Source organism: Archocentrus centrarchus, chromosome 2 (genome assembly GCF_007364275.1).
Source record: "Archocentrus centrarchus isolate MPI-CPG fArcCen1 chromosome 2, fArcCen1, whole genome shotgun sequence".
NCBI lineage: Eukaryota > Metazoa > Chordata > Actinopteri > Cichliformes > Cichlidae > Archocentrus > Archocentrus centrarchus.
Window position 1 is genome coordinate 16599998 of NC_044347.1, and position 54812 is coordinate 16654809.

General features: G+C 45.3%; 1 protein-coding gene and 19 non-coding genes across 22 annotated transcripts; 10 read left to right on the forward strand and 10 right to left on the reverse strand.

The window, feature by feature from the left end:
- Nucleotides 1–2775: 2775 nt before the first annotated feature.
- On the reverse strand, nucleotides 2776–28019 carry LOC115791996 (TSC22 domain family protein 1). 3 transcript variants are annotated; one of them, XM_030746319.1, is made up of 3 exons: nucleotides 25213–28019; nucleotides 6137–6188; nucleotides 2776–4601 (listed from the first exon to the last, which is right to left on the reverse strand). In XM_030746319.1, the coding sequence occupies exons 1-3, from the start codon at nucleotides 27285–27287 to the stop codon at nucleotides 4353–4355; spliced, it is 2376 nt and encodes a 791-aa protein (XP_030602179.1). In that variant the 5' UTR covers nucleotides 27288–28019; the 3' UTR covers nucleotides 2776–4352. The 3 variants fall into 3 exon arrangements, with proteins under 3 accessions (XP_030602179.1, XP_030602196.1, XP_030602187.1); XM_030746336.1 differs by lacking the exon at nucleotides 25213–28019 and adding an exon at nucleotides 9531–9817 and having other exon boundaries at nucleotides 2899–4601; XM_030746327.1 differs by lacking the exon at nucleotides 25213–28019 and adding an exon at nucleotides 6422–6721 and having other exon boundaries at nucleotides 2899–4601.
- Nucleotides 28020–35595: 7576 nt separating this feature from the next.
- On the forward strand, nucleotides 35596–35667 carry trnae-uuc (transfer RNA glutamic acid (anticodon UUC)). Its single transcript has one exon. It is a non-coding gene; the product is annotated as a tRNA-Glu (tRNA).
- Nucleotides 35668–36393: 726 nt separating this feature from the next.
- Nucleotides 36394–36464, reverse strand: trnag-gcc (transfer RNA glycine (anticodon GCC)). The gene has a single exon. It is a non-coding gene; the product is annotated as a tRNA-Gly (tRNA).
- Nucleotides 36465–37488: 1024 nt separating this feature from the next.
- Nucleotides 37489–37560, forward strand: trnae-cuc (transfer RNA glutamic acid (anticodon CUC)). The gene has a single exon. It is a non-coding gene; the product is annotated as a tRNA-Glu (tRNA).
- A 1637-nt stretch (nucleotides 37561–39197) lies between these two features.
- On the reverse strand, nucleotides 39198–39270 carry trnam-cau (transfer RNA methionine (anticodon CAU)). Its single transcript has one exon. It is a non-coding gene; the product is annotated as a tRNA-Met (tRNA).
- A 125-nt stretch (nucleotides 39271–39395) lies between these two features.
- Nucleotides 39396–39467, forward strand: trnae-uuc (transfer RNA glutamic acid (anticodon UUC)). Its single transcript has one exon. It is a non-coding gene; the product is annotated as a tRNA-Glu (tRNA).
- Nucleotides 39468–40120: 653 nt separating this feature from the next.
- trnag-gcc (transfer RNA glycine (anticodon GCC)) lies at nucleotides 40121–40191 on the reverse strand. Its single transcript has one exon. It is a non-coding gene; the product is annotated as a tRNA-Gly (tRNA).
- A 1025-nt stretch (nucleotides 40192–41216) lies between these two features.
- trnae-cuc (transfer RNA glutamic acid (anticodon CUC)) lies at nucleotides 41217–41288 on the forward strand. The gene has a single exon. It is a non-coding gene; the product is annotated as a tRNA-Glu (tRNA).
- Nucleotides 41289–42925: 1637 nt separating this feature from the next.
- trnam-cau (transfer RNA methionine (anticodon CAU)) lies at nucleotides 42926–42998 on the reverse strand. The gene has a single exon. It is a non-coding gene; the product is annotated as a tRNA-Met (tRNA).
- Nucleotides 42999–43123: 125 nt separating this feature from the next.
- trnae-uuc (transfer RNA glutamic acid (anticodon UUC)) lies at nucleotides 43124–43195 on the forward strand. The gene has a single exon. It is a non-coding gene; the product is annotated as a tRNA-Glu (tRNA).
- A 653-nt stretch (nucleotides 43196–43848) lies between these two features.
- On the reverse strand, nucleotides 43849–43919 carry trnag-gcc (transfer RNA glycine (anticodon GCC)). Its single transcript has one exon. It is a non-coding gene; the product is annotated as a tRNA-Gly (tRNA).
- A 1025-nt stretch (nucleotides 43920–44944) lies between these two features.
- trnae-cuc (transfer RNA glutamic acid (anticodon CUC)) lies at nucleotides 44945–45016 on the forward strand. Its single transcript has one exon. It is a non-coding gene; the product is annotated as a tRNA-Glu (tRNA).
- A 2832-nt stretch (nucleotides 45017–47848) lies between these two features.
- On the reverse strand, nucleotides 47849–47921 carry trnam-cau (transfer RNA methionine (anticodon CAU)). Its single transcript has one exon. It is a non-coding gene; the product is annotated as a tRNA-Met (tRNA).
- A 125-nt stretch (nucleotides 47922–48046) lies between these two features.
- trnae-uuc (transfer RNA glutamic acid (anticodon UUC)) lies at nucleotides 48047–48118 on the forward strand. Its single transcript has one exon. It is a non-coding gene; the product is annotated as a tRNA-Glu (tRNA).
- A 653-nt stretch (nucleotides 48119–48771) lies between these two features.
- trnag-gcc (transfer RNA glycine (anticodon GCC)) lies at nucleotides 48772–48842 on the reverse strand. The gene has a single exon. It is a non-coding gene; the product is annotated as a tRNA-Gly (tRNA).
- A 1025-nt stretch (nucleotides 48843–49867) lies between these two features.
- On the forward strand, nucleotides 49868–49939 carry trnae-cuc (transfer RNA glutamic acid (anticodon CUC)). The gene has a single exon. It is a non-coding gene; the product is annotated as a tRNA-Glu (tRNA).
- Nucleotides 49940–51609: 1670 nt separating this feature from the next.
- On the reverse strand, nucleotides 51610–51682 carry trnam-cau (transfer RNA methionine (anticodon CAU)). The gene has a single exon. It is a non-coding gene; the product is annotated as a tRNA-Met (tRNA).
- Nucleotides 51683–51807: 125 nt separating this feature from the next.
- trnae-uuc (transfer RNA glutamic acid (anticodon UUC)) lies at nucleotides 51808–51879 on the forward strand. The gene has a single exon. It is a non-coding gene; the product is annotated as a tRNA-Glu (tRNA).
- A 653-nt stretch (nucleotides 51880–52532) lies between these two features.
- trnag-gcc (transfer RNA glycine (anticodon GCC)) lies at nucleotides 52533–52603 on the reverse strand. Its single transcript has one exon. It is a non-coding gene; the product is annotated as a tRNA-Gly (tRNA).
- A 1026-nt stretch (nucleotides 52604–53629) lies between these two features.
- On the forward strand, nucleotides 53630–53701 carry trnae-cuc (transfer RNA glutamic acid (anticodon CUC)). Its single transcript has one exon. It is a non-coding gene; the product is annotated as a tRNA-Glu (tRNA).
- The last annotated feature ends 1111 nt before the right edge of the window (nucleotides 53702–54812 follow it).

Below are 54812 nucleotides of genomic sequence, written 5' to 3' on the forward strand. Positions count from 1 at the left end.
CAGGAGGCAGAGTGAAGTCTAGAAAAAGCTGCTAAAAATATCATGCAGGCTCAGTGAGCTGCTGCAGCGTGAGATTCAAATGAGGCCTTGAAATTAAACGTCAGTCACTGCGAAGCGGTTAAACCACGGGATTCTGGAACTTTCTGCCACAACTCTTGGCCTTCATGAACGGGTGGTGTTTGCTCAGATTGTGGAGAAGATAACAACAAAATCAAATAATTAAAAAAAAAAAAAAATCTAAACACAGTTGCTGAAGCACTCAAATATTACAGTTCAACCAGTAAACATCTCATTAGGGTGATCAAATCCCAACAAACTAAATGTGGGACAAACACAGTGTTCACGTGGGTCACGTTACCAATGCTGGGAGGCAGTCGAATGTATTATATTTGAATGCAACCTTTCCAAGTCTCCCAACGATAAGAATAAAAGGAAGCTGAAGTTTGTTTTTACGGTCTGATGCAAGAATCTTTATATTCTTCATATTCTGTTATTTCAGCTGCTCTTCTGTCTGGTAACAGTTTCTGGGTTTCAGTTTAGATGTATCCATTGACTGGCATGCCTTTTTTGAGCCATATCTGACAATTTTATCCTATTATGACACACAAACTGTCACTTCACACCATATTTTACCCCGTGTGAAACTGAAAAATAATTTCTCAGAATATCCAGCTGCTTCAGTTTCTTTGCAGTAATTTCTAACATATTCGCTAAAGTCTGCAAAACGTCTTCTTTGTGACTCGCACTTTTCACTGATGGGCGAAGCTTTAGACAGACCAATCTTTATTTTACTATAATAAAAAGCCTTCCCTTCACATGTATTGGGTAAAAGCCAGCGTTTAGAAAATAGCATGTCCTACAGAACCAGTCAAAATTTGGGATATTTTCTCAAGATGTGGGACAGGGTGATGTCCCACATAAACAGGGACATCTGGTCACTATTTTTTGCTGTTGATGTATCTTTTTTTTTTAATCTTTTTTTTTAATTTATCTGTATTGACAGGTGTCCTGCTTCTGTAGATGAAGCAGGAATCAAACTGACATGTGTACCACCAGATACAGGTTGAGATATCAGTCACCTTGTGTTTTTTTTAATCCTTCATTAGGCCTTTTTTTTTCCTAATTTTTTTCCTAATTCGTGATCTTCCCCAATATCCTATACATAATAGTTCTAATATCCATTTCCCATTGAAGAGAGCAAAATGCCCCACAATGAAACTCAGAAACAAAACACTCAAGCAAGGCTAAATAAATAATCAGAAACAACAGGCAGTGTGGTGGTTTAAGTTACGAGGACGCCCTCACTCCCACCAAGGTCACCCGAATCACCAGAGTCCAAACAGCAGAGCACCAAGCGGTGATGTGAACCCAAACGAGCCCAGAAACCCCAAGTGGTTGCAACCAACAGCAAAGACCAAGGCACAGTGGACACCAGTGTAGTGAGCCAGAAACATACAAGAAGGTCTCCACCAGTGCCCAGGAGCCTCAGCTGAGACCCAACAGAAATCAGACACCACAACCTGGTCCCACTCAGGCAGCACGGGCACCCAGGAAGAGGAGCCCACAGCACCGCAGGAGCCAAGGGACAGCAAACAGAGACAAAGCCCAGTAAGGACACCAGCCAGCACAACCAGGGCACCGGGGAACACCCCACTGCAGCACAGGACGACCCAGCCCCACAGGGCACCAGCACAACCCCCCCCCACCCTGGCCCAGAGTGGGTCCAGGGACCAGGCTGTAGTTTATTAACACTGGTTGTAATGGGTACATTTGATGTTGGTTTAAATCTTATTTTGTGCCACTTTTTACACGTTAATGTCCTCGTATCCAACCTTTACCTTACGTTTTTAATAACAGCCAAATCACACTGCTGGTTCATCTACTCCTATAGTCTGATGTGTTTTACCTGTCAGTTATTATAATGTTAATGTAATAAATGTATTGAAAAAATATAGTGCAGGTTAACAGAGCATGCTCCTGCCTTCATAAATAATACAGGCTTTTTATTGAATTTCACTGATCAGCTTTTACTGATATATTAATGGACAGTTTTATTGCACAGCTGTACCTGTTAATTAATTATGACTGTGGTTGCCTTAATTTCTAATTTTTAAAATCTGTGGGACTGCATAAATATATACCATGCGCTGAGGCACAGGAGGGGAAAGGAATAGAAGATTTTTAAATTGTAACCCGCAAAACTACACTGACACTAAATATACATTTATTTGCCCTTTCCGTCAACTGTAGTCCGACTTCTTTCCTCCCCTGTAAAATAAAGCTAGCAGGCAACTTTACCTGCCCTCATAAATCTGAGGCCTGTTTAAATATAATGCACTAAAGGCAGGCCGCGACCTCGCTTTTAACGAGTTTCTAAACTCCATCTTCGGCTCCCTCACCCGTCGCCCTACATTTCTCCTGCCGCCCCCCGCGCCATCAGCGTGCAGGCCCGCGTGACTCCGGCGGGTGGACGGAGCGACCATAGGGCGCCTGTAGAAGAGGCTCGGCCATATAGAACCAATGAGAAGAGCCCTATAATATATAAATATTTACACGGGGCACTACATCTGCGCATGCGTACCGAGGTTCGACGAAGCCAGCCACTTAAGCTGTAAACTGGGGAGCTGTAGTCATTTATATTGTTAACTCATCACCGATTCACATTAAATTTTTAACCTTCTAGAAGGAGCCAAGGTTTAACAAGTATAAACTACTTATGACTAAAACTTAAAACAAAACAAAACAAACAAAAACAAAAAAAAAACAACAGTCCAGTTTTTCTTTTTTCTCTTTTTATTTGAGGTGCAACTGTCTAGTGCAATTGAAACGTCACATTTGTGATGGGCTGAGGAACATGCACAAAACATCAATTTACTTCTGCTGGGCATTTTCCTTTCCTTTTTTTTTTTAAAGCCAGATGTCTCATTGTGTTCAGCGCTCCAGTTGCACAACGAGCAACTCAAACACCTGGCTGTACAAAAAAAAAAAAAAAAACACAAAAAATAATAAGATTAAAAAAGAACTACACACGTCCCCAAATGGTTAAAGAGTCCAGATCATTTGAGTGAGTGAGTTTGAAGCGACAGCAGATACAGTACAAGGCTGTGTGTCACCGCAGGAGAGACAGCATCTTAGTGTGGAGGTAAAACGTCCTCTTCTGTTCCCACCCTGAGTAATGACATCACAGGTAGTTCAAAAAAACCTGGCAAAACCATAGATATATATACAAAAGTAGTAGAACAACTTAAAAAAAGGCTTCTATATATGTATCTATGGTTAGAAACCAGGCACTTGGCAGAGTTTAACTGGGAATTTTTCATCTATACAAAGTTCACTAGCTAGAAACAGTCATGTCCTATTGAACTGCCGTCCTGTCTTATTTTTTTAACAGACCACTTGGACATTAATTACATCAACAAGAGAAAAAAAACAAATAAACAAAAAAGACAAAATAAGCCTCTCCCAGCCCTCCCTAAAAAAACATTGATTCCCTGCATAAATCTTTAATGCTCCATCCAAGAAAGAGCAGGGAGGGTGCGTTAAGGGTGGGCGACGTGGACCTCAAGCTGAGTTCTCAAAGTGAACAATGAAGAGCAGCTAATATTTCATTATTATTATGTATTTATTTATGTTTTTTTTTTTTATGACCATCCTTCCTTGAAGAATGTCAAGACTGGTGATCCTCAGAAACCCAGGACTTTCCCAATCCAGGGCGGGTCGTATAAATCTTCTTTCGTTTGTTAAAAGTTTGAAAAAAGTGCGCATGGGAAAACAGAAAGATGAGTTTAAAAAAAAAAAAAAAAACTGCGCTGATGGACAGTTGAGGTGAGGTGAAGCAGCGGCAGAGAGGGGAGGCAAGAGACGATGGCACGTTTTCAGTGGGTCACGCTGCGAGGGATTCGACGGCACCGACAAGAGCCTGTTCGTTTGATTGGCCGGGCCCTTGTTAGCTCCTCCCACCCTCCTTTTCAGCCTTGAACAATGGCGACAGGGTCGGCTGCTGTCAGCTCTGTCCCTTCCCCCGCATCATCATCATCATCACAAACGCGATGATCAGCATGACAACAAGGATTGTCTGAAGCGGGTGGTAAAAGTTGGAGACGAGGCAAAGATGCGCGCGCACACACACAGACACACACAGACACACACACACACAGGTGCGACTCCAAAGTCAGTTAAATAAAATGTGCAACAAAAGAGAGTGGTTCATCCTCCGGTTAAGTCCGAGTGTGCGCTCCCTCAAACGGTGGCAGAGTCGGTTTTGATGTTAGAGTCCGTTCACAGTATGGCGAGACTCCTTCCTCCTCCTCCTCTTCTTTCTTCCATCCCCAGGGGGCTCTCCAGCGTCTGGGTTACGCAGATGTGCCGGAGTTCTGCATGGAGGGGCCGGCCGGGACTGGAGGCTGGGCGGCGCCGGTCGGGGAGCCACCGGTCTGAACTTGAGCCTGGAACTGAGCCATCTGCTCGGGGCTGGCCAGGGTCTTGAGCAGGTTGTTCTCCTGCTCCAGCTGTGTGTTGCGCTCGATCAGCTCTTTGATCTGCTCCTTCAGCACCTCCACCTCCTCGCGCACGGCGTACATCAGGTGGCTCTTGACCAGATCCTGAAGGAGAGGGAAGTAATAAGTAAATAATCCAGAAGCAAAACAAATACAAATATAGTTCTGAAATGATTTGTTTACTGGTTGGTTGTTCAAAAGAAAAATAAACTAGCATTCATTTTTAGGCTAAATACAAACAAACTGTACTAGTTCAGGCTTCTTAAATGTACATTTTTCCACACGTATTTTTTGTTTTTGGACCAGCAGGTCAGCTTTTGCATTTTATGTTTTTGTTGATATTTTACAAATTAATTTGGAAAATAACCCCTAATCATTTCTAATAGAAGGTACTAGAGTTCAACCTGAACTATGGTAGTGTTGCGCGCTACATGCCCATGAGTACGCAAGGGGCCCTGCAAAGCAAATTTTGTCTCTGTGTGCAAACGCCTGCCTGTCATGTGTCTGCAGCTGCACTTCATATCATTAATTGCACTAAAAATCATATTTAAGGGTTTATATTAAAACAAAGTGGCTAGGGATGACTATTTTTGTGCATCACTGCTATATAAATGTAACTAATTCATTATTTTCAATTTTATAAGCACAAATGGTGAAAACATTTGCAGGTTCTGGCATCGCCAATATTACTAAATACCATTTCCCTCAGATTTACGTCAGTGTAAAGTAAATATTTGGGCATGTTTTGTTCACTATCTGAGTAATTCTACACCTGCAAAAATCACATGGTTTACAGCAGAATTTACTGCAGAATAAAACCAGCAACATGCTGCCTGGGGGAAAATGTGTGACACAGCAAAGGCTAAATTAGCATCAGTCTTGCAGGGCTCGTGCCAGCTGTCTCAAGGGCAGGAAAAAAACAAGGGCAACATGAACTCCTACAGGAGCAGCTTCACAGATTATTCCCATGATGATGATGATGATGATGATGCCAGCCAGAGCAGTGCTGAATGGGGATTTGGGTTTAATAATCTGAGCATCCCCTCCTTGGTGGACCCGATCCTCCTCCTTCCCTTCCTCCTACCACCATCTCCTCCTCCCTGCCCTGATATGCAGCAGCTAGGGAACAAAATGTTCCTGCACCGGAGTGGGAGGAGCCAATCAGCGGCCGAGTTATTTATACCGCGCGGAGGGGAGGCTGCTGCTTGCCTAGCAACACTTAAGGGAGAGAAAGAGAGAAAGAAGGGGAGTATGTAGATGTATGAAAAGGGGGGGTCGTGTGAACCTTAGCCTGGCCCACATCCAGCTTCCAACAGGCTGGAGGTCATCGGTCCAAATCATGAGAGGAGAGAGCTCCCGCAAACCAGGAGCAGGTGCACAAGTGCGAAAAACTGCTTTTACGCATCTGCAAGCTTAATTTCTAGAAAGCCCTTTATTGTCTGCAGTAGTCGTGTTGCAGCTTTGTGTAGGGAAACCACATTACTTTGCAAGTATCACTTCACGGGCAGTGCAAGAAAACGCAGATATAAAAGCAGGAGGGGCCGTTATCGCTGTAGGTGATCGGGTTACATAACACCGCAGGCTGCACGTACGCGTAAAGCCAGAGAGCGGATTATTAAAAAATAGAAACTGTCACCTACCATTGCTTGCTCGATCTTGTTGTCGATGGCCACCACACTTGCACCCGACGAGCTGTAAAACAGAGAGGAAAACATGTTTGATGATGATGATGCAACATTGGCTAACCACTGCGGCTGATTTTTTAAGAGTGCTGAGAGGGCTTTCTCTGCCAAAAATTGGACAAAAAGGGGGGAAATCTGTTTAAGAAATCACGATTAGCGTCTGCAAAGGCAGCCCTGACTCCCACTGCACCTTTTCATATCTGCTAGGCACAGCTTAAAGAGAGAGCTCGTGCTGACATTTACCTATTGTCAACCCTGACTGATGCACTCTCCTTCCCAAGCGCAGAGGACAGAAACGAAATGGAGAAATTCCTCAGTTGACAAACGCCAAGGTCCATCGCCACTGCGTAACACTGGGAGTTCATGCTATCCCGTCCATTAAAACCCCCGAAGGCGACGCATCGTGTGTACAAACTGGGACTCCGGCGGTATAAAAGTAGAAAAAACAGCGCATTATTGAGTGCCGGATGCTGCGCCTGCACTCCGGACGACCAGCCGGGAGAGAGAGCACACAAAGACTAAGAGCAGCGGGCTGCAGCTCGGCGTACCACAGCTCCCTCTCTCCCCAATGCATGCGGGAAAACAGCGCCAGCAGCCCTCTGATTGGAGGAGAAGTTGGCTCATTTGCATAACACACGCGACAGGCTGGCGTCTGATTGGCGTAGAGGCAGCTTATTATAACAATATATGCGACATCTCTGTACCTGCTGCACCTTTCTCTATCAAAGAGAGGGTCAACACATCAGGGATGCTGTTCAAACACAAGCTTTGTACTTTTAAGAGCCCATTTTGCTTCCTCGCACCTTAAACTCGATATAATGTGCAGTCTTTTTGGAGTTTATACTTCAGTGCGGCCGCAGGTGTGACAAACCTTGATCAGAAGGTGTTGTGTGAAACAATGTCTCCCCCTATTGGGTGCAAATCATGTGTTAAACGCTCTGGCACACACACCTAGATTCATTACTGGCCCTACAACAGGCTCTGAGTGAACATTAGCAACTGACCATGACTTGACCCTGCAACAAAAAGCTGGTAAAATCTGACCTCAGCCCTGCTCAGACGTCAAGGACAAACATAAACATGAACAATCAAAGTCTGCTGAGTCTTCTTCCCCTTTCACGATAAAGAGCACAGCAGCTTTTTTGTCCTCTTCAGGTCTGATATGTGAATGCACTACTGTACAGTCATGCTGGCCCACCCTCTTTTCTTTGTTAGTGAGGAGGCGTTGTGGCACATCATTTATAAACTCCCTCTTGCTTTTCTTTTGCGGGAATAATGAGTCAACCGGAGGAAAACTCAGTGCCCACCATTTTATTTGTGTAACAGTTAATTATTAAAAAAAAATGACAGGCATTCCCCAAATTCAGTGCTTCAGTTAACAAAGGTTTTCTACGGAAGCCCATTTCTGCCACTGACTTAACTTTTATTTACTCATTTTACTTTTTGCCAAGCTGTCTAAATTTTGGGTCATTTATCTCAAAATTTTGACTTGCAGATGGTAATTTTGTTTGTCGTGGTGGAAACAAGCTTTTGTAATTTTTTGGTCAATTTTAGTTTAGTTTGGATTCTTTGAAGACATTAATTGAATTTTTTTTTTTAGAATTATCAAAAATATATTATGCATATTGGCATTAAATATATTTTTCCAGCCTTAGAAAGTAAAATTAAACCATATGAATTTCTTTTAAGTCCATCTGAAACATGACAGTTACAACTGTGTAACAATAAAAATGTATTTTTATTATTTAATTTAAAATATTTGTTTTTTGTCCAGAACTCAAGAGTTTCAGTGATATAAAATATTCACACCTGAGAACATAAAGTATTAATGTGTTTAGTTTTCTTTACCTGGAAAATGACAAGTTATTATTTACAACAGCTGCTTATTATTTAATTTCTGAAATTATTAATGCATTAACTATTACATGGTTTCACCATTAAAGAGATCAGTGAAAATTGGAAAATAGCTGAATTAATCCTGCATGTGTCACCATAAAAAAAGCTTTATATTCCCTTATTTTGATTTTGTTATTAACATAAAGGGACATCTGATATTTCTTATACACCCTTGTGTTACAGATTGATAATTACATTCTTGGATGTTGAAACAATATTAAAGGTTACGGGCTGATAATTAAAAAGATACCTGAAGCTCTTATTTAAAGAAATGTGCTAACTTTGTTTTGTCTTATAATCCGTATTATATTTCAAATTACTAAAGAAAGTACAAACCTCAGTTAATAAGCAGTTTAAGGAAAATAGTGATTCTATCAGGTAATGTAAATGTGTACGATTTGAAGATGAAGGAGTGGACACAAAAAAATGGAAGTGAATTTACTGGAAACAAATCATGAAACTATAACAGTTACTGTCCTTGGCCATCAGGTTGGGGTTTTCGGTTTGAGCTTTCATTGACTGACCACACACACGTAAGATACTTTAAACAGAGGCTTGAACAATCTCTGACTGCACGTCTGCACTCCTCAACCTGATTTAAGCACCTTAGTTGGGTTATATCCGTCCCTGGCACGGACATCTATTAAAAAGCAGGCGTGTGTAAACATGGGAGTGTGAACGCTGGAGATCAGAAACCTCTCTGAGGAGGAGGAGGAGGAGGAGGAGGAGTACAAAACCTGCGGCCTGCTAATTTCTGTGTTTCACTTCCTCCAGCTCTGTCATTGACTGCGACGGCTCAGATGAAGGAACTTTGATGGGATCGACTGGTTTTAGAGAAGTGGAAAATAACGTCTGCAGTGACTTCTGCTTTCTCTCTCCCCCCCCTCCTCATCCAAAGGAACAGTGTCACATAGTGATATTGGTTTATAAAAGGAAAACAAGTTGGGATAAAAATACTGTACACCCACTATAAAATAGGTCTTTTGTAGGGTAATTTGTGTGTTGTAAATATTGCATTTTTATTGGTGTCTGTTAGTGATGAATGGATCATCTGAGAAACTTGAACATGGTGCTTATCTCTGGCAGTTGAGATCGGAGGGAAAAATGAAACTGAAGATAAAACAGCTACGGCCAATCACGCCATCGTGCTCTCACACAGCCAAGCATTGCATGCACGTAAAGAAGCAACAACGCGGTGTCCCTGAATGCATCGGCAGCCCTTCAGAGCGGCAGAGCTGGAGTTTAAACAGGCTTGTTACAGACAGAGGTGGGAAACACAGTCACATGCTGATGCTCGTTTAGATCTGGAAACCGCACCACAACATCAACAGCAGCAATCGGACGCATCACAATACAGCCCACTGGTATCCACCTACATTTAACCCCCACCGGAACCTGACCCCCGCCACACCACTCCCGAGCCACCGACCACGTGAAACACCACAGCCATTGTTACCTCTTCAGATGCTGCTCCAGCTCCCAAAAGAGCAGCTTCAGGGCCATGGTGTCCCTGCCCTGCTCTGCTGCTCCTGCCCCGGCCAGCCCCTTCTCTCTCATTGATGCACACCTGCCCCACCAAAGTGTCCCCAAAGCAAACAACACTACCACCACCACTGCACCTCCTCCGTCCTCCTGATCTGCGTCCTTTGGCCCTGACCCCTTGCTCCCTTCAGCTGCGGGAGCTTCACATAGGGGTGTTTGACCAACAATGGAGACCAGGATGGAGCTAGGACTGTGAGAGGAGTGTGCGCACGTACAACAGGAGCGCACATTAGTGTGTTACGTCCCCTTACTTAGCCTGAATCACAAGTAGAGGCTGAGATGATTGGATATGTGGAGAGGAGACATAGGAGGGTAGGCAGTGATGTCACTGTGTAAGGAGTCACGTCACCTCCTCTTCTGTTGTTATGTAAACTGTCAGCAGAGATCAGGGTGATCCATCCAATAGGATGAGCTACTTTTGACCACACACCCTGTCAGCACGCTCTGGCCACCTTTAAGTCTCTCCTTTTGGCCTACACCTACTCTCTCTCCTTCATCTCTCCTGTAACAGCCTCTCTTTGATGGTGATAGGAGAGGTAAGCCCTGAATACACTAAAAACATCCACTGACTCATATTATAAAGACTCCTCAATTTATCTTGGGGAGAATGCGCATGTCTTTAGCTATCATGCAACCTCTCATCAGTGGTCGCAAACATGCTCTCAGTGTAGGTCTCAGCCTCACGTGTACCTCCATACTAGCAAAAGAAAAAACAAAAGGCTAGAAAAAGCACCAACGCATGCAGGCGCACACAAGGTCCACACTACTGTCTGAACAAAGGCCACCAAAGCAACAGAACTGATGCAGAGAACAAAATATTTAACAAAAATATATCAATAAATAAAAATCACAACCAACATCATCAGTCAGCAGTGCAGAAAGCAGCATCAGCTGTTGGCTTGAAGAAAAATAAAGTACAAAGTAGAAAAAGGGCAACCCTGAGTGAAGATGGCGAGGAGCTGTGGGCGCCACAAAATGGTGGAAAGGGGCTCACTTAGTGGAGTTTGTTGGTGGGATTCAGCTCAACACACGCAGTGAAATTATTAACCCCATTAGATGGAAGTCACATCATCTTTTCTTCCCTTAACTGCAAGTGCCACTAATCCCGGTAACAGTTGGAAGTTGGGCAGTATCGGAAATAATCAGTGCAATTACTTCTGACTTGAACCACCGATGCAAAACGGCCATCATTACGATGTTTCACAGAGGCCCGCACTGTATATCTGTACATTGTGTACTCGCAGTCAGTGTACGCATGCTCGTTTGGAACAAAAGGTCTGAGTTAAGCCTTCACTGATGTGGAAACAGTTTACCTTCAGCCAATCGCTGATGGCGGAACAGACTTGGCTAAGCCAATCATCGCAGACTTTGACATCATGACATCACAGATGGGCTGCTTTCATTCATTATGTATCCACATCCTTCTAAAGGTTCTGTATGTGGCCTGTACAAAAGGCTGACCCATATGTTAGTGTAATATACTGGACCCTGTAGACGAAGGCGACCGCGCAGTCTATAGTACTATGTAGTACTACTGACAGACAGCTGAGGTTTCAGGGACTTTAATAGCAAATTAAAATAATTTTAACTGGCTGTGATACTTTGTGTAAATTCCACCAAGCTATGAGACTTAATTAGTTTGGTAACGTGCCAAACTCTGCACAGAACAACAACAGGCAGGAGGCAGCGGTTATTTTAACTCCATCTTAAAACTCTAGAAGAGCACCTCCAGCCACATGCCGTGCAGAACCTTCACATATCTCTTCATTCAAGATGAGCGGAACAGCACCAACTTCATTTTCCACCTTTTTGTGCAGATCCTAGCAGCAGAGAAAATAGTGGCGGGATACATTTTTGCCACACCCTGTGGAGCTTACATAAGGGTGGATGCGGAGCCACAGTGTGGCAGCAAATGATGTGGGGATCATATATATGTATATATATTTAAATATACATAGTTACATATATTTGTATAAATATAACGTTTTGCTTTTTTGTGTTTGAATTCATTTTTAATGCATTTTCCACCCCTTTATATTTTAATTTAGTTTCCAGACTGGGTTTGCTCACTTCAGTTCAAATTTAGTTCCAAAAATATTTAATTTAAATAGTTTCAGTATTAATTTTGGTATCTTTTTATTTATATTTAAATACAAAAAATACATTTGTCAGGGACAAAAATATTTTCATATTATAATACACAGTCTGTCAGACGTCCCAGTTTTAATTAACAGATGTACCAAACCCTCCTCAGGGTCACACAGCCAGACTAATATTTAAAATAGACTAATACTCAAAATATTTTCTGTGGGTTTTTTTAGTGTGCAATCTTGTTGCGATTTATCATGATATCAGATTTTCACTTCAGGATTATCATTGGGTTTAAAAAGAAAAAATAAATTTAGGATGGCTGTACAAATTTGAAAAATGCAATAATTTTTACAGTCAAATTTATTATTTGAATAAAATTAATTTGGGGAAGTATTTTGTTACAGCAGTTAATACAACAACATTTGATGACATTTATGTCAAATTAATGCAACTTAAAACACAGGTGCATGATGGAAGAGTGTGTAAACATAACTGTACAATTATACAGTTATTTATGTTATAACGTGCATTACTGAGACATTATCTATTTTATTTTCAAATGTCACAGTTTTGGCAATATGCTCACTCTTACTCTTATACTCAGCATTGTTTCAGTTAGATTATGTTTCTCAAGACTAAATTTTATTTATATTTCAGTGAACTAAAATATATATATATATATATATATATTTCTTTTCCACCCTCTTTCAGTTTAATTTGAATTTTTCCTAGATTCTCAACCAAGTGTTTGGACATTCCTGTAAAACATTGGGGGATGCACAGTTAAACTTCAGGTACTATCAGTTTAAGCTGCAAGACAGGGATCATTAAAACTAAAAACAAGAGGACATAAAATATTCTGTAAATGCAAACAAATAACACTGTTCTGTGAGGGTACAGGAAGAAGAAAGGAAGAAATATAGATAGATGCCACAAACAAGCAGAGCAAAGGATATCTTTAGGCTCTAGTGGCTTTACGTTCTAGAAAAGTGAAAAATCAATCGCACTAACAGCAGCCTAAATGCCCTTTAGTGTATTTTACCTCCCTTTATCCATGTTCTGCTTCGTAAAAGCATCCAGCTGAGAGTAAGTAGTGCTTCCACCTCATTTTTATTGTGTGGTTTGAGAGAAAGCAGAGCTGGGCAACGGTCATTTGGGCTACAACATGTGTATTGGGGGGGGTATGGAAACAGATCTCACTGTATGAAAATACGAGAGGGTTTGATAGCAGAGGACATTACAGAGCAGCTAGAGCGCAATAGCATTCAGAAAAGCCCAGCAAAACTCACAACTAGAAGCCAGAAAATTTCTAGACACACTAGTACCTCACATGATTATCCACACACTTTGATATTAGGCTTATCCCTCAAATAATGTTCCTCTGCTTCCATCTTTTTCCTAACATCCCCCCCACCCCAAAAATCAGGTCGCATGCTGCGCTGCGATTCGCCCACCTCCTTCCACATCACTTCTCCTCAAGTATTTGGTAGGCGTGAGCTTGTGTGCATCTCCCTGGGCATGTACATCCTGTGTGTGTGTGTGTGTGTGTGTGTGTGTGTGTGTGTGTGTGTGTGTGTGTGTGTGTGTGTGTGTGTGTGTGTGTGTGTGTGTGTGAGAGAGAGGATATGTTTGCAGACCGGCAGAATCCGGTTTGGGAGGCTTTTAACTGTGGCCTTTGCTCAGTAACAGACAACAACTCAGTTAAGAAAAGGAAGTCTGCTTTTATTTTTCCAAATCTGGACAAAACCAAAAGGTGCACCGGTAAATATTTATTAAAAAAAACAAAAAAACAACCTTGTTTCATTACATAAGTGAATCTGAAATTGCAAAAGGGTTATTTTGCCATTTTGAAGATGTAATTCCCGATTAGGAAAAGGTAGCAATCAAAGCTGCCTTTCTACCTGTCTGCAGCCGAGGATAATCTGCCTTGATCTATGCCCAAACACAGACAAAACTCCAATAAGTCTCATGGCATCACAGACCTTCGGGGCTGAAGCTCTGTGAAGCGCAAGAGAATCACTCTCTGCCGCGCACGCAATGCCTTACATAACCAGCCTCAGTGCCATATGAGCCAGGAACGAGAGGGAAGACCGTGAGATGAAGACTGAGCTACTAGTTAGTGATGGTGCACATGCAGATGTGCCCTCTTCTCCTGATAAATGAGGTACTAACATCATTCTCATCATCTGCCGTACAGCTGGGAGGAGATATTACAATCAGAAATAATCCAGGGAGGAGACACCATCATGTACGACTGCAACTAACAGCTTAATTAATCTACAGATATTTATCCTTGAATGAGGTCATGTGATTAGCTCGGTTTGTGTGTTTGTGAGCAGTAGAAGGCCTCGGTCACACAGGCCTAGAGACCAATCAGCAACCCCCTGATAGTTGCTAATGGAAAAAAGGTGTGATTCCCAAATGGCTGGTGAGCGGTTGCAAAGAGGGTGCTGCACTAAAAACCTCACTGTCATTTATCTGCATGGAAGAAGGCAACTTGTCTGCAAACACTTGCCAATTACTTACTGAGCTGTAGTAACCCTTGTAAACAGACACAAATTGGAAATAGGGAACATTTGCCATCAAAGTAAAAGTTGTTCCTTACAACTGCAACCAATATGCTTCAAATGGCACTTTTATTTTGATGGCAAATGTTCTCCATTTCCAGTCCGGGTCGCACTCTTTGCAGTTGCACTACCAATTAACAAGCAGTTGTAAATAAGCCAGCGTCTTCCATGCAACCTATGGGAGACTGTAGCAATCTGGTAGTGACCAAAGCAGTCACATGGAGGTTTTCAGTGCAGCACCATATAACTTTTTGCAACCAATTCCATCTAGCGATGGCCAGCAGCCACTTGCAACTGGTTGGGGAATATGTATATTTTCCTTGCAACCAGCGGTTGGCAGCAGGTCGCCGACTGGTCATTAGGCCTGTGTGACTTGGGCCTATTCATTCAATTTTACAAGAGGTGGGCCTTTGTCCAAAATTAGATGTGAGAAACTTTGCCCACTCAGAAATTTTTGGAAGGACTATACCACTGAAAGGACAAGGAAAAAAAGGAAAAAATTGGGACGTGTCACCATAATGTTCTCCAAATATCAAACTAAACTGAATCCACACACTCAATTCATACCTGGTGTAGAGGGAATTTCCAGCCTTGCTCTTGTAATCATTTTCTTTTTTTTTTTTTTTTTTTTTTTTTTAAAGCCTGTCATGTCTGGTAGATCTTGCAAGCAGAACTGTGATCTGAATGCGTTGTTGTGCCAAACATATTTGCTATTTCAAGATGAGCTCTATAGGTTCTCAATAGGCTCTTCTTGTTGATGTTTTAACCCTTTATTTTATCTATCTGAGTTATTTTTCCACATACTATGTAACAGCCAGAGCTGACAGGCTGAAGAAGAGGAAAATAAAGAGAAGAAAAAGGGAGAGAGAAAGGGAGCAAAAAAAAAGGGGAAAGAGCACAAGTCTATTAATCAGATACTTCATCACTTTAACATATAAAAAAATACTATCAATACTTGCAAAAATAAATTTGTGTGTGAAAAACATCTTGTAATCATTTTCAAAAACCTGAGATGAAGCCAACAACTTACTTTGTTAGATCATCCGCCCAAAACCTAAAGATATTCTGTTTACTATCACAGCAAAGGAGCAAATCCTCATGTTTAGAAATTCAGCAGGAAAACCAAATTTTTTGGCAAAAATAATATTTGGCTGCCACTAAATTGATCTTTGACCAATTAAATCATCAGTTGTCAATCATCACTTTACTATTAAGCTTGTGAAAATGGCAGGACTATGTAAACAATGCCTGTAATTCCAGTAGGTGTTGTAAACCTATTGTTAAACCCTCTGAATCAAAGCTCAAAGTCCACACTTCAAATTTCAAAATACTGTGGCTGAGTATACAAGAAATATAAGTAAAATTATGTCAGTGTCCAAATATTTGCAAGCCTGTCTGTATTTCTGTAGTAGTAAAATTCTTTCCAAGCGCACATAATGTTGACCCTTCCCCATCACCCTTTATTCACTATAATCCATGCATTAAAACAAGTATTATACAACCAAATATTACACAATCTTGGACACAATAACAATTTAAAGGAAGGAAGTATTACCAAGCCTCAGTTACATGGATCTGCACAGTGCTTTGTTTTATGTTAGAAGACTCAGCGGAAACACAGAAAGCTTGCTGTAACCATGAGGATCTTCTCAGCAGCTGCTGAGAAACTTCTCTCTCTCTGCGGTGCACAGGCATCATGTAGCGAACTTAATGTGTTTGAACAATGAGAACCGCAGAGGCTCTGACAATAAACAGAGCGAGCTTCACAAAGAATTATGATTTTACCACTTCACTTTTTTTTTTTTTTGGGGGGGGGGGGGGGGGGGGGGGGTAGAAAGAAACTAGAAGGGAGACGCTCAGGAGAGCAGGTGTAGGGTAATGATTGCACAAAGCATTGCATGAAGCCCCCCCCACCCGAAGAAACACAGCAATATCAAACTACAGCAGAGGAGTTCACCCTGAAGTTTATTTTGGGACAAAAACCCCTCAGCACTGAAACCACAATACAAACATTGCCAACAACATATTCCATCTTCCCCTTACTGAGATTCCCATGTGGAGCTGTTAATGCTGGCTTAAAGCATGCTAGTCTGATGGAAGCTGTTGTTCTGGTAATAAGTGAACTGGAAACACATCACAGTGATGGGGCTTATTTTGTGTTCATGATCCAATCACAATCAAGCCATCAGACTCTGGTAAAAAATTATTTATTCGTAGCATTCTGGCAGTATCTCGCTATAATACACAAAATCTGTCTGTTTCTTTGTAGTTGAGCAACCAAATGTGGCACAGAGGTACATCTGAAGGTTCTTATCTATATCAATTATTTTGCCATCACAGTGCCTGGCAACCATTGACTAAAAAGGCTTGATTTACGCACCTACAATGCCTGATGAAAGCATCAGTTACAGCATCTCAGTTATAACCAAAGCTGAATTATACTTGCACAGCAACCTAGTAATGTGATAAAAAATGACCCATTTTTTGCATATAAACAACATCCACTAACCCTATCTTTAAAAATTCTCTCAGTTTGATTTAGTGGATCAGTTTTTAACCAACAGCACAAACAATACTGCAGCACGGTCATGTGCTAGTATCCAGTAAACTATAATGATATTGGTGGTTGTATTAATTTATTAACTCTTAATGAGGAATTCTAATAATAATAATAATAATCTCATCCGGCAAATGCTAGAGAGCCTTTCATGCTCAGACCTCAAGTCTCAGAGATGGTTTCATCCCAATAGGTATATACCAGCACTTCATCAGGCCATCAGTTCTACCCCAGCAGAATGAGATCTACCTCACTATAAACTTGCACTACAGCCAAGATGCCACAAAAATCTGCCATATCTTGAGCAATTTGTACTATATGCATTTTTATATCACATATTTGTATTTTTTGTTAAAAAAAAAAAAAAAAAAAAAAAAAAATCACATTTATATATTTTATAAAGGAGATTTTTTTTTAATTTTAATTCTTCATTTTACTGTGTATTTATGAGAAATTGCCATTGAAGGAATTAACTTCAGTGAAATTCAATTAGCCGAGATGAACAGCAGATAATGGATAAATTGCTTGACAGGATTTTTGCTTGACAGTAATTATTTAGTGTCTACTACATGTTAATTTAATATATAATGGCAAAGTGGCAACGATCTTACAAAATACAAAAATATTTTAAAGCCAATATTATTGACTCATAACATATTAAAGGACAGTCAGGAGCAATCATGTTTAAATCCAGAGATGTATTTTTGAGGCTTTGTGTGTGTGTGTGTATATATATATATATATATATATATATAACTGATCAGTTATACATCCTTACAGAGTTTGTTGTGTGACACTGTGGGGATTGACCTTTAAAATAACAAATGGATCCAATATTTTTGTTACAAAAAAAAAAGGCTATTCTACTTAACATGGCCTGGCATTATGACCATACTACTCAATCATTTCCACATTTTGAAATTTTACAATTTTCTTTCCTGCTCTTAATGTCATAGAGCCCTTGTCATCTCATGCAGAGCAGCCCCATCCACTTGGTGTTCAAGCCTTCTGTTTGTGATGAGCATGCAATCAGAATAAAGATGGCTTAAAGGACAGGACACAGAGGATGATTTTTTTTTTGAACAGTGAGTGCAAAGCTACTCCAAAGGAGTCAAAGTACAAAAATATGTTGCTAGAAATTAGCATAATAGACATCTCTAAAGGGAAATTTAAAGAAGATGCATTTCTACAGCTTGGCCAAACCTACTGAACATGGCTAAAATTAATTTAAAAATAAGCCGTATGCTTTGGGTTGTCAGTACTTTAAATACTCATTCAAGAGGTTTAGCTGTGATTTTTTTTTTTCCTGGAGGTCGGCTTTAATTGAACTGAAAGAATGTAAGCTGAGCATATGGAAGCATTTTGCTTCTGCCTCAGCCTGTTTAATCACTACTTTTGCGTAGATCCTCTTTACATCTGCAAAAACAAATCTTTTAGCAGTGTAAGCATTCTCCCACTTCCTACCTGTGCTAAGGATATGAAATTACTTGCTCAGTTACCTACGGTAAATGCATGCATTCATGTGAGATATCATTACATTTCTCACCTCTTTGGTCAGTGTGAGAAAAGGAAAAAACTGAAAGAACACACCACTACAGTTATTGTGACACAGCCAGTTAAAATCATAAATGTGCCTCCTCTTCTGTGCTCACGTTTTCCCCTTACTCCAAAAGCCTGAAGGAAAACGGCAGCTCGCTCAGTGCCAATAAACTCTCCCTCCTGTAGACAGCTACAAATTCACACACACACACCCACCATAAACCACGCCAACAGCTCTAGTCACAAACGCGCTTCTACATGCATGGCCCCATATTTCAAGCTCTCTGGCGTGGGACTTTCTTCAAGAGCATATAGCTCTGCATGAGGGCACAAGGCGAAGAAACGTGACTCTCGTCTGCTTGGTGCTGCCTGCCCTAAAACCCCAACACATGGTGCCCAAAACAGAACCCGTCAGAGCCAGTGGATGCTCTGATCTGGATCTCAACACACCCATCAAGAGGCATTTTCAGAGATGACAGCAGAGTCTCAAAGATGACAAAAAAAAATGTACATGTAGAAATCAAATATTTACATGCTAAACAAAGCATGCTCTTGCAGGCTGCACCTGATATAAATGGACAATAACCTATCCCATTTTAAAGTTCACATTTTTTTTTTTTTTTAGCCACAAGCTGATGCAAATATGCTAGAAGTTGTGAATCCATCCCAGAAATAACCTCTAATGCATCTCAAACCCGTTTCAAGGACATATAACAATCCCTGCATGCAGTAACCATCCAAACTGTTGTTATGTGCTGATTTGACAGTATGCACAGAGAAGATCTAAAACCACTCATTTTGTTTGTGCAATGTATGCAGGAAGGATGTGTCCGCTGAGCTGTTAGGTCAGTGACTCTAAAAGCGTAATATGGTTATGTAAACAACCGTCATTCAAGCTGGGAGCATTTATGAACCCGCACTGCCACCATGTGGTTTAATGGCAGAACAGCAGAGTAGACCGACAGTCGAGCTGACGTCTCTGCTGAAGCGCAACTTGATGCCAAAGCTAATTATCAGAGAAACAACTTAAAGGCCATCAGGTGTGATTTATCATTCATGACAGAAAAGATACCGCCCAGTAAATCAGAAGCAGGGTGAAGCAGTTGGTTATCACGAAGCTGCCCTCTCCAACGTCGACATTTACAGGAACCGCAGAACAGGAATGACAACTCGATAAAAGGGAAAACTGCCGAGCACTTACGGCAGTTTACATTTATAATAACACACCTGCAATGATGTGCTTGGGTGTTGAAAAGCAGGAGAGGAGGCCGGCCAGCTCGACACAAATTCTGCTGCAGTAATTCACTCAGGATAATGCAAGACCTCACAGACATCATTTGTTTAGAGGGAAAAACTTGTGCTCATGAACTCAGTGAGTTTAACCTCTGAAGCTCTTTGTTATCTTCTAAAAATGGCCGCAAACATCATTAATTCCCATTGGCAAAAACAAAGCCATCTTTTTTTCCAGAAAAACATCTCAGGAAACTTTGACCTCATAGGTCTGTCTGATCGAAGCTGGGTTTATCATAACAGTGGTTACTATTTGGAATGCCGAGACACAGTAAAATGAGTCTAACATGTATGCAACAGCACAAAAAAGTAATGGATGAAATGTATATAGTTTTATCATCAAAGGCCCTGATTGGGATTTTATTGATTTACTTAATGATACTCACCAATAGTCATCAATGCTAAGACATAACAGTAGTTATGGCTAGATTTGACAGACTAGCAAGCTCACCGATAATAATAATATTTTTCTTCTTAACCTTGTACTGAGGTGGTGTGAGGATGTTCAGTAATGTGCCTCTGCTTCTGGCAACAGTGACAATCTCCTTGCTGAAAATATTGATAGCTATGAGGCAGTTTATTATTGTATAAAAGCTTTAAGCAGGCTAACTTGTAAGGAGAACACTGGTATTGCCCTGCTTACCTGAAACTGCCTCTTGACATTTATTGCCTTTCATTTAGCTGCATTCTCATTAAATGCAGTAAAACTAGCAGGTGCTTTCTAATGGTTGATACTTCAGTAATGGCAAGACTTGAACCAGTAACCAACTAAAAACCAGTCTTCAGTACCCATCTCTGCCAAGCATTTGGATTTGATTGACAGGGGTAGTAAACAACAAAATACAGCTTCAAATTACAAAACAGTGATGACAAGTGTGCAAGTTTTACAGGCAGTAAATCACTAGATTGCACCTCTAGCTTTTACAGCACCAGAGGATGAAGTCATACGGATAAATAGCCTCATAAAATACACTGCAAGCAAACCGAAAGCTCAGGTAACTTTGACATTCAGTCAGCTGAAAGTCTATATAAGCACATGACAGATTTACATACAAGCATCCTATATAAAAGGAAGTATTTCTATATTTATGGTGTGCAAATGAAATAGATTTGCACAGCTAAGCATGCACACTGTGCCTCAAAACTAGCTGCAGAGTCAAAACTACCGGCCTTCAGTACCCATCCCTGAACTAACAATGCAGATAACTCACTACCTAAAAGAAAGAGACAAACACTATCAGCAGAAACTGTAGTGAAAGCTGCACATCTTGTGGCTTCAAAGAACTTCAGCTTGAACTTACTAATGCTACTGTGGTGCCAAGCAAGCTAAAGAGGCACCTGGAAGCCAAACACCTAAAAGAGCTGGATCTGAACCCAACCCAAGTTGGTGAGAAATATCTGATAACGTGATGGAGGCGAGTTATGTGCTAGTGGAGTTTACTGCAAAGATCAGGGGTTTAAACATTTTTAAGGGGGCATGACCTCCTTCAGAAGCTGTTTTAATCAATCATTAACAATTTAAAAAAAAAAAAAAAAAAAGATCCACATTGAAGTCTACTGCTATAGCATCAATAAACGAATTTATTTTCCCTAACAAAAAAAAACAAAAAACAAACAAACAAAAAAAAAAAAGACATTTAACTCAGTTCCAACACTGAAATCAAGAGTTTGTGATACAACTACACTGGTTAATTCAACTTATATTAAGTGTCCTTTTTAAAAAGTTGATTTCTTTCAACTTTAAATATAATTTAATTGCAAAAATAAATAAATCTGTACTGAACTAAACATGGTGCAGCCTGGCAAAGTGAATTTGGAAAGAAATCTGAAAGACTAAATGCATCAAAATAATTATTTGTCACCTTGCTTATTTCATTTTAATAAATCAGTCTAAGACAAAACTATAATTGAAATTAAAACACAAATAATTGCACAGCCCACATCACATTTCCCCCCTGGTTATTTGCATGCCCTGCAGTTTGAGAACCACTGACATTGAGGCTGTTTTCCACAGGTGTGCCTGATGGTTTGCCTTGAACACAAAGTGTTTGAAAGCCACTCACCTAGAACACACTGTTCCAACAGGAGCAGCTGGCATGAAACAATCAATGCCACTGAAGGAACCAGCAGAAATGCTACGTGGAAATGACCTCAGAAGTTTCATTCAGGACCTAGCATTGCTCAAAACAGCGCATTACATTTAACATGTACACACAAAAATACACTAAGACATTCCTTGAGATTGGATAGTGTGACGCTGACAGGCTTAAGTTTCTATTTTACACTTTAATCTGCCGTCTCAGTTTGTTCGTGTTAGTCATGGTTCAAAAATGTGTATTGCACTATGACTCAGTTGTAAAGATTAATACCACTGCCAATAACAGAGCAGTATGCGCTTATGCTTGCTTTTGCCAGGTTAAAAAAATAAAATAAAGCAGGATATTATTTGCTTTAGACTCTTTAACTCAAAAGGTACCCAGAGCAACTTTTCTTTGAAGGCGGCTTTAGTCATATTTAATCTTAGCCATCGGGGACTTCCTCTGCTTTGTCAAAGCTTAGTTATGAATGACAAGTCAGTTAAAAGCAGGTGTGCCGATATTAGCAAACATGAGTCAGAGCCGGTATAACTACATATATGCTGTTTGACAGGTGGCTTATTATCATTACAACCAAGATCTGAAGAGCCCGAACACCTCATATGAGCACTTTTCTGCTAAAATATCTAAAAGAAAGTCATTGAATAAAAGGAATAAATAAGGAAAAGAATAAACTCTGATGCCATAAATCAGAGCAGATCGAGGCTCTTAATGATTTATAACATTTGGATTTCACTGAACAGGGTTATAAAACAGAATAAAGCTTCAAGATAAGACGCAATGCTGCTAATATAAAGTTGACCAAAAAAAAAAAAAGCTATGAGAAAGTTTTACTGCCAGTAAATCACAAGATTGCACCTCTAGCTTTTACAGCTCCAGAGGATGAAGTCATATGGAAACATATCCCCATAAAATACACTGCAAGCAAACCGAAAGCTCAGGTAACTTTGACATTCAGTCAGCTGTAAGTCAAAATAAGCACATGACAGATTTACATAACAACATCATATATAAGGGAAGTATTTCTATATTCATGGTGTGCAAATGAAATAGATTTGCACAGTTAAGCATGCACCTGACTCAAAACTACCTGCAGAGGTTTAAGGGAGGCTACTTTAAGGTTAGTGTTTTCTCTGCAGACACACTTCTACACACAGTTGTCAACAGAAATGGAGAAAGGTGTGCGGAGGACAGAGACAACAGGTATATAGTCTACTGAAAGTGTGTGTGTCTGAGTGTGAGTGAAAAGGTCAGGAGTGTTTTCTTTCTACTCTGATATCCCAAAGTTCAATTACACCAGGCTAAAATTCAGCCCTTGGGAAGCCCCTGGTCTTGTTGAAAGCACTAATTAAGATCACAGGGAAGATATAAAAACTGACAGCCAGCAGGTGAAATGAGCAGAATCCTGCACAGACACACCCTCACATCTTTATTTTATAACTTGGCAGTGGCCGTGTCCACAGCTGTGCTAGATCAGGCGTTTTCAACATCCTGACAGCTGCAACGTGAGGCTTTTAAAGAGCCAATCTGGACTCTTGACACGCAGGCAACAACACACAGTCGGTTCTAATATTGAGTGTGAGCACGACTGATTGCACTTGACAGGAAACCAATCACCCTAGATAACGAGTTATTGTTGACTTAAAGTTGGAAAGAGATATCGGAAACCCTTTGGAACACATTTTTCTCAGCGATAGATAATGACATGCATACAAACAGTCACACAATCTGAAGATACTGCACTAGTGCTGTCAACAATTTCCTCCCCTTCCTGGACAAAAACTACATATCAAAAAGTCAAAAATTCTAATGCAATTGAATGTGTTCAAACCATCACTAAGGGACAAATGAGGTTTTTATACTTTGAGATCCTAACACAAAGTGCTGCATTTACCAGTCCATGCTCACTGTGCTCATTTCTCCCCTCGCTCTCATTAGTAAATGTTAGTTATGGTCAGGGTAACAACCTGTAGAGGGAGAAAAAAAAATCTGTATCTTAAGAATGGAAATATAATAAATGCCTTGTGTCTAAGAGATTGCCTCAGACAACTGGCATGACACACTGATGCTTTCATGAAGAAAGGAAACAGGAAAAAAAAAAAAAGAGAGAAGGTGACAAAGGGAGTGGTAAAGAAAGCTGTGACAGTAACAGAAACACAGCCTGATTGCAGCATGACAGGACAATGACTATAAACAAAGACATGTACACACACCGAGACTGTCTGTTGCTGCAGGACAGTGGCTGATTCATGGCAAGAAAAGGAGCTGACAAACGGACAAACAGACGGAAATGCACATGCACACGGCCTTGATGGGGTGCCACGAATTGCTGACAAAAGCCTCCACAGCGAATACAGTCCTGTTCTGTCTGTGGCTCAATATTACTAAGATTACGTCAACATTAAGCCAGCAATCATTCCTCTCTCTGTGTCTTGAGGTTGGACACAAGAAGACAGCTGAAAACATAATGTGTCAAACCTGCTGTGCTGATTAATCAAATTCAGCTGTGAATTCTCTCTTTTGCTGCTGACAATTTGGGCAAAAAAAAACTTTATGCACTTGTTGCCAACAGCTGGTTTAAAAAAAAAAAACATAAAACACAATATCCACAGAATATGTTGTGCATTTCACCTATTGGTGTTCAGTGGAGGCTGGCAATAGTCAGTCGAAAACCCTCTACACCCCGGGGGTGTTACTGTACTCAACATGAATCTCCTGCTTAACCAGCACACAGGACAGCACTGTGGAAACAGGAGACTGCTTCCATGACAGCGCTCTGTTCCTCTGTTGCCACAGTTTATCAGATTTATGCAACACAACTTTAAAGTGCAGTCTCTGAAAGATTAACATTTCCACAGCATCTTCAAATGGGTCAGCGACTCCATTTAGACCAAGTTTGCTTTTTTTTTTTTTTTAAAGAAACTACCTGCAACTGCATTAACGACTGCTGAGCATTTGGTACATGTACATATAAATAAATAAATAAATGCATGGGGGCCCCCTTGGGGTGGTACAAACCAAGAGATCTGGTGTCTAATAAAAGATTAAACCTAAGGGGAGACTGAAGGGAAAGGAGACTCATAGCCTGAACAACAGGCCTTTTGTGATACAAAGAGTGTCCGGCTGATGGAGGTGGATGGAGGGTCAAATGGGGCAAAGCATCTGCTGAGTCACCAGCACCCTCAGTGACTCAGCAGCTCCATAGCCACTGTTGTTTTACAACAGCAGTGTCCAGTGAGCTTTTTTTAAACTTACTGTCTATTGATGGCTGTCAGAGGGACCGCAGGGGACCCAGCACATGTGACATTGAACTTCTAGTTCTTAACAAGAAAGGTTTTTGTTTGTACCTCAGCTTTACCTACAATATATCACAAATAGCCTTTTTTTTTAGTTAAAAACCTTCACAGTTTACATTAGAATAAAACATTTCAGGTAGCCCAAGTCATTCATCCTCACCTGTCCTCCTCTCCTTCACCATGATGAGTCCTCAGGCCTGCAGCCACCATGAAGGCGCTAGCCTCAGCTGACATCCCCATATGGGCCAGAGTTCCAGCAGCCGTGCCAGCTTCCACTGCCCCCTCTACACCTGCCACAGCCCCCAGCCTGGGCAAGCCCAGCAGGCCTTGGTGCTGGAGTAGAAGCTTCTGGGCGTCCTCCAGCTGGGATGTTTTTATTGAGCTCCCTCCAGCAGGAACATGGGTGAAGGGTGTGCCTGGTGTGAGGATGGGCTGCAGGTCAGCCTGCAGTGCAGTCAGAGGCATGTAGGGGGTCCCATGGGTGGGTACTAAGGGGACAGTGCCAGCAGAGGGGGGCTGGATTTGTGGCTGTGGGTGAGGATGGGGTGGAGGTGGGAGGGTCTGTAACTGTCCTACAGCAATGGTTGCCGGAGGAGGTGGGGCAACCTGACCTTGATGGGGCAGCTGCTGGGTGATTGGTGGATGTGCTGCAACCCCTGGCACTGGTGTCACAGAGATTCCAGCTGTGATATGTGGCGGCGGAGGTTGGACTTGTGTCTGGAAAGGTGCAGTGGGCTGGATAAAGTCTGGTTGTCTGACACTTGCTGGGGCCATGACACCTGCTTGGAGCTGAGGTGCAGGGTACCCTCCCTGGGGTTGAGCCTGGTGGGGATCCACAGAATAGGGCACCTGATGGGGTTTTACAGGTAGAGGCTGACTCACACCAGTCTGTGGTGTCACCTGTGGGGATGCTGGAGGGACACTGACAGGAACCACTGGCTTCCCTGCAACAACCTCCTGAGGTGAAACATAGGTTAGAGGAGTGGTTTGTGCCAGTCCCTGCGGTGGACTCTGTATGGCTTGTGGACTAGTGAAGTCCTGGCTTGGCGGCTGATAGGGCTGCAGCGTGTGAGGTGGCTGTACAGCAGCTATGCCTGGACTAATCCCAGCATTACCTGCCTCAGTGTCTGCAACCACCTCTGCACCTTTTGGTGTCTCCGATGTAGCTGGATGAGGAATCTCCTTTTCATAATACTCTGTGCATGTCCATCTTCCTTTGCGGAACGGTTCTGAGTTAGTGTCTAGTTTGACCACCCTGAAACGAGAGCCAGTGGCTGTCTGAGCTTGGGTGTGGTGGGTTTGAGTGCTGGGAGCAGCAGATGATGGACCAGTTCCTCCACCAACAGCAGCTACCTGCCCACTCACATTAGCATTGTCAAAACCTGCAAGATGAGCTGCAGGAGCAGCAGCAACAGCAGGTACATTAGAAATGTTCACATTGCCTTGTATAGGTGGATCAGTGGCTGTTGAACCAACAACAGGGGGTGCTGGTTGGCTTGCCACCCCTGCAGGTTTAGTATTATCAAATACTGGTGGCCTCTGAGGCTGGTTAAGACCAACTTTGGAAACTATAGATGGGCTGGAGCTTGCCAAAGGAGCAATGGGAAGTGTTGGCAGTGATGCATCACCTCCCCCTAAGCTGTCAGAGTGATGATGGTGGGCCTGGCTGTGGTGCTGAGGATAGTATTGATGATGCACAGTTCCATTTACCATAGACAGGTGATGCTGAGACCCCTGGGAAATAGAATGAGGTTGCAGGGGTTGCAGAGGCTCATTTGGTGACACAAGTCCAGGTGTGTCGACTCCATGGAGGCTGTTCAAAGTCTCGTCAGAAGAGCTCCTCTCCGGCACACCTGTATCAGTAGCCTTTGACACAGACACATCCAGCATATCAGAGGAGGATAGGTCCTCAGTGTGGGACTCATCCATATCATCATAGCTCTCTGTATCATCTGCCAAACTGTTGTTGCCGCTCACGTTTATCTGAGCGGAGGTGACACTTGTTATCTGGAAGCCGCTTTTCTTCTTCACCTGTGCTCCAGCCACTTGGGACTGGGGCTGGTGGTGGAGTCCGGGAGAAGAGGATCCAACCTGGGTTGGATTGTCGTCAACGGCTCCGCTGCCACCGGCTGCTGAGGAGGCAGGGGGCGCGCCGCTGCTGCCTCTCCTGTAGTGGTAAGCCGTTTTCCGGCTCCCGGTCCCTGACTGGTCTCCGGAGAAGTCCTGATGGTGCATCTTTATGGCGAAGGAGTTTCTCGTGGCCAAAAAGCTGCGCTGCCTACTAGCTACCACAGATAACGAGCCATAAGTGAAGAAGTCATGTGATTTATGTACCTTAAAAACCAAGCCAAACGTCCCCAGCTGCAGTTAGGCTAAAACGCAAGCTTACAGGCGGCGATCCTCCTCCTAACTAGACTATCAGCCCGGGGTCAGGAAAATAAAAATCACTATAATCGATTACAAAAATAAATAAACAAAGAGTGCGAAATTTAGCTAGCCGCTGGCTAGCTATCGCAGCGTTGGGTCAATTAGCTACGCTCCTCCGGAACTTCGTGTACCCTTCAACCCCCCCCCCCCCCGCCCCCGATTACGACTATTTCTGCGGATATTACGGTCACTTTAAGCACGGAGAAATAAGTCAAACCGTGAGTAAATTCAGCTGCGCTCAAGTGGTCTTCAAAGTGAATCTACAAGCCTCTTAGCTGGCCGGTGCGTGTCGCAGGAAACCAGGCGTCGCATCCATTCCCTCTCCCGGACGTAGAGTCTCCTTTTACCCACCCCCGAGACTAAAAATGAACCCGACACGCCTTCTGCTCTCAATGGACGACGGTGTCTGAAAAATATCCGTCTTTGCAGTGCTGAAAAGTTCTCATCAAATCCATCTCAGGTTGTCGTATGGCATCCGTGTTTGCTGTCTCATTGCCGGTGAGCAGAAGCAGCAGCTAACGGGCTGTCAGTCTCAGAGGAGGGAGGAGGAACGCAAACATAACCACTGCGCATGCGTGTCCCTGCCCATTTAGTTGCACTGGTGCAACGTTCACGTTCCACTGTTAGATTTCATTTTATATACCACTAGAACACAAGAGCGTCATATTCGCTTTTTTGTGCTTATCAAGGATGATTTATTTGGTATGGGCCAGTTTCTGTACTACATCCACCATTTCAGTAAGTCTAATGTAAGCTTCTGGAATTTTAAAAATAATAATAACATCACTTGCAACATAGATATAATATGCTATACAAAATGTAGCAGGCACCTGAAAGGCAGCATGCGGCTATGGGTTGTGTTTATTTTTTTCTTCTGGGAACCCACTGTTTTGGAAGTCCTACTATATACAAACTGTTAAAATAAACAGCACTGATTGAAGACTTTAAGCCTGCTCCAAGCAAGGGCATTATCCCTCTTTTTTGTTTGTTTTGTTTTGTTTTTTTGTTACGGTTATAACTGCAATCAACTGCCTCTTTACAAATGCAAGATATTCTTGTATTTATCTTTTTTACAGGCAGGGCATAGTTTCAATCTTTTATTGCTGACAACATGCCATAAAAATAATGCTGACACAAACTAACTACCTAATCAAATAGGACCGGCTTGTTCTGCCTTTTAGGGTTCTATTCAGCAAAAGAAGCTCTCCTTTTCCATATTATACCTCCCTGTTGTGCCTGCCTTCTAGCAACAGATACTCATGTTGAATACATAAAATCAGGACTGGAGGTCTAATTAAAGTGCCGCCTATTTGAAAGAGTATAAAGGAGAAACCAAAGAGCTGAGCCACACCTGTCAAATCACTTCCAACATGTCAGTATTACAGATATCAAACACGTCATGTACACCTGTAGGGGAGGGTGAGCTCTGGGAAAGTTCCACTGTGAAGTCCAATCCCAAAAATTGCATAATGTTGACACCACAGAAAGTAAACAGATCATCAACATCCTTGACAGCCTCAAGAGTTACACTGTGTTTACATGGTAAATGGACTAGTTCTTATATAGCGCTTTTCTACTCAGTATGAGCACTCAAAGCACTTATACAACATGTTTACATTTACCCATGCATACAAGCACTTCCATGTTTACTAAGCTAAGTGCTTTTAATTGTCCAACATTCATACTCCGACGGTTGTGTCAGAGAGCAACTTGGGGTTAAGTATCTTGCCGAAGGATATGCTGGCATGTAGCCTGGAGTAGCCAGGAATTGAACCGCTGACCTTCTGATCAGTAGGTGATCTGCTCTACCTACTGAGCTACAGCCACCCCAAGGAGACATGGGACAGATGCGGACAATTTAACATAGCATGAATTAAATTGTTAAAAAGCAAGCTCATGAATATAGAATATTTCCTCCTAAACAATGCAAGGCTTTAACTCTTCTCAACTCATATTACAGCACAATGTAGAAATTACAACAACAAAAACAACTATGTAATGAGCAAATACATATAGAAATGTCACAAGCATCATCCAAACTTCCACAGATTTGACAGATTCTCTACATTTAAGTGCAAAACTGTTTTGTTTGTTTGTTTTTAAAGATTATTCAACATCTTCGTTTTAATTAATCTTCATTTTGAATAAAGATGGTATGGTTAATGCAGAAATGACATGATAGTGAAGCCAGAGTTTATTTTTTATTTAAAACAACAGCCAAGAGTGTCTTTTACAAACAAGTTTAACACAGTGTCTTTATACTCTGCACTGAAGTGCCACTGCAGCTGTCTATAATCGACGCGCATAAGAGCATGTTATTACAGGAGTATTAGAGCACACCTTAGGAGAAAAATAACCCAAGGTGCAATGATTTCAATGTAAAATCAACAACATTTCTCTTTTTCTGCACGCACATTTTTAGAGCTATTTATAAACATGTAATAACATATCATATAATTCAACTTGCAATTTAGGAAAAACATAAAATCAGATCATGTCCACTGTCACTTCCTGTACCATGTGGGAGTCTTGATCAGAAATTCCTTGTGCAGCCTGGATGGATCAGCGCAGGTCCAGAAGTACTTTTTGAAGGCTGTTTTGTAAAAAATATCTCACATAGGGCTTAAACGCACAAAATATGCTGTCCATGATGAAAGAAAAACAAAACAAATTCCACTCGATTAAATGTAGACAAATGGCTTTTTTCTTCATTTTCACAGCGCTCACAAAACGTGTATATGCTCATCAGGCTTCTCTCCTTGTTGTTTAAAAAAAAAAAAAACTGATGTTCAACATTTATTAGCTTTAAGTCCAACATGAGCTTTTCAGTTTCACTCTTAATGGCAGAGCAATGCAGACACATCAGCACACAAGTTTTTATGTGCACAAATGTGGGGATTCAACACAGTACTAAATGCTACTGTTCAGTGTCCCTTTGGCCACCTGCACATGTTATTAAAAACCTGAAATAAGCGAAACAGTCTGGTGTGGAAAACTTGTGTGCTTATTCACTGTCATGGTCCTGGGCCGTGTGCTCAGCGTTTTGTGTTCTGTTTTCACTGAGTTTTGTTATGTCCTAGTTTGTTTTGGTTTACATTTTGCTTTCCTAGTTCCCTTTGGTCCTGTCTCCCCTGCATCTGTGTTCTTGTGTCTGTTTTGTCCTTCTGTCATGTCGCAGACCTCCTGTGTTTTTGTATTGAGTTTTATTCCCAGTGTTGTGACTAGTCTACGTTTCTGTCCCATGTCTGTGTTTCTCTTTGTCTGTTTCCCCGTGCCTTGGTACTGATTTTGTTTCCTCTGTGTTCCAGTCCTCCGTGTTGTCACGTCTGTGTGTACCTTGTTAGGTTACTTCCTGTTTTATTTTGACAGTCTTGTGTTCCCTTTGTGTTTAGTTTTGCTTCCCCTGTGTTATTAGTTTCATTTGTTCCACCTGTTGTGCCCTGCTGTTTCCTCTTGCCCTAATTACCTGAGGTGTATTTAAGCCCTCAGTTTTCTTCTGTTCGTTGTTGTGTTGTTGTTGATTATCCTGGTTGTGTGTCTTCTTGTTCCCTGGTCCTTTAGTTTTAGTTCTGGCTATTGTTCCGGCCCAGTTTATTTGTACCTGTTATTTTCCCTTTTTCAATAAACTTCATTTAAGTTTTTACCACCGTTTCTGAGTCCTGCATTTGGGGTCTGCCTTTTCCTGCCTACCACAGCAACCATGACATTCACACATTCTGCAGTCCTCATTATTAACCTAATTATTTAGCTGCTCTGGACTTTCAATGAATGCAAATAATTTCTTTATCTCTGGTTTTGTGGTTATCTTTGTTATTGTCCTTTTGCATTTTAAAAGCATTTCCTCTCAAAATAAGTGTCTGTTACAGCTAAAAGTGACATTAGATTTGCATTCAGAGTAAGTCTGAAGGCTGGAAAGAAAAAAATGAGTTGAAACTGATAAATATAAATGTCTGCAAAGCCAAGAGAAGCTATGGACTCAGGTCATAAGTGAGAGTGAAGAGATGCTGCTTCTATTCACTGAAAAGAACATTTTATTTTCCTTTTTTTCTGATTAACAATACACTTCACTGTAGTTCACAATGATATGCAAAACCAGAAATAGCAGTTGCTTCTTTAGCCTTTTAGGTGCAGTCTTTTCTGGCCTTCTGTCCTCTGTCCAGTCTGTCTGGCTCAAGGTTCTTGGCATCTATGTGTGTTTAGATGACTGTAACACAAGAAAAAGAAAGTCTTAAAATAGTCCAGACACTTTCCACAGGATGGACTTTATTATTGTATCCACCTCTCATCATATGGTTCGTGTCTCATTTGTGACAGTATTTACATTTTGTCTTAGCAACGTGTAACACATAAACATCACACGAAGCATTATTAAAGGAACGGACATGCCCTCCGCTACTGACAGAATTTCCTGTTTGTAATGTGATTACCAGGCCAAAATCTATTTTGAGGATCAAAATAACACCACCTATACACTTAAAAGATGGAAATTTTTATCAAAGAATACTTTAGATTGGGCAGTAAATAGCTCTTTGATAACATAAGATAAATATACACATTTTTGCTACAAGAGAATCCTAGATGTCCTATTTTTTTAATGCATTGCCTAAAATTCATAAGAATTGTGTCCGGGATGCCCTGCTGTGTCAGGAATAGGGTCTCTTAAACAGCCTATTTTCCCAATTATTTATTTTCATATTAGACCTTTAGTGGCCCAACTGTCTTGATATGTACAGGACACATTTGATTTGGGTGGGTATGATTAAAGATATTGATTTTATGTTTAAAATTGATCTGACACAAATCCCTACTTTGTTTTTTGTTTGATTGTTTATTTTTGGCCTGCAATTATTTGCTAAGAGCTCAGCATTGAAGCTGCTTTTTGAGTGTATTCTTGTCTTTTGAGTCTTGCATCTGAGTCAACATCCTGCCTGCTGCACAGCTGTTTCTTGACATTTTCAGTTGTTTAAACTTCTACTTTTCAGCTGTTTCCCATGCTCTTGAAAATGTGTTTAGAAAATTTGTCTAGTGACCCTTAACTGTTTGCTAATTCACCCTTATTCGCCACAAGACATTTTACTAATTTGAGAGATGTGGAAATTTCTCCAAAGGAAGGCCAGTTGAATATATCATCTGCAAACAGCGTATCCTGAGGGATTAAGTGCAGAACTGTCATTGTCCTGTCTGTAGTTCTTACCAGAGGGGTTCCTAAGACATGTATGTAATTTATGGACTCCATGTAATGATTTTTAAAAGATATTCACAGACTTTTAGATGTATACTTGAGCTTTGTACTAGATATACCAGGATGTGTTATTTAAGATTATTTTCTTTCATGGGAATTCTATTTATGTCTTTTTCTGCTCAAGATTTGGCTTCATATACAGCTATTTATGTGATATTATGTTTGTACATAAAGGATTTGGTCATCTCTGTATGTGGACAAAATACACCATTTCTTTCAACACATCATTAATGTTTTTGTGTTATGATTATTGCCAGCTGTGTCCATCAGGAATTAGGTCCAGTTGGTATTATATTCTGTGTATTGGAAATGCTGAGGAAAGCCAGGTGCCCCGCTCTGTGCCGAAGTGAGGGGCAGGCAATGCCACAGTGTACGAAGGGACGCAATACGAGCACTGTATGTACAAAAAAACACAGCAACAGCGAAATTTTCAGGGTTCCAGTGTTGTGCCAAAAAGTGATTCCCGATTTTTTTTAAATGTATTATCTTTGCTTACATCAATAAATGGACTGTGGTTAACAGGATTTATGAACGGCTTATATGTCAAAAGAAGAAATGACTTGTTTTGCAAATATATTTATGATTCTGCATTATTGTATCTACATTATGATCAATCCAGTCCTTTGTGGCTACTCTTTATAGAACTGTAATGTTATATTTGTTGCAAATTCTGCAACAAAAAGCAAAAAAGATATTTTTAATGTCAAGGATAGTTTTTACCATCATCAATATATAATATATGTAAGTCACTTAGCCAAGAAGTGATTGCAGCTTCTAACTTGCGACATCGGCTTAGTTTCTCGCTTAAAATGATGTAATATCATTTATGAGAGTTACGTTTGACGCATGTTTCACAGATTTTACACTATGTATCTTATCAGGAGTCTCCAGGCGCAAGATGCCGCAAACTGGGGTGGTGGGCGAGAATTCTACCACTGAGCCACTGAATCTAAGATGGGCCAACTGGAACTGGTGGCTGACCACGGACAATAAAAATTGCAACTCTCAAGGCCAACTCAAGCTCACTGGACAAACGGGTCAGTGCGCTGGAAGCATCATACTCTGAGCTGAAACAGGCTAATGCTAATCTACACGCTAAAGCTATTGACTTAGAATCACGCAGAAGACGCAACAATACTCGTGTTATCGCTGTTCCTCAATCCGTTGACGGTCCACGTCCTACTGCTTTCTTCGTCAAACTTTTGTCACAGGTGTTTGGTGACGTGCTTTCCTCTCCGCCGGAGATAGACTGAGCTCACAGGTCGTTGGCTAACAGGCCACAACATGCTAACAGGCCAAGGGCGGTCATTATCAGGCTGCATAAGTGAAGCACGTTCCAGAAAAGGCAACTTGCAATTCTGTGGTCACCCTTTTGCCATCCAAGAGGATTATTCCCCACAGGTCCTTGAACAGCCTACAGTAGTGCTTGAGAAACTGTATGATGTAGGCCATCACCCGGTGCTGCGGTTTCCCGCCAGGCCTTTCATCTACCTGAAGCACGTTCCAGAAGAGGCAACTTGCAATTCCGTGGTCACCCTTTTGCCATCTAAGAGGATTATTCCCCACAGGTCCTTGAACAGCCTACAGTAGTGCTTGAGAAACTGTATGATGTAGGCCATCACCCAGTGCAGCGGCTTCCCGCCAGGCCTTTCATCTACCTGAAGCACGTTCCACAAGAGGCAAATTGCAATTCCGTGGTCACCCTATTGCCATCTAAGAGGATTACTCCCCACAGCTCCTTGAACAGCCTACAGTAGTGCTTGAGAAACTGTATGATGTAGGCCATCACCCAGTGCTGCGGTTTCCCACCAGGCCTTTCATCTACCTGAAGCACGTTCCAGAAGAGGCAACTTGCAATTCCGTGGCACCGTATTGCCATCTAAGCGGATTATTCCCCACAGGTCCTTGAACAGCCTACAGTAGTTCTTGAGAAACTGTATGATGTAGGCCATCACCCTGTGCTGCAGTTTCCCGCCAGGCCTTTCATCTACCTACAGCACGTTCCAGAAGAGGCAACTTGCAATTCCGTGGCACCCTATTGCCATCTAAAAGGATTATTCCCCACAGGTCCTTGAACAGCCTACAGTAGTGCTTGAGAAACTGTATGATGTAGGCCATCACCCAGTGCTGCGGTTTCCCACCAGGCCTTTCATCTACCTGAAGCACGTTCCAGAAGAGGCAACTTGCAATTCCGTGGCACCCTATTGCCATCTAAGAGGATTATTCCCAACAGATCCTTGAACAGCCTACAGTAGTTCTTGAGAAACTGTATGGTGTAGGCCATCACCCAGTGCTGCGGTTTCCCGCCAGGCCTTTTATCTCTTCTCCCAGTGAGTAGCCCTTCCTGTCACGCGGGAGCCCGGGGTTCCATTTCCCAATGGGGAGCAAATTCCTTTTTTTTTTTAACTTTCTTTTTTTGCTTAGTTTGTTTTTGTCTCTGTTTTGTTTCTTGCTGTTGTTGTTCAAGATGAAGTCTTCTTGATACAGGGTCTCAAATATCTATCATATGTGGTAGCCCTGTCCAGGGTGTAACCTGCCTCTTGCCCTATGAGAGCTGGGATAGGCCCTCCTCTGCCCCTCCCCCTCTTTTTCCTCCAAATCCCCCTCATCCTCAAAGTGGTAAAGCGGAAGAAAATGGATGGACAAGCTACATCACATACCATGAAGCAAAACACGTGCCTGGTGTGACTCTCGAACTCACGACCTTCAGTTTATGAGACTGACGCGCTGCCTACTGCGCCAACGAGGCCGACTTGCCCTCTAAACACGGATGGTTCTTCGATGCTACACAGAAAACAAGCTGACCTCAGCTTCTTGTGGTTTCTTAAAATGGGTAAGATGTCTGCTTTTGACCAGTGTGGCTGCTGTCCCAGCTCCCTGGTGGTCTAGTGGTCAGGATTTGGCGCTTTCACCGCCACGGCCCGGGTTCGATTCCCGGTCAGGGAACAAGGGTTTTAACCCTCGTTCGACGCACATGGCGAGGGTTGCGCCAGGATGACTATTAGTCATGCGATTCATCACATGAGCCAAGGCGTGAACAAAAGGCCTGCCTGGGTCATTGCCATCACAAGGGCGCAGGGTCCGATCCTTTGTGCAGACCTTGCCGTGTGACCTCGAGAGCTCACACGCGTGGCACGGGAAGACTGCACTGTAGGAGGCTGATAGCCCGCATTGTAAGCCGCCGCAGCTTACAAAACGCACCCCGTTGCCTTCTTTTCAAGGCCACCACAACCTAGATTATTGAGAACCTACGCAGACACGTTAAGCCTCCTCTAAAGCAGTGGTTCTCAAATCCAGGCCTCATGGCCCACTGTTGAGAACCTACGCAGACACGTTAAGCCTCCTCTAAAGCAGTGGTTCTCAAATCCAGGCCTCATGGCCCACTGTTCCGCAGGTTTTAGATATGTCCCTGATCCAACACACCTCCTCAGTATGCAGTCAAGTTCTCCAGAGTCCTGCTAATGACTTCTATATTTGACTCAGGTGTGTTGAAGCAGAGACACATCTAAAACCTGCGGGATTCTGGATTTGAGAACCACTGCTCTAAAGTACGCTCGCCCAAGCAATACTCTATCACATGATTTACAGAAATCTGGCATTTCATAGTGACCAAGTGTCATTTGTTCAAGAGAGGGGCCCAACGGGCAAGTTTTACAAAGCAGAAGAGTCCTATGCATTGGCCGGGAATCGAACCCGGGCCTCCCGCGTGGCAGGCGAGAATTCTACCACTGAACCACCAATGCACATGTGAAAGACAATTTCAGGCTCAATCGCGCTACTGTATAAAAGCTCTTCTCGAGAACACCTTTGCTTGAGATAGGTAAGATGCCCACATGTACAGATCTCCTGCCAGTCAGGTGCTAAGCTCTCCAAATTAGATGTCAGAGACTCATCTACCTACCTCGTTGGCAAACAAACTCAAGACAATGTCCAAACAATCAGGTCGGGACCTGTTGCCAATCAATTATCAGCCCTTGGTCATCCACCTCGAACGCAGAGTACTTCCTTAACCGCCTGGAAAAAGTGTCTTGCAAGAAATGATTAGTGTCTGGGGGAGGCACCATGAAACAAGGTGCAAGTTATGCAGCAAAACATTCAGTTTATCCATGCATCCATTTTCTTCCACCTATCTGGGGCCAGGTCGCAGGGGCAGCAGCCTAAGCAGAGAAACACAGACCTCTCTCTCCCCAGCCCCAGCCACCTCCTCCAGCTTATCCGGGGGGAACACCGAGGCTACCCAAGCTGCGGTCCGCTTGGTCTGCTGGTACCCGTCAGCTGCCTCCAAAGTCCCACAGTTCTAAACAAGCTCGATAGGACTCGTTCTTCAGCTTGGTGGCTCCCTTCACCTCCGGTGTCCACCATCTGGTTTGGAGATTACCACTACGGCAGGCACCAACCACCTTGCAGAACGCAGCCCCGTGCAGCAGCCTCAGCAACGGAGGTGCGCAAACATTCGGACTCAGTGTCCTCAGCCTCCCTCGGAATGCTGTCCAAGCTCTCCCGGAGGTGGGAGCTGAGGATCGCACCGACTGGGGCACCTGACAGGCCTTCCCAGCACACCCTCACTGTACGTTCAGGTGCGCCAGGTCATCCCTGAGCCAGCGCCTCCAAGAAGCCTGGGCACTTTGAACTCTCATTTGGCGTATGAGCCCAAACAACAGTCAAGACCCATTCCCTGGTTCCGCTGGCAAATTGCGCAATCGAATAAAACTGATACTGTGGCTGAATATACCCCTGTGTCACCCTTCAAGATAGCTGTAGCACAGCTCCCTGGTGGTCTAGTGGTCAGGATTCGGCGCTCTCACCGCCGCGGCCCGGGTTCGATTCCCGGTCAGGGAATGTGAGGCAACTTGCAATTCCGTGGGCACCCTTTTGCCATCTAAGAGGATTATTCCCCACAGGTCCTTGAACAGCCTACAGTAGTGCTTGAGAAACTGTATGATGTAGGCCATCACCCGGTGCTGCGGCTTCCCGCCAGGCCTTTCATCTACCTGAAGCACGTTCCAGAAGAGGCAACTTGCAATTCCGTGGTCACCCTATTGCCATCTAAGAGGATTATTCCCCACAGGTCCTTGAACAGCCTACAGTAGTGCTTGAGAAACTGTATGATGTAGGCCATCACCCAGTGCTGCGGCTTCCCGCCAGTCCTTTCATCTACCTGAAGCACGTTCCAGAAGAGGCAACTTGCAATTCCGTGGTCACCCTATTGCCATCTAAGAGGATTATTCCCCACAGGTCCTTGAACAGCCTACAGTAGTGCTTGAGAAACTGTATGATGTAGGCCATCACCCAGTGCTGCGGTTTCCCGCCAGGCCTTTCATCTACCTGAAGCACGTTCCAGAAGAGGCAACTTGCAATTCCGTGGCACCGTATTGCCATCTAAGCGGATTATTCCCCACAGGTCCTTGAACAGCCTACAGTAGTTCTTGAGAAACTGTATGATGTAGGCCATCACCCGGTGCTGCGGTTTCCCGCCAGGCCTTTCATCTACCTCCAGCACGTTCCAGAAGAGGCAACTTGCAATTCCGTGGCACCCTATTGCCATCTAAAAGGATTATTCCCACAGGTCCTTGAACAGCCTACAGTAGTGCTTGAGAAACTGTATGATGTAGGCCATCACCCAGTGCAGCGGCTTCCCGCCAGGCCTTTCATCTACCTGAAGCACGTTCCAGAAGAGGCAACTTGCAATTCCGTGGCACCGTATTGCCATCTAAGCGGATTATTCCCCACAGGTCCTTAAACAGCCTACAGTAGTTCTTGAGAAACTGTATGATGTAGGCCATCACCCGGTGCTGCGGTTTCCCGCCAGGCCTTTCATCTACCTCCGTGGCACCCTATTGCCATCTAAGAGGATTATTCCCCACAGGTCCTTGAACAGCCTACAGTAGTGCTTGAGAAACTGTATGATGTAGGCCATCACCCAGTGCAGCGGTTTCCCGCCAGGCCTTTCATCTACCTGAAGCGCGTTCCACAACAGGCAAATTGCAATTCCGTGGTCACCCTTTTGCCATCAAAGAGGATTACTCCCCACAGCACCTTGAACAGCCTACAGTAGTGCTTGAGAAACTGTATGATGTAGGCCATCACCCGGTGCTGCGGTTTCCCGCCAGGCCTTTTATCTCTTCTCCCAGTGAGTAGCCCTTCCTGTCACGCGGGAGCCCGGGGTTCCATTTCCCAATGGGGAGCAAATTCCTTTTTTTTTTTAACTTTCTTTTTTTGCTTAGTTTGTTTTTGTCTCTGTTTTGTTTCTTGCTGTTGTTGTTCAAGATGAAGTCTTCTTGATACAGGGTCTCAAATATCTATCATATGTGGTAGCCCTGTCCAGGGTGTAACCTGCCTCTTGCCCTATGAGAGCTGGGATAGGCTCTCCTCTGCCCCTCCCCCTCTTTTTCCTCCAACTCCCCCTCATCCTCAAAGTGGTAAAACGGAAGAAAATGGATGGACAAGCTACATCACATACCATAAAGCAAAACACATGCCTCGTGTGAGGCTCGAACTCACGACCTTCAGATTATGAGACTGACGCGCTGCCTACTGCGCCAACGAGGCCGACCTGCCCTCGAAACACGGATGGTTCTTCGATGCTACACAGAAAACAAGCTGACCTCAGCTTCTTGTGGTTTCTTAAAATGGGTAAGATGTCTGCCTTTGACCAGTGTGGCTGTTGTCCCAGCTCCCTGGTGGTCTAGTGGTCAGGATTTGGCGCTTTCACCGCCACGGCCCGGGTTCGATTCCCGGTCAGGGAACAAGGGTTTTAACCCTCGTTCGATGCACATGGCAAGGGTTGCGCCAGGATCACTATTAGTCATGCGATTCATCACATGAGCCAAAGCGTGAACAAAAGGCCTGCCTGGGTCATTGCCATCACAGGGGCGCAGGGTCCGATCCTTTGTGCAGACCTTGCCGTGTGACCTCGAGAGCTCACACGCGTGGCACGGGAAGACTGCACTGTAGGAGGCTGATAGCCCGCATTGTAAGCTGCCGCAGCTTACAAAACGCACCCCGTTGCCTTCTTTTCAAGGCCACCACAACCTAGATTATTGAGAACCTACGCAGACACGTTAAGCCTCCTCTAAAGCAGTGGTTCTCAAATCCAGGCCTCATGGCCCACTGTTCCGCAGGTTTTAGATATGTCCCTGATCCAACACACCTCCTCAGTATGCAGTCAAGTTCTCCAGAGTCCTGCTAATGACTTCTATATTTGACTCAGGTGTGTTGAAGCAGAGACACATCTAAAACCTGCGGGATTCTGGATTTGAGAACCACTGCTCTAAAGTACGCTCGCCCAAGCAATACTCTATCACATGATTTACAGAAATCTGGCATTTCATAGTGACCAAGTGTCATTTGTTCAAGAGAGGGGCCCAACGGGCAAGTTTTACAAAGCAGAAGAGTCCTATGCATTGGCCGGGAATCGAACCCGGGCCTCCCGCGTGGCAGGCGAGAATTCTACCACTGAACCACCAATGCACATGTGAAAGACAATTTCAGGCTCAAATCGCGCTACTGTATAAAAGCTCTTCTCGAGAACACCTTTGCTTGAGATAGGTAAGAGGCCCACATGTACAGATCTCCTGCCAGTCAGGTGCTAAGCTCTCCAAATTAGATGTCAGAGACTCATCTACCTACCTCGTTGGCAAACAAACTCAAGACAATGTCCAAACAATCAGGTCGGGACCTGTTGCCAATCAATTATCAGCCCTTGGTCATCCACCTCGAACGCAGAGTACTTCCTTAACCGCCTGGAAAAAGTGTCTTGCAAGAAATGATTAGTGTCTGGGGGAGGCACCATGAAACAAGGTGCAAGTTATGCAGCAAAACATTCAGTTTATCCATGCATCCATTTTCTTCCACCTATCTGGGGCCAGGTCGCAGGGGCTGCAGCCTAAGCAGAGAAACACAGACCTCTCTCTCCCCAGCCCCAGCCACCTCCTCCAGCTTATCCGGGGGGAACACCGAGGCCACCCAAGCTGCGGTCCGCTTGGTCTGCTGGTACCCGTCAGCTGCCTCCAAAGTCCCACAGTTCTAAACAAGCTCGATAGGACTCGTTCTTCAGCTTGGTGGCTCCCTTCACCTCCGGTGTCCACCATCTGGTTTGGAGATTACCACTACGGCAGGCACCAACCACCTTGCAGAACGCAGCCCCGTGCAGCAGCCTCAGCAACGGAGGTGCGCAAACATTCGGACTCAGTGTCCTCAGCCTCCCTCGGAATGCTGTCCAAGCTCTCCCGGAGGTGGGAGCTGAGGATCGCACCGACTGGGGCACCTGACAGGCCTTCCCAGCACACCCTCACTGTACGTTCAGGTGCGCCAGGTCATCCCTGAGCCAGCGCCTCCAAGAAGCCTGGGCACTTTGAACTCTCATTTGGCGTATGAGCCCAAACAACAGTCAAGACCCATTCCCTGGTTCCGCTGGCAAATTGCGCAATCGAATAAAACTGATACTGTGGCTGAATATACCCCTGTGTCACCCTTCAAGATAGCTGTAGCACAGCTCCCTGGTGGTCTAGTGGTCAGGATTCGGCGCTCTCACCGCCGCGGCCCGGGTTCGATTCCCGGTCAGGGAATGTGAGGCAACTTGCAATTCCGTGGGCACCCTATTGCCATCTAAGAGGATTATTCCCCACAGGTCCTTGAACAGCCTACAGTAGTGCTTGAGAAACTGTATGATGTAGGCCATCACCCGGTGCTGCGGTTTCCCGCCAGGCCTTTCATCTACCTGAAGCACGTTCCAGAAGAGGCAACTTGCAATTCCGTGGTCACCCTATTGCCATCTAAGAGGATTATTCCCCACAGGTCCTTGAACAGCCTACAGTAGTGCTTGAGAAACTGTATGATGTAGGCCATCACCCAGTGCTGCGGCTTCCCGCCAGGCCTTTCATCTACCTGAAGCACGTTCCAGAAGAGGCAACTTGCAATTCCGTGGTCACCCTATTGCCATCTAAGAGGATTATTCCCCACAGGTCCTTGAACAGCCTACAGTAGTGCTTGAGAAACTGTATGATGTAGGCCATCACCCGGTGCTGCGGTTTCCCGCCAGGCCTTTCATCTACCTGAAGCACGTTCCAGAAGAGGCAACTTGCAATTCCGTGGCACCGTATTGCCATCTAAGCGGATTATTCCCCACAGGTCCTTGAACAGCCTACAGTAGTTCTTGAGAAACTGTATGATGTAGGCCATCACCCGGTGCTGCGGTTTCCCGCCAGGCCTTTCATCTACCTACAGCACGTTCCAGAAGAGGCAACTTGCAATTCCGTGGCACCCTATTGCCATCTAAAAGGATTATTCCCACAGGTCCTTGAACAGCCTACAGTAGTGCTTGAGAAACTGTATGATGTAGGCCATCACCCAGTGCAGCGGCTTCCCGCCAGGCCTTTCATCTACCTGAAGCACGTTCCAGAAGAGGCAACTTGCAATTCCGTGGCACCGTATTGCCATCTAAGCGGATTATTCCCCACAGGTCCTTAAACAGCCTACAGTAGTTCTTGAGAAACTGTATGATGTAGGCCATCACCCGGTGCTGCGGTTTCCCGCCAGGCCTTTCATCTACCTCCGTGGCACCCTATTGCCATCTAAGAGGATTATTCCCCACAGGTCCTTGAACAGCCTACAGTAGTGCTTGAGAAACTGTATGATGTAGGCCATCACCCAGTGCAGCGGTTTCCCGCCAGGCCTTTCATCTACCTGAAGCGCGTTCCACAACAGGCAAATTGCAATTCCGTGGTCACCCTTTTGCCATCAAAGAGGATTACTCCCCACAGCACCTTGAACAGCCTACAGTAGTGCTTGAGAAACTGTATGATGTAGGCCATCACCCGGTGCTGCGGTTTCCCGCCAGGCCTTTTATCTCTTCTCCCAGTGAGTAGCCCTTCCTGTCACGCGGGAGCCCGGGGTTCCATTTCCCAATGGGGAGCAAATTCCTTTTTTTTTTTAACTTTCTTTTTTTGCTTAGTTTGTTTTTGTCTCTGTTTTGTTTCTTGCTGTTGTTGTTCAAGATGAAGTCTTCTTGATACAGGGTCTCAAATATCTATCATATGTGGTAGCCCTGTCCAGGGTGTAACCTGCCTCTTGCCCTATGAGAGCTGGGATAGGCTCTCCTCTGCCCCTCCCCCTCTTTTTCCTCCAACTCCCCCTCATCCTCAAAGTGGTAAAACGGAAGAAAATGGATGGACAAGCTACATCACATACCATAAAGCAAAACACATGCCTCGTGTGAGGCTCGAACTCACGACCTTCAGATTATGAGACTGACGCGCTGCCTACTGCGCCAACGAGGCCGACCTGCCCTCGAAACACGGATGGTTCTTCGATGCTACACAGAAAACAAGCTGACCTCAGCTTCTTGTGGTTTCTTAAAATGGGTAAGATGTCTGCCTTTGACCAGTGTGGCTGTTGTCCCAGCTCCCTGGTGGTCTAGTGGTCAGGATTTGGCGCTTTCACCGCCACGGCCCGGGTTCGATTCCCGGTCAGGGAACAAGGGTTTTAACCCTCGTTCGATGCACATGGCAAGGGTTGCGCCAGGATCACTATTAGTCATGCGATTCATCACATGAGCCAAAGCGTGAACAAAAGGCCTGCCTGGGTCATTGCCATCACAGGGGCGCAGGGTCCGATCCTTTGTGCAGACCTTGCCGTGTGACCTCGAGAGCTCACACGCGTGGCACGGGAAGACTGCACTGTAGGAGGCTGATAGCCCGCATTGTAAGCTGCCGCAGCTTACAAAACGCACCCCGTTGCCTTCTTTTCAAGGCCACCACAACCTAGATTATTGAGAACCTACGCAGACACGTTAAGCCTCCTCTAAAGCAGTGGTTCTCAAATCCAGGCCTCATGGCCCACTGTTCCGCAGGTTTTAGATATGTCCCTGATCCAACACACCTCCTCAGTATGCAGTCAAGTTCTCCAGAGTCCTGCTAATGACTTCTATATTTGACTCAGGTGTGTTGAAGCAGAGACACATCTAAAACCTGCGGGATTCTGTATTTGATAACCACTGCTCTAAAGTACGCTCGCCCAAGCAATACTCTATCACATGATTTACAGAAATCTGGCATTTCATAGTGACCAAGTGTCATTTGTTCAAGAGAGGGGCCCAACGGGCAAGTTTTACAAAGCAGAAGAGTCCTATGCATTGGCCGGGAATCGAACCCGGGCCTCCCGCGTGGCAGGCGAGAATTCTACCACTGAACCACCAATGCACATGTGAAAGACAATTTCAGGCTCAAATCGCGCTACTGTATAAAAGCTCTTCTCGAGAACACCTTTGCTTGAGATAGGTAAGATGCCCACATGTACAGATCTCCTGCCAGTCAGGTGCTAAGCTCTCCAAATTAGATGTCAGAGACTCATCTACCTACCTCGTTGGCAAACAAACTCAAGACAATGTCCAAACAATCAGGTCGGGACCTGTTGCCAATCAATTATCAGCCCTTGGTCATCCACCTCGAACGCAGAGTACTTCCTTAACCGCCTGGAAAAAGTGTCTTGCAAGAAATGATTAGTGTCTGGGGGAGGCACCATGAAACAAGGTGCAAGTTATGCAGCAAAACATTCAGTTTATCCATGCATCCATTTTCTTCCACCTATCTGGGGCCAGGTCGCAGGGGCAGCAGCCTAAGCAGAGAAACACAGACCTCTCTCTCCCCAGCCCCAGCCACCTCCTCCAGCTTATCCGGGGGGAACACCGAGGCTACCCAAGCTGCGGTCCGCTTGGTCTGCTGGTACCCGTCAGCTGCCTCCAAAGTCCCACAGTTCTAAACAAGCTCGATAGGACTCGTTCTTCAGCTTGGTGGCTCCCTTCACCTCCGGTGTCCACCATCTGGTTTGGAGATTACCACTACGGCAGGCACCAACCACCTTGCAGAACGCAGCCCCGTGCAGCAGCCTCAGCAACGGAGGTGCGCAAACATTCGGACTCAGTGTCCTCAGCCTCCCTCGGAATGCTGTCCAAGCTCTCCCGGAGGTGGGAGCTGAGGATCGCACCGACTGGGGCACCTGACAGGCCTTCCCAGCACACCCTCACTGTACGTTCAGGTGCGCCAGGTCATCCCTGAGCCAGCGCCTCCAAGAAGCCTGGGCACTTTGAACTCTCATTTGGCGTATGAGCCCAAACAACAGTCAAGACCCATTCCCTGGTTCCGCTGGCAAATTGCGCAATCGAATAAAACTGATACTGTGGCTGAATATACCCCTGTGTCACCCTTCAAGATAGCTGTAGCACAGCTCCCTGGTGGTCTAGTGGTCAGGATTCGGCGCTCTCACCGCCGCGGCCCGGGTTCGATTCCCGGTCAGGGAATGTGAGGCAACTTGCAATTCCGTGGGCACCCTATTGCCATCTAAGAGGATTATTCCCCACAGGTCCTTGAACAGCCTACAGTAGTGCTTGAGAAACTGTATGATGTAGGCCATCACCCGGTGCTGCGGTTTCCCGCCAGGCCTTTCATCTACCTGAAGCACGTTCCAGAAGAGGCAACTTGCAATTCCGTGGTCACCCTATTGCCATCTAAGAGGATTATTCCCCACAGGTCCTTGAACAGCCTACAGTAGTGCTTGAGAAACTGTATGATGTAGGCCATCACCCGGTGCTGCGGCTTCCCGCCAGGCCTTTCATCTACCTGAAGCACGTTCCAGAAGAGGCAACTTGCAATTCCGTGGTCACCCTATTGCCATCTAAGAGGATTATTCCCCACAGGTCCTTGAACAGCCTACAGTAGTGCTTGAGAAACTGTATGATGTAGGCCATCACCCAGTGCTGCGGTTTCCCGCCAGGCCTTTCATCTACCTGAAGCACGTTCCAGAAGAGGCAACTTGCAATTCCGTGGCACCCTATTGCCATCTAAGAGGATTATTCCCCACAGGTCCTTGAACAGCCTACAGTAGTGCTTGAGAAACTGTATGATGTAGGCCATCACCCGGTGCTGCGGTTTCCCGCCAGGCCTTTCATCTACCTGACAGCACGTTCCAGAAGAGGCAACTTGCAATTCCGTGGCACCCTATTGCCATCTAAGAGGATTATTCCCACAGGTCCTTGAACAGCCTACAGTAGTGCTTGAGAAACTGTATGATGTAGGCCATCACCCAGGTGCTGCGGTTTCCCGCCAGGCCTTTCATCTACCTGAAGCACGTTCCAGAAGAGGCAACTTGCAATTCCGTGGCACCCTATTGCCATCTAAGAGGATTATTCCCCACAGGTCCTTGAACAGCCTACAGTAGTTCTTGAGAAACTGTATGATGTAGGCCATCACCCGGTGCTGCGGTTTCCCGCCAGGCCTTTCATCTACCTGAAGCACGTTCCAGAAGAGGCAACTTGCAATTCCGTGGCACCCTATTGCCATCTAAGAGGATTATTCCCACAGGTCCTTGAACAGCCTACAGTAGTGCTTGAGAAACTGTATGATGTAGGCCATCACCCGGTGCTGCGGTTTCCCGCCAGGCCTTTCATCTACCTGAAGCACGTTCCAGAAGAGGCAACTTGCAATTCCGTGGTCACCCTATTGCCATCTAAGAGGATTATTCCCCACAGGTCCTTGAACAGCCTACAGTAGTGCTTGAGAAACTGTATGATGTAGGCCATCACCCGGTGCTGCGGCTTCCCGCCAGGCCTTTCATCTACCTGAAGCACGTTCCAGAAGAGGCAACTTGCAATTCCGTGGTCACCCTATTGCCATCTAAGAGGATTATTCCCCACAGGTCCTTGAACAGCCTACAGTAGTGCTTGAGAAACTGTAAGATGTAGGCCATCACCCAGTGCTGCGGTTTCCCACCAGGCCTTTCATCTACCTGAAGCACGTTCCAGAAGAGGCAACTTGCAATTCCGTGGTCACCCTATTGCCATCTAAGAGGATTATTCCCCACAGGTCCTTGAACAGCCTACAGTAGTGCTTGAGAAACTGTATGATGTAGGCCATCACCCCGTGCTGCGGTTTCCCGCCAGGCCTTTCATCTACCTAAGCACGTTCCAGAAGAGGCAAATTGCAATTCCGTGGCACCCTATTGCCATCTAAGAGGATTATTCCCACAGGTCCTTGAACAGCCTACAGTAGTGCTTGAGAAACTGTATGATGTAGGCCATCACCCAGTGCTGCGGTTTCCCGCCAGGCCTTTCATCAACCTGAAGCACGTTCCAGAAGAGGCAACTTGCAATTCCGTGGTCACCCTATTGCCATCTAAGAGGATTATTCCCCACAGGTCCTTGAACAGCCTACAGTAGTGCTTGAGAAACTGTATGATGTAGGCCATCACCCGGTGCTGCGGCTTCCCGCCAGGCCTTTCATCTACCTGAAGCACGTTCCAGAAGAGGCAACTTGCAATTCCGTGGCACCGTATTGCCATCTAAGCGGATTATTCCCACAGGTCCTTGAACAGCCTACAGTAGTTCTTGAGAAACTGTATGATGTAGGCCATCACCCGGTGCTGCGGTTTCCCGCCAGGCCTTTCATCTACCTACAGCACGTTCCAGAAGAGGCAACTTGCAATTCCGTGGCACCCTATTGCCATCTAAGAGGATTATTCCCACAGGTCCTTGAACAGCCTACAGTAGTGCTTGAGAAACTGTATGATGTAGGCCATCACCCAGTGCAGCGGCTTCCCGCCAGGCCTTTCATCTACCTGAAGCACGTTCCACAAGAGGCAATTTGCAATTCCGTGGTCACCCTATTGCCATCTAAGAGGATTACTCCCCACAGCTCCTTGAACAGCCTACAGTAGTGCTTGAGAAACTGTATGATGTAGGCCATCACCCGGTGCTGCGGTTTCCCGCCAGGCCTTTTATCTCTTCTCCCAGTGAGTAGCCCTTCCTGTCACGCGGGAGCCCGGGGTTCCATTTCCCAATGGGGAGCAAATTACTTTTTTTTTTTAACTTTCTTTTTTTGCTTAGTTTGTTTTTGTCTCTGTTTTGTTTCTTGCTGTTGTTGTTCAAGATGAAGTCTTCTTGATACAGGGTCTCAAATATCTATCATATGTGGTAGCCCTGTCCAGGGTGTAACCTGCCTCTTGCCCTATGAGAGCTGGGATAGGCTCTCCTCTGCCCCTCCCCCTCTTTTTCCTCCAACTCCCCCTCATCCTCAAAGTGGTAAAACGGAAGAAAATGGATGGACAAGCTACATCACATACCATAAAGCAAAACACATGCCTCGTGTGAGGCTCGAACTCACGACCTTCAGATTATGAGACTGACGCGCTGCCTACTGCGCCAACGAGGCCGACCTGCCCTCTAAACACGGATGGTTCTTCGATGCTACACAGAAAACAAGCTGACCTCAGCTTCTTGTGGTTTCTTAAAATGGGTAAGATGTCTGCCTTTGACCAGTGTGGCTGTTGTCCCAGCTCCCTGGTGGTCTAGTGGTCAGGATTTGGCGCTTTCACCGCCACGGCCCGGGTTCGATTCCCGGTCAGGGAACAAGGGTTTTAACCCTCGTTCGATGCACATGGCAAGGGTTGCGCCAGGATCACTATTAGTCATGCGATTCATCACATGAGCCAAAGCGTGAACAAAAGGCCTGCCTGGGTCATTGCCATCACAGGGGCGCAGGGTCCGATCCTTTGTGCAGACCTTGCCGTGTGACCTCGAGAGCTCACACGCGTGGCACGGGAAGACTGCACTGTAGGAGGCTGATAGCCCGCATTGTAAGCTGCCGCAGCTTACAAGACACACCCCGTTGCCTTCTTTTCAAGGCCACCACAACCTAGATTATTGAGAACCTACGCAGACACGTTAAGCCTCCTCTAAAGCAGTGGTTCTCAAATCCAGGCCTCATGGCCCACTGTTCCGCAGGTTTTAGATATGTCCCTGATCCAACACACCTCCTCAGTATGCAGTCAAGTTCTCCAGAGTCCTGCTAATGACTTCTATATTTGACTCAGGTGTGTTGAAGCAGAGACACATCTAAAACCTGCGGGATTCTGGATTTGAGAACCACTGCTCTAAAGTACGCTCGCCCAAGCAATACTCTATCACATGATTTACAGAAATCTGGCATTTCATAGTGACCAAGTGTCATTTGTTCAAGAGAGGGGCCCAACGGGCAAGTTTTACAAAGCAGAAGAGTCCTATGCATTGGCCGGGAATCGAACCCGGGCCTCCCGCGTGGCAGGCGAGAATTCTACCACTGAACCACCAATGCACATGTGAAAGACAATTTCAGGCTCAAATCGCGCTACTGTATAAAAGCTCTTCTCGAGAACACCTTTGCTTGAGATAGGTAAGATGCCCACATGTACAGATCTCCTGCCAGTCAGGTGCTAAGCTCTCCAAATTAGATGTCAGAGACTCATCTACCTACCTCGTTGGCAAACAAACTCAAGACAATGTCCAAACAATCAGGTCGGGACCTGTTGCCAATCAATTATCAGCCCTTGGTCATCCACCTCGAACGCAGAGTACTTCCTTAACCGCCTGGAAAAAGTGTCTTGCAAGAAATGATTAGTGTCTGGGGGAGGCACCATGAAACAAGGTGCAAGTTATGCAGCAAAACATTCAGTTTATCCATGCATCCATTTTCTTCCACCTATCTGGGGCCAGGTCGCAGGGGCAGCAGCCTAAGCAGAGAAACACAGACCTCTCTCTCCCCAGCCCCAGCCACCTCCTCCAGCTTATCCGGGGGGAACACCGAGGCTACCCAAGCTGCGGTCCGCTTGGTCTGCTGGTACCCGTCAGCTGCCTCCAAAGTCCCACAGTTCTAAACAAGCTCGATAGGACTCGTTCTTCAGCTTGGTGGCTCCCTTCACCTCCGGTGTCCACCATCTGGTTTGGAGATTACCACTACGGCAGGCACCAACCACCTTGCAGAACGCAGCCCCGTGCAGCAGCCTCAGCAACGGAGGTGCGCAAACATTCGGACTCAGTGTCCTCAGCCTCCCTCGGAATGCTGTCCAAGCTCTCCCGGAGGTGGGAGCTGAGGATCGCACCGACTGGGGCACCTGACAGGCCTTCCCAGCACACCCTCACTGTACGTTCAGGTGCGCCAGGTCATCCCTGAGCCAGCGCCTCCAAGAAGCCTGGGCACTTTGAACTCTCATTTGGCGTATGAGCCCAAACAACAGTCAAGACCCATTCCCTGGTTCCGCTGGCAAATTGCGCAATCGAATAAAACTGATACTGTGGCTGAATATACCCCTGTGTCACCCTTCAAGATAGCTGTAGCACAGCTCCCTGGTGGTCTAGTGGTCAGGATTCGGCGCTCTCACCGCCGCGGCCCGGGTTCGATTCCCGGTCAGGGAATGTGAGGCAACTTGCAATTCCGTGGGCACCCTTTTGCCATCTAAGAGGATTATTCCCCACAGGTCCTTGAACAGCCTACAGTAGTGCTTGAGAAACTGTATGATGTAGGCCATCACCCGGTGCTGCGGTTTCCCGCCAGGCCTTTCATCTACCTGAAGCACGTTCCAGAAGAGGCAACTTGCAATTCCGTGGTCACCCTATTGCCATCTAAGAGGATTATTCCCCACAGGTCCTTGAACAGCCTACAGTAGTGCTTGAGAAACTGTATGATGTAGGCCATCACCCGGTGCTGCGGCTTCCCGCCAGGCCTTTCATCTACCTGAAGCACGTTCCAGAAGAGGCAACTTGCAATTCCGTGGTCACCCTATTGCCATCTAAGAGGATTACTCCCCACAGCTCCTTGAACAGCCTACAGTAGTGCTTGAGAAACTGTATGATGTAGGCCATCACCCAGTGCTGCGGTTTCCCGCCAGGCCTTTCATCTACCTGAAGCACGTTCCAGAAGAGGCAACTTGCAATTCCGTGGCACCGTATTGCCATCTAAGAGGATTATTCCCCACAGGTCCTTGAACAGCCTACAGTAGTTCTTGAGAAACTGTATGATGTAGGCCATCACCCGGTGCTGCGGTTTCCCGCCAGGCCTTTCATCTACCTACAGCACGTTCCAGAAGAGGCAACTTGCAATTCCGTGGCACCCTATTGCCATCTAAGAGGATTATTCCCACAGGTCCTTGAACAGCCTACAGTAGTGCTTGAGAAACTGTATGATGTAGGCCATCACCCAGTGCAGCGGCTTACCCGCCAGGCCTTTCATCTACCTGAAGCACGTTCCACAAGAGGCAATTTGCAATTCCGTGGTCACCCTATTGCCATCTAAGAGGATTATTCCCCACAGGTCCTTGAACAGCCTACAGTAGTGCTTGAGAAACTGTATGATGTAGGCCATCACCCGGTGCTGCGGTTTCCCACCAGGCCTTTCATCTACCTGAAGCACGTTCCAGAAGAGGCAACTTGCAATTCCGTGGCACCCTATTGCCATCTAAGAGGATTATTCTCAACGGGTCCTTGAACAGCCTACAGTAGTTCTTGAGAAACTGTATGGTGTAGGCCATCACCCGGTGCTGCGGTTTCCCGCCAGGCCTTTCATCTACCTACAGCACGTTCCAGAAGAGTCAACTTGCAATTCCGTGGCACCCTATTGCCATCTAAGAGGATTATTCCCCACAGGTCCTTGAACAGCCTACAGTAGTGCTTGAGAAACTGTATGATGTAGGCCATCACCCGGTGCTGCGGTTTCCCGCCAGGCCTTTTATCTCTTCTCCCAGTGAGTAGCCCTTCCTGTCACGCGGGAGCCCGGGGTTCCATTTCCCAATGGGGAGCAAATTCCTTTTTTTTTTTAACTTTCTTTTTTTGCTTAGTTTGTTTTTGTCTCTGTTTTGTTTCTTGCTGTTGTTGTTCAAGATGAAGTCTTCTTGATACAGGGTCTCAAATATCTATCATATGTGGTAGCCCTGTCCAGGGTGTAACCTGCCTCTTGCCCTATGAGAGCTGGGATAGGCTCTCCTCTGCCCCTCCCCCTCTTTTTCCTCCAACTCCCCCTCATCCTCAAAGTGGTAAAACGGAAGAAAATGGATGGACAAGCTACATCACATACCATAAAGCAAAACACATGCCTCGTGTGAGGCTCGAACTCACGACCTTCAGATTATGAGACTGACGCGCTGCCTACTGCGCCAACGAGGCCGACCTGCCCTCGAAACACGGATGGTTCTTCGATGCTACACAGAAAACAAGCTGACCTCAGCTTCTTGTGGTTTCTTAAAATGGGTAAGATGTCTGCCTTTGACCAGTGTGGCTGTTGTCCCAGCTCCCTGGTGGTCTAGTGGTCAGGATTTGGCGCTTTCACCGCCACGGCCCGGGTTCGATTCCCGGTCAGGGAACAAGGGTTTTAACCCTCGTTCGATGCACATGGCAAGGGTTGCGCCAGGATCACTATTAGTCATGCGATTCATCACATGAGCCAAAGCGTGAACAAAAGGCCTGCCTGGGTCATTGCCATCACAGGGGCGCAGGGTCCGATCCTTTGTGCAGACCTTGCCGTGTGACCTCGAGAGCTCACACGCGTGGCACGGGAAGACTGCACTGTAGGAGGCTGATAGCCCGCATTGTAAGCTGCCGCAGCTTACAAGACGCACCCCGTTGCCTTCTTTTCAAGGCCACCACAACCTAGATTATTGAGAACCTACGCAGACACGTTAAGCCTCCTCTAAAGCAGTGGTTCTCAAATCCAGGCCTCATGGCCCACTGTTCCGCAGGTTTTAGATATGTCCCTGATCCAACACACCTCCTCAGTATGCAGTCAAGTTCTCCAGAGTCCTGCTAATGACTTCTATATTTGACTCAGGTGTGTTGAAGCAGAGACACATCTAAAACCTGCGGGATTCTGGATTTGAGAACCACTGCTCTAAAGTACGCTCGCCCAAGCAATACTCTATCACATGATTTACAGAAATCTGGCATTTCATAGTGACCAAGTGTCATTTGTTCAAGAGAGGGGCCCAACGGGCAAGTTTTACAAAGCAGAAGAGTCCTATGCATTGGCCGGGAATCGAACCCGGGCCTCCCGCGTGGCAGGCGAGAATTCTACCACTGAACCACCAATGCACATGTGAAAGACAATTTCAGGCTCAAATCGCGCTACTGTATAAAAGCTCTTCTCGAGAACACCTTTGCTTGAGATAGGTAAGATGCCCACATGTACAGATCTCCTGCCAGTCAGGTGCTAAGCTCTCCAAATTAGATGTCAGAGACTCATCTACCTACCTCGTTGGCAAACAAACTCAAGACAATGTCCAAACAATCAGGTCGGGACCTGTTGCCAATCAATTATCAGCCCTTGGTCATCCACCTCGAACGCAGAGTACTTCCTTAACCGCCTGGAAAAAGTGTCTTGCAAGAAATGATTAGTGTCTGGGGGAGGCACCATGAAACAAGGTGCAAGTTATGCAGCAAAACATTCAGTTTATCCATGCATCCATTTTCTTCCACCTATCTGGGGCCAGGTCGCAGGGGCAGCAGCCTAAGCAGAGAAACACAGACCTCTCTCTCCCCAGCCCCAGCCACCTCCTCCAGCTTATCCGGGGGGAACACCGAGGCTACCCAAGCTGCGGTCCGCTTGGTCTGCTGGTACCCGTCAGCTGCCTCCAAAGTCCCACAGTTCTAAACAAGCTCGATAGGACTCGTTCTTCAGCTTGGTGGCTCCCTTCACCTCCGGTGTCCACCATCTGGTTTGGAGATTACCACTACGGCAGGCACCAACCACCTTGCAGAACGCAGCCCCGTGCAGCAGCCTCAGCAACGGAGGTGCGCAAACATTCGGACTCAGTGTCCTCAGCCTCCCTCGGAATGCTGTCCAAGCTCTCCCGGAGGTGGGAGCTGAGGATCGCACCGACTGGGGCACCTGACAGGCCTTCCCAGCACACCCTCACTGTACGTTCAGGTGCGCCAGGTCATCCCTGAGCCAGCGCCTCCAAGAAGCCTGGGCACTTTGAACTCTCATTTGGCGTATGAGCCCAAACAACAGTCAAGACCCATTCCCTGGTTCCGCTGGCAAATTGCGCAAATCGAATAAAACTGATACTGTGGCTGAATATACCCCTGTGTCACCCTTCAAGATAGCTGTAGCACAGCTCCCTGGTGGTCTAGTGGTCAGGATTCGGCGCTCTCACCGCCGCGGCCCGGGTTCGATTCCCGGTCAGGGAATGTGAGGCAACTTGCAATTCCGTGGGCACCCTATTGCCATCTAAGAGGATTATTCCCCACAGGTCCTTGAACAGCCTACAGTAGTGCTTGAGAAACTGTATGATGTAGGCCATCACCGGTGCTGCGGTTTCCCGCCAGGCCTTTCATCTACCTGAAGCACGTTCCAGAAGAGGCAACTTGCAATTCCGGGGTCACCCTATTGCCATCTAAGAGGATTATTCCCACAGGTCCATTGAACAGCCTACAGTAGTGCTTGAGAAACTGTATGATGTAGGCCATCCACCCGGTGCTGGCGGTTTCCCGCCAGGCTTTCATCTACCTGAAGCACGTTCCAGAAGAGTCAACTTGCAATTCGTGGCACCCTATTGCCATCTAAGAGGATTATTCCCCAGCGTCTTGAACAGCCTACAGTAGTGCTTGAGAAACTGTATGATGTAGGCCATCACCAGTGCATGCGGTTCCCGCCAGGCCTTTCATCTACCTGAAAGCACGTTTCCACAAGAGGGCACTTTGCAATTCCGTGGGCACCCTATTGCCATCTAAGAGGATTACTCCCCACAGCTCCTTGAACAGCCTACAGTAGTGCTTGAGAAACTGTATGATGTAGGCCATCACCCGGTGCTGCGGTTTCCCACCAGGCCTTTCATCTACCTGACAGCCCGTTCCAGAAGAGGCAACTTGCAATTCCGTGGTCACCCTATTGCCATCTAAGAGGATTATTCCCACAGGTCCTTGAACAGCCTACAGTAGTTCTTGAGAAACTGTGTGGTGTAGGCCATCACCCGGTGCTGCGGTTTCCCGCCAGGCCTTTCATCTACCTCCGTGGCACCCTATTGCCATCTAAGAGGATTATTCCCCACAGGTCCTTGAACAGCCTACAGTAGTGCTTGAGAAACTGTATGATGTAGGCCATCACCCGGTGCTGCGGTTTCCCGCCAGGCCTTTCATCTACCTGAAGCGCGTTCCACAACAGGCAAATTGCAATTCCGTGGTCACCCTTTTGCCATCAAAGGGGATTACTCCCCACAGCACCTTGAACAGCCTACAGTAGTGCTTGAGAAACTGTATGATGTAGGCCATCACCCGGTGCTGCGGTGTTCCCGCCAGGCCT

Excerpts from the sequence above, each read along its gene's own strand:
- LOC115791996 (XM_030746319.1), bottom strand. The coding sequence starts at position 27,287 with ATGCACCATCAGGACTTCTCCGGAGACCAGTCAGGGACCGGGAGCCGG. Across the intron at positions 6,189-25,212 it reads GGTGAAGGAGAGGAGGACAG|CTCGTCGGGTGCAAGTGTGG; the intron begins GTGAGGATGAAT and ends TCTGTTTTACAG. Across the intron at positions 4,602-6,136 it reads ACAAGATCGAGCAAGCAATG|GATCTGGTCAAGAGCCACCT; the intron begins GTAGGTGACAGT and ends CCTCTCCTTCAG.